General features: G+C 36.0%; 6 protein-coding genes across 29 annotated transcripts; 2 read left to right on the top strand and 4 right to left on the bottom strand.

The window, feature by feature from the left end:
- The first annotated feature begins 27,211 nt into the window (after window positions 1–27,211).
- Window positions 27,212–32,013, top strand: LOC112273244 (myb family transcription factor EFM). 2 transcript variants are annotated; one of them, XM_024501740.3, is made up of 8 exons: window positions 27,212–27,952; window positions 28,596–28,867; window positions 29,405–29,700; window positions 29,979–30,361; window positions 30,534–30,598; window positions 30,726–30,802; window positions 30,911–31,174; window positions 31,471–32,013. In XM_024501740.3, exons 2-8 carry the CDS (start codon window positions 28,654–28,656, stop codon window positions 31,717–31,719), a joined length of 1,548 nt encoding a protein of 515 aa, XP_024357508.1. In that variant the 5' UTR covers window positions 27,212–27,952; window positions 28,596–28,653; the 3' UTR covers window positions 31,720–32,013. The 2 variants fall into 2 exon arrangements, with proteins under 2 accessions (XP_024357508.1, XP_024357510.1); XM_024501742.3 differs by having other exon boundaries at window positions 27,217–27,952; window positions 29,982–30,361.
- A 525-nt stretch (window positions 32,014–32,538) lies between these two features.
- Window positions 32,539–35,314, bottom strand: LOC112273196 (uncharacterized). 10 transcript variants are annotated; one of them, XM_073529488.2, is made up of 3 exons: window positions 34,638–35,314; window positions 33,228–33,685; window positions 32,539–33,066 (listed from the first exon to the last, which is right to left on the bottom strand). In XM_073529488.2, the coding sequence occupies exons 2-3, from the start codon at window positions 33,462–33,464 to the stop codon at window positions 32,713–32,715; spliced, it is 591 nt and encodes a 196-aa protein (XP_073385589.1). In that variant the 5' UTR covers window positions 33,465–33,685; window positions 34,638–35,314; the 3' UTR covers window positions 32,539–32,712. The 10 variants fall into 10 exon arrangements, with proteins under 10 accessions (XP_073385589.1, XP_090101370.1, XP_090101372.1 ...); XM_090245244.1 differs by having other exon boundaries at window positions 34,610–34,807; XM_090245246.1 differs by having other exon boundaries at window positions 33,364–33,685; window positions 34,638–34,777.
- Window positions 35,315–35,468: 154 nt separating this feature from the next.
- On the bottom strand, window positions 35,469–37,800 carry LOC112273246 (phosphatidylcholine:diacylglycerol cholinephosphotransferase 1-like). 3 transcript variants are annotated; one of them, XM_024501748.3, is made up of 4 exons: window positions 37,562–37,800; window positions 36,751–37,237; window positions 36,211–36,348; window positions 35,469–36,027 (listed from the first exon to the last, which is right to left on the bottom strand). In XM_024501748.3, exons 2-4 carry the CDS (start codon window positions 37,210–37,212, stop codon window positions 35,677–35,679), a joined length of 951 nt encoding a protein of 316 aa, XP_024357516.1. In that variant the 5' UTR covers window positions 37,213–37,237; window positions 37,562–37,800; the 3' UTR covers window positions 35,469–35,676. The 3 variants fall into 3 exon arrangements, with proteins under 3 accessions (XP_024357516.1, XP_024357514.1, XP_090101367.1); XM_024501746.3 differs by having other exon boundaries at window positions 37,764–37,800; XM_090245241.1 differs by having other exon boundaries at window positions 36,751–37,145; window positions 37,764–37,800.
- Window positions 37,801–39,396: 1,596 nt separating this feature from the next.
- Window positions 39,397–44,706, bottom strand: LOC112273249 (uncharacterized). Of its 2 annotated transcripts, XM_090245237.1 has the most exons (8): window positions 43,937–44,131; window positions 43,472–43,543; window positions 42,458–42,894; window positions 42,190–42,242; window positions 41,975–42,012; window positions 41,434–41,761; window positions 40,572–41,152; window positions 39,397–40,317 (listed from the first exon to the last, which is right to left on the bottom strand). In XM_090245237.1, exons 1-8 carry the CDS (start codon window positions 43,984–43,986, stop codon window positions 40,161–40,163), a joined length of 1,716 nt encoding a protein of 571 aa, XP_090101363.1. In that variant the 5' UTR covers window positions 43,987–44,131; the 3' UTR covers window positions 39,397–40,160. The 2 variants fall into 2 exon arrangements, with proteins under 2 accessions (XP_090101363.1, XP_024357521.1); XM_024501753.3 differs by lacking the exon at window positions 43,472–43,543 and having other exon boundaries at window positions 43,937–44,706.
- Window positions 44,707–44,758: 52 nt separating this feature from the next.
- On the top strand, window positions 44,759–47,155 carry LOC112273250 (cyclic pyranopterin monophosphate synthase). Of its 8 annotated transcripts, none has more exons than XM_024501755.3 (4): window positions 44,759–44,951; window positions 45,266–45,348; window positions 45,600–45,905; window positions 46,243–47,155. In XM_024501755.3, the coding sequence occupies exons 3-4, from the start codon at window positions 45,645–45,647 to the stop codon at window positions 46,951–46,953; spliced, it is 972 nt and encodes a 323-aa protein (XP_024357523.1). In that variant the 5' UTR covers window positions 44,759–44,951; window positions 45,266–45,348; window positions 45,600–45,644; the 3' UTR covers window positions 46,954–47,155. The 8 variants fall into 8 exon arrangements, with proteins under 8 accessions (XP_024357523.1, XP_024357524.1, XP_073385587.1 ...); XM_024501756.3 differs by having other exon boundaries at window positions 44,792–45,073; window positions 45,266–45,345; XM_073529486.2 differs by having other exon boundaries at window positions 44,871–44,951; window positions 45,266–45,345.
- Window positions 47,156–49,264: 2,109 nt separating this feature from the next.
- On the bottom strand, window positions 49,265–53,969 carry LOC112273414 (uncharacterized). 4 transcript variants are annotated; one of them, XM_024502151.3, is made up of 3 exons: window positions 53,804–53,969; window positions 52,060–52,261; window positions 49,265–51,823 (listed from the first exon to the last, which is right to left on the bottom strand). In XM_024502151.3, exons 2-3 carry the CDS (start codon window positions 52,174–52,176, stop codon window positions 50,033–50,035), a joined length of 1,908 nt encoding a protein of 635 aa, XP_024357919.1. In that variant the 5' UTR covers window positions 52,177–52,261; window positions 53,804–53,969; the 3' UTR covers window positions 49,265–50,032. The 4 variants fall into 4 exon arrangements, with proteins under 4 accessions (XP_024357919.1, XP_024357915.1, XP_024357917.1 ...); XM_024502147.3 differs by having other exon boundaries at window positions 52,000–52,261; window positions 53,804–53,967; XM_024502149.3 differs by lacking the exon at window positions 53,804–53,969 and adding an exon at window positions 52,620–53,794 and having other exon boundaries at window positions 52,000–52,261.
- Window positions 53,970–70,634: the final 16,665 nt, after the last annotated feature.

Genomic DNA, 70,634 nt, shown 5'->3' with positions numbered 1-70,634 from the left:
TTATTTTATAATTTAATTGGATTAAAAATATAAAGTCTAATTGTTAAATTAATGATGATCTTAAAAAGATGGTGGAGTTTCCTATCATAGTGATTTTAATCACTACTTGAAGTTGAAATAAAAAAGAAAAATTTGAAAAGATCACAAATTCAAGGCCAATTTGTAATTAGGTTTTGGATTTGCTTAGAGCTCATGCTTAAGGGAGTTTAAATTGAAGAATGGTGATTATGAAGGCTTTGATGGCAAGAATCCTTGCTGATTTCTAAGTAGGCTAATTAGAATTAGAATTGCAGTTAAAATTTACAACTAAATTAGAAAATTAATTAATTTTTATGATTTATAACTCAGATTTGGGCTTGTGAATAGTTGAACTTGGAGTAAAAATATGTTTTAGAGACATTGGAGGTATTAGTTCTACCAAAAAAGTGTTATTTTTTGAATTCTAGGCATTTCCAGCCTTGAAATCGGATTTAGGTTGAGAGTTATTGAGAACCCTTGATCTTGGTTAGGAATTTTTCGATTTTGACAATGGAGATGTGTCTGACATTTTTGGGCCTCCTTCCACTTGGTTAAGGGGGCTTGGGTGACAAAGCTCCCTTTCTCTCTCTCCATCTTGTAGAGAAGCCATGGCAAAATGTTCCTCCATCTTGTGAATACAAATCTTCTTCTTTAAACTTGTATGGCCTTAGTTTTAGCTCACTCTGTCTATCTCTTTTTATTTTCCATTTATAAAACTTTGTAATCAGATTTTATTCACCCTTAGCTTTGTAACAGCATAAGGCATGCTTGATTTGAAGTTGTGACGAATTTTTGGCGAGTTTTCAAGATGGCGGGGTCTACTCCCTTGGCAGTGTAGGAGCATCGGCTTAAAAAATCTATAACTTGGTGACCTCTCACTCAACTTTGATAAGGATTGTTGAAATAAATGCACTCTAAAGCTTTGTTTACTAAAAAATTTGAATCACTAATTTTTAATCTATATCAAATTTTTAATGAATTTTGAAATGCAAAGGGATTTATTGCCTCGGCAGTGTTGAACAACCAGTTTTGAAATTTTTTTTCTTATTACTTACTTAAATTTTTTTTCTAGGATTTGTTGGAATTTAAACTATACTAAGTGTAGTTCTAGGAAAAATTATACTTGTGAATTTTAAACTATTAACTGATTTTTAGTAAATTTTTAATTAAAAGGGGGTCTGCTGCCTATGCAGCTTAAGTCACCTTGCTTTGAAAACACACATCTCGAATGTCAAACCTGGGATCACTATGAAATTTAGTAGATAGGAGCAACTCTACGTTAACCTCAACCACAAAAAACTTCAAGTACATAGGAGTTATGTGGAATTTTTAGAAAATTTTTGAATGACAAGGGATCTGCTGCCCTCAACTTGACATACTCTAAGTAAATTTTTCTTCCCTAATTACCCTCAAATCACATCCCTTAGTACTTAAATTTGTATATTATCACTCATTCATCTTATTACCATCAATTGATTTTATTCAATAATTTCAAAGGACTTTTATCCCACTTGGAAATTAATCTTAAATTCTTATCTTTCTATCCTTTCTTACCCTTAAGGATAAAATATAAATAAATAAATAAATAAAAATAAATCTGACCTTTTAATTTTTTCCTATTTCTTTTAATCTTAACCTTTTAATTTTAACTTTTAACATTCAATTTTAAACTTTTATTTTTATCCTTCAACTTTTACTTTTGTTACTTTTAAACTTTCACTTAACTTTTAATAATTAATTCTAACTTAAATTTTAATTTATTTTTTTATTTTATTTTATTTATTATATTTTTTTAATTTTCCAACTTTCATGTTTTATCTTAAAAAAAAATCTTAACATCATGTTAGTGCTAAACTTAAATATTTAAGGCTGTTTATTACTGAATTTCTAATTCTAATTGAAGTTTTGTCATAAAAAATTCATTTGTAGATAACTTCCTATGTAGAACTCCAATTTACATGATTAATACTACCTTGAAAAGCCTTAAACTAGGACTCTAGTTTGATATTTATTGTTTTTATTTTATTTTACTCTAATTCATAATTTTTAGAGTTTAAATTTGATAAAATAAGTCTTGGAAGGCACTTAACTTTATGAACAACAAATGTTAAAAATTAAATCATAAAAAAGTATAACTAACAAATTGTGTTGTTGGATTATTCTTGATTATTACTTCATTTTGGTTTTCCTATCTTATACATGATTTATATCTCCATATTAATTAGTATTGGGCTCTAATTTAAGTTATGATATAATTAAATCAAATTTAAGTGAGGGAAGAAAAATCCACTCATAGCATCATCATCCCACTTGATATCAGTTGCAAGTTGTCAAAAATGTGAAGCATACAATGTTACTGATCTATTATTTTGTCACAAAATATGGATCTTGTTAGTTGTTATACAAATTGCATCATGTTTTCCATACATGGATTGAAACTCTGCCAAAAAAGCCTCTAGATTATCCAACATTGGATCTCGCCGTTCAAGAAAAGATGAAAATCATGATAATGCTGAACCTGAAAGAAGCATACCAATGAATCTAACTTGCGATCCTAGAGTTGAACAACTTTGGGATTGAAGTTCAATCACAAGTTATACTTGATTGATAAATCTTCTAAACTTTGATTTGGTGCCATCAAACTTCTTGAGTATGGCAATTCTTGGTTCTATAACACTGGAAAGATGCTCCACCATAAGAGAAGAGACATGATTTGGTGCAAATATTGAAGCAGTTCCAATCATTTCTATACCTTCACTTCCTACCAATCTTATTGCTCCTTGTTGTGGTAAATTGAGTTGATGTATCACAAGCATTAACTCCCTCAATTATTCTTACATTTGTGCCATTGCAATCTTCATTTCAGTAAGTTCTCCTATTATAATACTTAAAAAAGAGAAGATGTCTAATATTGCTCAAGAAAAATAGAAGAGAGGACTCGAAAATAAAAAAAATACTAAAAACAATATCAATATAGAAGAGGGTAATCCGTAACTTCTAATACACTTATGTCTTATCAAGAGAGAGGAGTAATCCACTCTTGATGAAGATTAGACAAAGCTTTGATATTGTAAGTGCACTCTTGTCAATCTGTCAAGGACAAGAACTTGATAAAAATAAATAAACAAGTGAGACTTTTCTCAAAGAGAGATGACAAAATAGAAATAACTAAATATGTATATTAAGAAAGAAATTGGAATGGCAATTGCTAAAAGACAAGAAAACTAGAAATCCTTGAAATTAGATTAGAAGCAAGAAAGGAGTTGATCAGAGTGAAGAAAGCTTCATTCTTGCCTCTATATATACTATTTACCTAGGAGCTATGTGTCGACATTCTATAGGACCTCCAAAAGCGTGTTGACTTTGTATAGTATGTATCTTAACTTGCAAGGCAAGTTTTCTATATAGGCTCCATATAGTTAGCTTGTTCCACAAGCTACCAACATGTGTAGTACATGGTTAACTTGTTGATCAAGTTTCTAACCTATCAATCAAGTATAAATATATGTAAAGTCAAAGCAGTGTCTATGAAGCTTCTAGGAAGCTTTTGCAAAAAGATATTATGAAATTAATCTACTTTTACATACTTCTACCTATTTATATCACCTAGATAATAGTTATAGTAAATATATGTCTATGACACTTTTTAGCAATTAGACATTTTTAATAGAATAAAACTTTGGAGCTAATAATCCAAAGATTTTAGGTGGCTTCAAATATAAAAGACAATTAAAGATTTAATACAATCATGTGATATTTGTTCAAGATCCAAAACTCCTTGTCATCAATCTTATGGACTTCTTTGGCCTTTACCTATTCTAAAAAAATTATGGCATTTGTTTCTATGGATTTTATTATAAATCTTTTAGTCTCAAGTCCGCATTATTCTATATTTTTAGTACTAGATCATTTTATCAAGATGGCATAATTTGTATTATATAAAAAATTTATCACATGTAAAAAAATGGCTAAAATTTTTCTTAACTACATCTATTGCTATTATAGATTGCCTCAAGATATTATATTAGATAGGGTGACTCAATTTATATCAAGATTTTAGAGAACTTTTTTCTATATTTTAAAGGTAGATAAAAAGCTTTCTTCAATTTTTCATCTTGGAACTAATAAGCAAATGAAATAAGTGAATGAAGTTTATGAGCAATACATGAAGTATACCATTAATCATTATTTCGATGATTGGGCAACTCTTTAACCATTGGCAGAGTTTGTGTACAATAATTTGGTACATTCTTCCATTCAACAAATACCTTTTTTTGCCAACAATGGTAAACCAAGACTAGACTAACTCCAAAATTGAAGATCCTTTCAATCCAAAATAGCATAAGGTCTTTTTATAAAAAAAGATAAAATAGATTAGAATAAAATTGAACAAAACTAAATAAAATAAGACATAAAAGAAAAAATTGAGCAAATAGGAATAGAACAGAACAGAACTAATTAAAAAGATGCAAAACCAAATTTTATCAAAAAAAAGGATCCGAAGCTATACTTAACTAGATGCTCCAAAAAGCCTTGGCCAATCCTATTTATACCTTGTCTTACTACCCTAGAATTTCTAAAATATTCATAGGTGATAGATCCCACTTAAATAATTACCTTAAATTTCTTTTCTACAAGGTTCTATGGTGGACTCTATCTAAGCAACTATCCTAAGCTTTCTTCTAGAAGATTCTATGGTGGACCATACCTAAATAACCACCTTAAATCTTTTTTAGAATGTTCTATGATAGATCTTATATTCTTCATTAATTCAACTTCAATTCTACAATCTTCTATGGTTCTAATTATGCATATAATTATCTTATCTATATTCAATTATAATTAATTCTCCTCCACTAATGTAGAACGTCCTTATTTCGCTCCTGATAGTATCTCCAAATTGTTTCTTTGTAATGGGTGAAGTTTTGTGAAGGCTCCTATATTGCATTGTGAATGATATAAACTTTCTAAAGAATTTTTTATTAAAATTGTCGATGTCCACTGCTACGAAAAAAGTAACAATGCTTCAAAATGATATCTATTTCATATTCTTGTTGGTTATCAACTATAACTAGTCGTAGTAGTGTTTGATGTCTATCTGAAAAGTGCTTTGGCTTGGTATGAAATTCCTTCAATTCCAAAACGTAGAAGACTAGATAGATCTAAATATGTATTGGAAGCTCGAGGCCATGTTGTATTATGTGTTGTCTTGCTTGGGAATGCACCAAGCACCTAGCTGTGGAAGGCGATGTTGTGTTTCACAAACATCAAAGAAACCTTAATAGGTTCCATTTATATGAGAAAAATAGTATCCAAATTTCAATTCAAAATTCCTAAAATATATTCTTTTTAGTACTTCAATCACATATAAACCTCAATTACCTTGTAACTTTCATATTGAAGTAATTTAGATTTTTTTTTGTAAGCCCCAACCTTAATCAAGGAGCTTTGATAAGTTGTAACTTCTAATTTAACTGTCGATTTGATGTAAAATTTTGCATACAATTATCAATATAAGTTTTCTATATTCTTAAGAATTTTTAGTCCAATCCAACTTATAGATTGTGAGAAAATCTCAAAAAACCGCACTAATATTACTCTACTACCAACTTGAAAGATAAAGCAAAAGTTCTAGCAGTGATTTCTCCTTCTCCAACTATTAATTTCAATTCAAAATTAGTATACAGCTTGATCTTTAAGTCCTTTAATACCATGTCAAATTTTACCTTGATCCAACAAGTAGATCTCATGATATCATAAAAATCCTATGTAATTCCAAACTGCCAACTTCCAATATGTTCTTGTACCAAACCCAGATATCTTCTAAATGCACCATTGGATTACTAAAAAATTTTATATACACTTAGAACATCCAATTATCCAAGTATTTTCAAAATTTGAACTATAGATAGGACACCAATTTTATGAACTAGCCGAGAGTATTAGACCTAATTTCATTGCATAAATCCCAAATTGCCAATACAAATCTTGACTTCCAACAATAGTTGCTAACTCTCTCTAAATCCTACCAAAACCAATCTTATGTCTTCAAAACAAGCTCTAATCTAATTCTCAAACTCTTATCTTTGAACTTTGAATGCTTCCCTATTTTGCTCTAGGTGGTTGTTTAAGTAGTAAGAGATCTGATTTTGACCCTATTTTACAAACGGTCCACCTTTGAGTATCAATCTAATCTATCCTAAGGATTATTTAGCCCAACCGTATTCTTAACTTAATTTTAGTATCAACTATACTAATTATTTACCTCTTCTAACCTGATTTTATTAATTTATGGTCTTTCTAAGGTAGTTAAAGAGTCTCTACAGCTACAAGATAAAATTACTAATTAACCTTCAACCTACTAACTATTAAGATAATAATCTAAGAAGCTTTTATAAAAGCTATTTTTAAATACCTTGAATTATTATTAAACCAAGATAATTAGATATTAATTAGAAATTTAATTTTGATTATAGTTTTACTATATAGTCATATTATATCATAATAGCGGTATACAACATCAGATATCTTTACAGAAATACAGAAAGGTCCAAGATATCAAAGTGCTAGTTTATGGATTTGGATTGATGTAGCAAATTGGAAGTTGGCATTCAAGAGTAATACTTGATCACCTTTTTGGAAGATCTTACATTGCCAATGATTATCCACATATTGCTTTTGTCAATTCTGTGGAATAAGGAGGTAGTGCCATGCCTCTTATAAAGCCGTTGTAAGCCGTTGTAAGCCATTGTATAAATTCTTGTATTGTTGAGTTATTGGTATCAATAGGACAATAGAGAATTACTAGCATAATTGAATACTGACTCATATTAATGAAAAATGGTAAATGATTGACACTTGCTTGAATACTATTATTATAAGCAAATTCCAAGGATGTGAAATATTCATCCCAATTATTATGATGAATTGCCACAAATATCCATAGCATATCCTTTATGGTCCGATTTGTACACTTATTTTATATACTTGTCCAAAGAGTCTAAAAACAATCTATTCATATAAAGTATAAAAGAGACTAGAGTATTAGTGAGGCCAAAGGATAAAACCAGCCATTCAAAATGGCCATAATATGTATGAAATACCATCTTTTTTACATCCTTTCTCGTAAAAGGTGTTTGCTAATATTCACTTTAAAGATTTAATTTACTAAAGATGGTCACATCTTAAAGTTGGTCAAGAAGATCATCTAAGCGTGGAAGTGAATATGTATTTTTAATAGTTAACTTATTGAAACTTTGATAGTCAATGCAAAGACAAATTCTACCATCTTTTTTAGGTGCAAAGAATACAATTGCTTCTCATAGTGATGTGCTTTTTGGAATGAGGCTTTTCTCTAAGAGTCCATTCAATTTCTCTCGCAGCTCTTCAAGTTCTTTTGATACTAAGAGATAATTTAGTTGACTTGTTAATTTGGCTCCAGATAATAGTTCTATTTTAATCATGGCACTTCAATCAGGAGATACACCACTAAGTAGATCGATTGAAAAGACATCTTGATATTCTCATGTAAGTTGCTCCACCCATTATATTCCTTCAATTGTCTTTCCAACTACTGACGTAAGATTTGGAACTACCATGTATACTAGTTACTCATGCTGTAGTTGCTTCTTTATAAAGGTCATCTCTACAAGTAAGTCTTTGATTGTAGATTAGCTTTCTTCTTCACTTAATAAGGAGGTGCAAAGTGTCACCTTACATCTTCCATCTTTAAAAGAGATTCTTCTTGCTATCTAATCAATTTGCTTAATTTTCATCTCCAACCATACCATACTAAGGATAACATCATACCTTAGCTTTGTAACCTCAAATCTCTCTCTTAAGACGTAGGTGTCTCTCAATCTTAAGGTTTCTTCTTCACATATCTCACTAAATATGTTTTCTCAATCATCTACAATGTATATACTTCTTCCTTTGATTTTGTTGGTTTTAATTCCAAGCTAATTGGTAATTTTAGTTGAGATGTAATTTTCTATAGAATCTAGAAGCACTCAATATGGTTGTCTTCTTAGTAGTCCTATTAGAAGCACCTATTGACTCTTTTTATAGTTTTTTGAGACTATGCCATTTGTCTCTAAGAGACAATAGATACTTCTACTACTGGCCTATAGTATCTTTACTAGAGAGCCTTCTATTCTCCTCTGACTCATTATCAATTTGATGAATTTTGAGACTGCAAACTTGTCTTGTCTTATTGGTACTTGCACTTTGACATTTTAGACAACCTCCAATCTAATGGCGTGGCTCTTGACAATAGAAATATAATATTTTTTGTACTCGTATTTATTATCTTTGTAGTGTCGATGATCCTTGTAAGGCATCAATTTCCATTGGTGTTGGTTATTGTGTCATAATATTAGATAGCGACATAGGATTTTGTGCTATAAGTCGTGTTCTATAATTTTTGAAATCTATAGCATTGACTATCTCTGCAATCCAAATCACCTCTTTAAATATTTGTGGATCCCTTTTTTCTACCTCTCATTAGACTCTAAGTTTGAAACCTTATAGGAATCGATCCATCATCTCCGCCTCCAAAATATTACGAATTTGGAAACATAGGAACTTGAATTGAAAGATATAATCTTATACCAACCTAGCTTGTATAAGGTTTGCTAAGTGATTGCATACTATCTTCTCCACATTAATGGACCAAAATTGATTCCTAAATTCAATCTCAAACTCTTTCCAGTTACAAAAACTACCTTAAGCTCTATAACTTTGAACTTGATTTTGCCAACAAATGGTTTTTGCATCTCTCAAATAATTGGCTGCATATATTATCCCTTCAATGGTATTTGTCCTAAATAGTTGGAAATATTGTCGCATATTGAAGAAACATTAACATACATCTTCTTGTCTTGAAATTCTAGAGTATGTACTTCACTTACTCAATTTCAACGTAGTAGATGTCGACTCTCTTATCCTTGAGGCTTCTATTTGCCCTTATAAAGTAGCTATCTGACTTAAGAGATGTTATATTTGAGCCTCCATTTAAGATTGCTCTACCATATCTTCTATACTATAATTTCTCCACTGTCATGATATAGTACAATCAATAGGTGAAAGAGTGTGGAAATTATTATAATGTAGGAGATCTTAGTTCAAAATATTAGAACAAATTATCTTAATAATATAATTAATAGTCAAAAGGGTAATAAAACTAAAAAGTACCAATACTATCTTTTTAAAAAGGTGACTTCTACTTACTTTCTAGGACCATAAATAAGATAAAAAAAAATAGATTAGAAAAATAAATGATACATGCATCTTTAAAAAGAAGTTAAGAATAAATTCTAGCAAAATTTACCTAAAAAAACTAGATATTGATACTCAGAGAGGGCCAGTTATGAATTAGTATCAAAATCAGATACTAAGGCACAAAACTGAGTCTCGATAATGACTTCATGGTTCTTTTGTAAATTGAAGAATAAGATTTGATAGAAAACTAAATAAGGTTTCTATGAGCATTAGATTTGAGCAATTTAGAGTTATTATGACTTTACAAGAGCTTTATAAAGTCAAGATTATTATTTGATGACTTGGGTTTTGTGAAATAAAATAGGGTTGATGTTTTTAGTGATTTCAAGAGTTTTGTAATAGATCTATAAATGAAATTTTATAAGTTAATGGTTATAGTTGTGCTTAATATATATTATGAATCTTAGCTCAATCTAATAGTTGAATTGAGGGTTATTGAGGTTTAAATAGATCAAGGTTTCAAAAAGTAGAATTTTAGATCCTACGAGGGTTTTTTAGATTTCTTGCAATCTATTAGTTGGATTGGATGAAATTTATGTCAGAGAATATTAGACTTGTTTTTCTATGTGTATGAGAATTTTGAGATCAATTAAATTGTGAAAGAAAGAGATATTAGCTCTGGGAGATTGGCATTAAGGTTGGAGAAAGAGGTCGGCCAATATCCAAGCACATTTTTGAGATTATCGTCTATTTGGTAATTTCGATCCTTTTCAAATTTTTTGTACTTGTTTTCAACTTAATTCTTAAGAAGTGTGCAAAATTTTAGTTAAGATCAACAGTTCATTCATTAGTTTTTATAGTTTGAATCTATTGTAGAAATTACTAGGATTTCGTTAAGATTTGGTTTAGGATTTAAGGTTTGGTTAGGATTTGGTTAGGATTTGATTTAGGGTTGGAGTTTGGTTAGGATTTGATTTAGAATTAGGATTTGGTTAAGATTTTATTTAAGGTTAGGGTTTGATTATAGTTTGATTTAGGATTTAGGGTTTGATTAGGATTTGGTTAGGATTTCATTTATGATTTAAGATTTGGTTAGGATTATATTTAGGATTTAAGGTTTCGTTGGGATTTGATTTAGGATTAAGATTTGGTTGGGGTTTAATTTAGGATTAGGGTTTGGTTAGAATTTTGTTTAGTATTTAGGATTTGGTTTAGAGTTTGGTTAAGATTTGATTTAGGATTAGGATTTGATTAGGATTTGATTTAGGGTTAGGATTTGGTTAGGATTTGATTTAGGATTACTGTTTGGTTTAGGATTTAGGATTTGGTTAAGATTTAGTTAGGATTTGGTTTAGGATTTAGGATTTGATTTAGGGTTCAAGGTTTAGTTAGATTTTGATTTAGGATTTAGAATTTAATTAGGATTTAATTTAGGATTTGATTAGGATTTGATTTAGGATTTAGGATTTGATTAGGATTTGATTTAGAATTTGATTTGGATTTGGTTTTGGATTTAGGATTTTATTAGGGTTTGTTTAGGATTTAAGATTTAGTTAGTTTTTGGCCCAAAGTTTGAATGAAGTCCAATAGGATTTTAACTAGGATTAAATTAAGATTGAATTGAGATGTATTTGAGATATATTTGTAATCAGTCTAATATTTCTTTAAGATTTCTTATTATTTCTTTGTAATTCTTTTGAGATTTCTTTGAGATTGATTAAAGCTTGCTTAGCATTCTTATAGTCTAATTAGAGTTTAGTTAGTATTCTATTAGAGTTAAGATTTTATTGTTGCAATTTCTATTCTACCTTCTATAGCTAGGTATCCAGAGCATTCTCAAGCAAGACTTCATGTATTACGACACCACTAGACTCTACTATTGTAATATCTTTTCACCTTTCAATTGACTTTTTAAGAGTAGCTCATAGTAGCTTCAATACAATACTCAGTAGGACCACAACAATTCACCTAGGACCATATGATGACTATTGACATCTACCAAAAATAAATAGTCTAATATTCACTCTGATATCAATGAAACAAGACTAAACCATCTCAAAAATCCAAGATCCTTCTATTCTATAGCAACATAAATCCTTATCACAAAATAAGACAAAACAAATCAAAAAAAAATTGAATGAAATCACACAAAATAGGACATGAAAGACAAATTGAAAAGATAGAAATAAAATAGAATAGAATTGAATAAAAGGATGCAAAACCAAACTTTACTAAGAGAAAGGGTCTAAAACCATACCTAACCAGATGCCTCAGAAGGCATTGGTTAGTCTTATATATACTTTGTTCTACTATGTTGGACTTTCTAAAATATTCGTAAGTAGTGGATTCTACCTAAATAACCATCTTAAATTATTTTTTTAGAAGGTTCTATGGTAGGCTCCATCTAAATAATTGTCCTAAATCCTTTTTAGAATGTTCTATGATAGATCTTATTTGATTTATTAACCTAACTCAAATTCTAGAAAATTTTATGGTTTTAATTATTTATATAATTACCTTATCTATACCATGTTACATATGGTTATCATCCACAACTTAATAATTTTGACATTTCAAAAGTTCATAATCTTGTGATGGAAGATTTGGCAAATTTTTTGTTAGAGCTGTATACAATAATTAAGGTGCAATTAAAAGGAGCTCAAGAACGATAATAGATTAATGCTAATGCCTATTACAAAAAGCAACCATAATTTAATATATGTGATAAGGTATGGTTACTTTGTCATAATATCACAACTATTTGTCTTTGTGACAAATCAAACTATTGTAGACATAGACTTATTTTTTATTAGCAAACAAGTCAATCTTCTTGCTTATCGATTATATCTATTAGAATCTATGAAGATCTACCTTGTATTTTAGGTGTCTTTTATTGAGCCGTATAAGATAATGCATATCTTGAAAAGAAGACAAATGCCACCTCTTCCTATAGAAATAGATAATAATTAAGAGTTCAAGGTAGAAGAAATCAAAGCGATGCCAAAATATGTTGGAACATCATGTTTATTGGCGTAGATATGATATTAGTAAATATACATAGAAGCCAATAAAGAAACTTATAAATACAATAAAGAAAGTTAAAGTTATTCATCAACAACATCCATCAAAACTAAGATAAAAAATTACAAATCTTTGCAATAAAAGAAAGAAGAACAAAAGAAGATAATACTCTATCTTTTGTTTGTTTTTGTAGATTTTGTGTATTTGTAATGATAAGAAGATAGAGAACCAACAACTAGCAAATTCAACTCAATAACCATAGCTTTCATTTGCAGACTTACTAAAGGAGATATTGCGATTGTCACAATCTTCAAGATGACAAAATCAAGATAAAAATCATCATAAATAACATATCCTCCCTTGAATAGATTGTATGATACAATGTGTTTAGTATCACGACCTTTGAAGAGACTTCTGATGTTTGGTGATTATAATAGAAGTAAAAACAATTCTTGACGGTGTTCTAAATGTTTTATTTGAATGAAGTTACAAAGGCCTCAACAACAACTAAATGGCAAGGTGATCTTCTTGCTCTAGTATGAGACACTATCAATGGCTGAAAGGACCTATTAACCATCTTTGAAAAGAATAAAGATCAAAGTATGTGGCAAATACAATTGATCACATTTTAGATTTCTTTAAAATATGAAGACTACTCCTAATAGAACTTGTCCCCAAAAGTAAGAATAATGTCACAAATATACATAGGTACTCTAGTAAATACCTATATGATTATGTAGACAAAGATAAAAATAGATAAAAGTAGGTTAATTTTATAATACCTTTCAGACAAGCTTCTTAGAAGCTTTACAGACGTTGTTTTGACTTTACATGTGTTTATTGTTGATTGAAAGGTTAAAAACTTAGTTAATAAGTTAAATATATATTGATATCTTTTAGAACAAGCTCAATATGTAGCGCACATATAGACAACTTACCTCGTAAGTTAAAATGTGAATCTTACAAAGTCAACACATTTTGGAGGTTCTATAGGACATTGCCATGTAGCTCTTAGTTAAAAGTATATATGGAGGAAAAAGTGAAGCCTTCTTCATTCTAATTAATTTCTTCCTAGTCTTTAGTCTTATTTCAAGACTTTCTACTCCTCTTATTTTTATTGAAGAAATAGAACTTTGAAGTCACAACACATAGCATCAGCAAGGTTGTACACAAAGAGAGTATGGAGTAAGATGTCTCTCACTTCCAACATCCAATATATAAAGGTTGTGGTTGCTGCCCTACAAAACAACTTTCATTCATTGACTTTTAAACATATGATCCTTAGTCCTAGAATCCTTTGGTATCTAATGTATCTTAAGGATATTCTATGGTCTTTGGATCCTTTGGCATCTTACTAACTACAAAGGTCTCCTATGCCAAACACTAATTACTCTTACATTATTTATGGATATTCTCTAGTTCATACTTTGTTCCCTTGACTTTGACTCTTGATCCTTGACCTCATCCTATATCCATAGGATACTCTTTCTATACACTAAGAGTCAATCCTTTGACCATTAATAACTTCTTTTAGGAAATATCTTCCATAAGATAATTTATTCTACTTTCATTTTTACTTCAACACTCCCACTTTGCTATTAGTCAAAAGACTTTTAATCCTAATGCCTTTGTCAACATGTGATATCAACAAATCTACAAGCATATCTTCCGTTGTACAATACTTCATATCAATCACTCCCATTTCAATCCTTTCTCTTATGAAGTGATATTGAATGTCAATGTGCTTAGTCCTTAAATGATTCTTTAGATTCTTTATAAATACAAGATATCGTTATCACACTTCATTGGAGTTACTTCCATTTGTACATATCTAATGTCTTCTAAAAGTTAACTTAGCCATATTGCTTATATTGCACCATGGCTTACTACCATGTACTCCGCTTCCATTATTGACCTTGCAATTGTTGATCGTCCTTTGAAATTCCATGAAATTGCTCCTACTCCAACAAAAATACATATCTCGTTGTTGACCTTCTATCATTTGCATCTCCAATCCAATTTGCATCACAATAACCATGCATAGTAATGTTATCACTTCTAAGATATAATTTGAAGTTCAAAGTATCTTTTGAATACTTCATGATCCTTTTGATGGTTGTCCAATGGATTGGTCCAGTCTTTGACATGTGTTGACTCACAACACTCATCGCATATGCAAGATCCACCCTTATACCAACCATTACATACATTAGTAAATCCACTGCTACTTTGTATAAAATACCTTACATTTGTCCATCAACTTCAGCAAACTCTTCTTCTATGAGCTTCATCAACTTCAAATTGGCCTCCAAAGGTGTTCCAATAGGCTTACACTCCTCCATGTTGAATCGTTTCAACACCTCTTCAATGTACTTACTTTGACTCATTGTAATGGTCTTCTTAGCATGATCTTTGACAAACTCTACTGAAAAATAATAGTGAAGCTCTCTCAAATCACTCATCTCATATTCTTTTTTTAACTTTACCTTCAATCAATCCATCTTCATAGCATTGGTTGAAAAGATCAAATCATCAACATGGAGGATGACAATCAATATGAATTCATTTGATTGCATCACATACAATGAATGATCAGCTTCACTCCTTATAAATCCTTCATTCACAAAGAATATATCAATATGTTGGTACCATGCCCTTCAAGATTACTTTAGCCCATACAAGGATTTCTTCAACTTACAAACAAGGTCTTCTTTGCCATCTTGAATAAATCCTTGAGATTGATCCATATAGATGTCTTCTTCTAACTTTCTATTAAAAAAAGCCATCTTTACATCCATTTGATGCATTTCCAAGTCCATTGCTGCCCCAATTGCCACAATAGTTCTAATGGTGGTGAATTTGGCCACAGGAGCAAATGTCTCATTGAAATCAACTCCAGCAACTTTTGAATATCTTTTGGCAATCAATCTAGCCTTATATCTCATAATATTATCCATTTCATTCCTTTTGATTCTAAATACCTACTTACAACCAATTAAAGATTGATTTGGTGGAAGTTGAATCAATTCCCATGTTTCATTGTCCATGAGTGATTTATACTCTTCTTCCATGGCATTCTCCAACTTCATAGAATTCGTGGACTTCTTGTATTACACAAACTCAATGGATCAATAAAGAGTGCAACATTGGCATGTTCTTCACTTACTTGAGGAAAGATATGGTTCTTCAACCATGCATCAAGTTATTTTCGATCTTTTAAAGAATATCTCCTTTCACTTGATGAAGATTCACCTTCATGCATTCCAATAGCTCTTGCAATCTTCTTTTCTCTTAAAACTTGTCTCTTCACACTTAAAGATTGGTACTGCTCATCACCATCATCATCTTCAACATCTTGATTATCTTCATTGCTGGTTATAGCAATTGTAGCCACTTCATGATCCACCTTCATTGATTCTTTATCTTGATTTGAAATTCCACCATCTTCAGTATCATCATCATCATCATCTTCTTCTCTCATTGCTAGATTTAAAGATGTGTCCACAAACACACCATTATTCCTACTTGGACACATCTCCAAGTACTCACAAGCACTCTTGCGCTCCAAAAACTCTACATCAAGACTTTTAATGATTTTCTTGGTTTCTAAACAAATGAGCCTATATGCTTTGGTACCTTCATAATATCCAACAAATACATATTTTTTACTCTTTGCATCAAGTTTAGACCTCATGCAATCTGATACTTTTGCATAAGCAATGCATCCAAAGATCCTCATGTATGAAATACAAGGTTTCTTGCCACTCCAAGCTTCTTGGGGAGTCATTGATGTGAGTGTACTTATTGGACATCTATTCCTTGTATATACTGCATTGACCACAATTTTTGTCCAATATTCATGTTCAAGATTTTGTACAAGAAGCATATTCTTTATCATCTCTATAATGATACGATTTGCTCTTTCAGCAACCCCATTTTATTGTGGAGTATAAAGAATAGATGTTTATCTTGCAATACATTGATTTTTCAAAAATTCATCAAAATACTTTGACATGCACTCACCTCCATTGTCAGTGTGTAATACTTTTATCTTGTACTCACATTGCTTCTCCACAAGTGCCTTGAATTCTTTAAACCTTGAGAAACACTCACTCTTGATTCTAATAATGTATATCCACACCTTTCTTGAGAAATCATCAATAAATGTCACAAAATACCTTGCTCCTCCAATTGATGGTGTCTTCATTGGTCCACAAATATCAGAATGAACCATCTCTAATAATTTGCTTGCATGTGTTGCAATTCCACTCGAAAATGAAGCCTTTTGTTGTTTGCCTTGGATACAACCTTCATAAGCAAGTGTCATAGCATTGTGGCTGAATTGACCAAGGTCCAAGCCACTTACCATAGATTGGAGCTCTTTCATGCTTTTGACATTCAAATGACTAAGTCGTTGATGCCAAATACCAAACTTCTTCTCTTGAATTTGTGGAAAATCAGCATATGCTGCCACTTCAATTCCATTCACCTTCTTAAAATTGATGAAGTAGAGGTTGTCATCTCTAAGGCCTTTGGTAACATGTTGTCCACTCAATGTCTTCACAAAACATCTATCCATATCAAATTAAACTTTACAACCATGTAATACAAGTTTGCTCACCGAAAGAAGGTTCTTCTTCATCTTTGGCACATGTAAGACTTCCTTCAATTTGATCATCTTGATTGAGTCCTTCACCACAATCTCCACCACAATGGAGCCAATTCCAATGGCTTGCACCATATCATTATCTCCCAACCATACTTTTGTTGCTGGAATTGCTTCATAAGTGTCAAATGAACACTTGTATGGTGTTATGTGCTTAGTGGCACCCGAATCTATAATCTACTTTGAAATAGCAGCCATGGAGGCTCCTTCCTTTGCCATGAAAGCATAATCATCTCCACCAAAACTATCACTAGCATTAATTGTATTTTTCTTAACTCCTCTCTTGGCCTTGTAGCAATTTTTAGCAAAATGACTTAATTTTCCACAAATATAGTAATTTCTTATGTTGCTTTTTGAATTATCACATTGGTGTGGAAAGCTACCTTTGTTTTATCTTGAGAATAGAACCAAATCATCACTTTGAAGCTCCTTATCTTTTCTCTTGGTTACTTCATGTGTAAGTCTTGATATGACATAATTTATGGTAAGCTCCTTCATGTTGATAGACTCCAATGCCACAATGAAGTAGTTGTAGGACTTGGGAAGGCTCATGAGCAATATCAACATAATTTCTCTATCATCGACTAGCGTGTCAACAATTGCTAGTTGGTTTGCAAGTGCTTTTACCTTGTTGATATGAGCCATGATGTCATCTTCTTCTTCCATCTTTACTGTTAAGAACTTCCTTCTTGTCTATAGAACATTAGCAAGGTTTCTACTTTCGTAGATGTTGCAAAGAGTCTTCTATGCTTCCGCTAGTCTATTACAAGCAATTACATGTGAAAAGTTGGCATTATCAAGATTTATTGCAATCATGCCAAAAGCCTTCCTTTCACGTTGTCGTGTTGTGGTTCGGCTACTATATGAAAATAATGTAATTATGTACTTAATATATAATTTATTAAGTAACATGGTAAGAGCCATGTTAGTAGATTTTAGTTGGTTGTAGAATATAATTTGATTATTACTTTGAGAAGAGGGTGTTTAAAAAGATTACTATAGAATTTGTATAACTTTAATTTCTTTTTGATAGTGGCTTTTAAGATTGGTTTTGGTTGATAGTAACTTCTAAATATTTAGAGTCACCTTTGTTAGACATTGGTGACATTTAAAAACTTATTTTGGTTCTTTTATTTGGTGTTTAGAGCATACATTATGTAAATCTTATAAGAAAAAGGATTGAAGAAGGATTTTGGTAGCAAAGGGAGGAATTAGGGCACCAATATAGATGAATGGAGATGAAAAATAAAAATCTCCATTCCTATTGGTCAAAAATCATGACCAATGGGCTTTGAGGAGGCTGCCCGAGGCAATATTAGGGATTAGGGTTAGTTTCTCGAGGCAGTTCGAGTTTTTGAGGCTAGGGTCAGAAGGTTTAGGTTTTTGGATATGGTTTTGGTGCAAAACTTGTGTCATTTGGGGTTTATATGAAGAAGTTATAGGCGCTCAAAGTTAAGGTGTAAGTTTTCGACGTACTGTCACTCTTTTGAGCATACCGCACGCATACGGACGGCAAACGAGGATCGGAGACCGGATTTGAAGAGAACACTTTTTCGGCTACAGTTTGTGTATACTGTTTATCGAATTCCAAGCTTTTATGAAGGAGATATTGGCAGTTGAAGTCAGCGCTTGATATCTAAGGGTAGTAAGTAGCCCGAATTACTTGTGCTTGTGATTTGAGCTATATTTTAGACAATTTGATGAAGTTTTAGCTCAAAATTTCTAAGATTGTGTGTAACCTTGTTATAAAACTTTCTTTATAAGTTTTGTGTGATTTGGAGCTTGGGTTTAAGAGATATAAGGAAAATAGTTTTCGGGTGCATGTAAGTTAGGGTTTTGTGCACCTGCTAGGGTTTCTAAGATGCCGAACGATCGGTGATAGATGTACGGTTAAATTTTTTTGTGGTAAAAGTTAAGTATAGCATCTAGCTTATGAAGAAATTTGAAACAAAGTGAACGGTTAGATTAGCTTTTATGAATTTTCAAAGTCTGATGTAAAAAGGTCCTTGGCGGGAAGAAATATATTTTGAAGAATTTTAAGATATTTTGAATTTTTATACAAAGCAAGGAGTTTGTTTTTGGGAGCTAAGGCATTATATAAAAAAGAAATCTAAACTCTCTACAACTAGATACCCGGTGTATTCCCAGATAGAAAATCACGCCATACGACAACGTTGTTTGTACTCCTTCTTCACCTTGACATCATCATCATCACTAAGAGGCTCTTCACTTTCATCAATAATGTTCCAAAGATCCAATGAAGCCAGCAAAAGCTCCATTTTCTTCTTCCACTAGTAAAAGTTGTCACCTCTAAACTTCTCAATCACTTTCAAACCCTCACCCTCACTTGAAGCCATGTCTAAAGAAGGGGTTTATCAAAAAAAATTAAGAAAAGAGAAGGTAGAACTCTCAAAATCAACAAGAAGGTGTTGCTGCCTTAGAATCCTAGAATGCTCTCTTTATGAGTAAACTACTGATTTTATTCTTTGATCACTTTCAACTTCACTTATAAGACTTCTCACAAGTCTTACACACTATCAAAAACTCTCATACAAGCTTTTTCACTCTTTTATCACCTCTAATATCTCATAACACCTCTTATAACTATAAGAAGGTCTATTAAGAACTTAAGCACATGAAAATTCAATGTTAGTGTATCAATGAGGTAGGACAGCAAAGAAACATATGACTATTATTCTAAAATAACATTTTGAAGTGTATAACAATTTCCAAGACCATGAATGTACTTAACAATAAGTAAGTGCATAACTACATTAAGAACTAGATGGAAAAAGAGATTTAGAAGATACCAAACTCTAACATCAGCAATAACCATAAGATCTACTCCTTATAACAACAAAACAACTTCAAAGCACTTCAAAACTCACAACTAAAGGTGAGTGGGTCCATAACCTATTGAAGAAATATAACTTTGAAGTCACAACATATAGCATCAGTTAGGTTGTACACAAATAGAGTATGGAGTAAGATGTCTCTCACTTCCAACACCCAATACTTATAGAATGTGGTTGGTGCCCCACTGTGAGCCCAAAAGTTGGTTCACATTATTGGTTAAACTAAAAAAATCTAAAAAAAATGAAGATTTTGATTATGTTTTGTTATAATAAGTTAGTTATAGACATTAATGTTAGTGGCTTATTGATGATTAGTAGTGGAAAGAAAAATCAAGGGAGAAGGAAGTGGTGGGAAAGATAAGAAAAAGAGCCAAAAGAAAAAAAAAACAAAAACAAAAAGGCCAAGAAGAAAGAAGGAAGAAGATGAAGAGGGACAAGGAGAAGAAGAAGAAAAAGGAGAAGAAAATAATTAGAAGTAAATTTATTGTGATGGGTTTGTCAAATTGTTGGTTCTTAATGATCTAGAACTTAGATTTGGGTGTATGAATAGTCAAACTTGATGTTTAAATATGTTTTAAACACATTGGTGGAGTTAGTTTTGTCAAAAAACGCTTCGAATTGGAGATTTTGGGCATGTCCAGCACTAAAATCGGGTTTAGGACTTAGGGTTAATGTGGGCCTTTGATCTTGATTAGAGTTGGTGGATTCGGATGGTGGAGATGTGGCCGCCACCCTTTGGTCTCTTCTTACTTGGATAAGAGGGTGGGGGTGGCCACACTCGCTCTCTCTCTCTCTTTTTTTTTTTTTGGGGCGAAGCCGTGCCAAATTGCATCCCCACGTACCCTTGTTTCTATAGAGCTGCAATTGCACAGCTGTAGTGTATTAGTTATCTGGAAATAGAACGTCAAATCTTACCAATACTTAGATCTTGTCGTTAGCTTCCTCGGGACAGTAGGCACGCTTTGTTTGGAGAGAAAACAAGAAAGTTGTGGTGGTTTTAGTGACAAGGAGGTCAGCTGCCGGCCAGATCTGGAGGTCCGACTTTGGAAGGCGAGTGTTGGCGGACAGTATTGAATTTGGAGCTGAAACTTTTGTGGGGGATGGTTCTTGTTGTCAGCTTTGCAAGGACTATTTGCACGCTTAGATTGAGTAAAGGCCAAGGAAGTTATGGTGGTTGGAGTGAAGAGGAGTCGGCCGTGGTGAAGATGTAGCACTCTGCCAACTCAAGCTACTTTGGAAGGTCATATCTTGGAATTCACTCAAGATTTTCAAGAAAAAATTGTTGGAGGTGATGCGGCTTTAATTCTAGTTTCTGGAATGCTAAAGCATATGCATTGCACAACTGGAATGGAGAAAGGGCAAGGGTTTTTGTGGCCAGGGGTGCTCTGACTAGGCCGAGAAAGTCAGGCAACTTTGAGGCAAGATTTCTCTTAGCTTAATTGTTGTTTTGCATTGAATTTTGTTGGAGGACAAGCGCTTGTAAGTCTACTTTCTAAAATAGCAAAGCTTGTTGTAAACAAGTTAGTGATGCAACCATTGTAGTGGAATTCGTGCAAGGGGGTTGCTACCATGACTTGAAAGGTGGCGACTTCTAATTTTCTTTAATTTTTAGGATGAATCTTGGATGAATTAGGTCAATTGCACGAATTGTCAGTTGGATGATAAGTTGACTTATGGTTGGATGAATGAATCTTTAGATGAAAATTAGATGAACAAACTTTGAATGAATGAATGTTATAGGATGAATGAGATTTAAGGGATGGATGATTGATGAAGGGAAATTTAGGATGAATGAACTTAGGGTTTCTGGATGAACTTAGGGTTTTTGGATGAACTTAGGATTTTTGGATGAACTTAGGGTTTATGAATGAACTTAGGGTTTATAAAAATTGCGTGTGAGTGAAGTTAATCCACTTGACTACTAAACGCAATTAAGGGTGGAGGAATTTAGCTCACACCTACAAAATAACTTCCTTTCATTGATTTTTACACACATGATCCTTGGTCCTAAGATCCTTTGGTATCTAACGTACCTCAAGGGTATCCTATGGTCCTTGGATCCTTTGGCATCTTACTAACCACAAAGGTCTCCTATGCCAAACACTAATTACTCTTACATTGTTTATGGATATTCCCTAGTTCTTACTTTGTCCTCTTGACTTAGACTCTTGATCCTTGACCTCATCCTATATCCATAGGATGTTCTTTCTATACACCAAGAGTCAACTCTTTGATCATTAGCAACTTTCCTTAGGTAATATCCTCCACAAGGTAATTTATTCTACTTTCACTTTTACTTCAATAATTTTTGGCAATAGTCATTCTAGTTCAATATCATCTTTGAGTGACTTTTCATTTTTTTTTAGTGATACGAGAGTATATTGAAGATTTTCTTTCTTTGAGATTCATGTCTTTAACACATATAAAATCTAATTGCATATATATATATATATATATATATATGTATATAATCAAATATTTCAACCAAATTTTATAAAAATCAATAAAAGAGTATATTTCAAAAAACTACTATTCTATAATATTTTTATATTGATAAAAATATAAATAGGATAAAATTTAGATATTATACATGGCTGATAACTAAGCTAAAATAAAAATGATATTAGTAAAGATAAACGATCCAATTTTTTTTTTAATTTAAACAATAAATTTTAAAAGTTAATCAAAAAAATATTTCTTTTCTTTAGACTTGTCAAAATTGTAGCAAAACTCGATAATGATTTATGATTTATAGTAATTGTAGTAAATATTTTTAAATAAAATTAAAATTTATTTATGTTAGTTTCATAAAAATATATTAACATAGTTATTAAAAATTTAGATAAATGTAAGAAAATTTGATATTATTCTAATATCTATTTCATTTATATCAAAAAATATAGTTTTTAATAATTTATTATAAGAATTATATTATTTAAGTAAATGAATTAAATACATAACACTTATAATTTTTTATATTAAGTAATTATAAAAGATTATATTTGAATAAAAATAATTTTTTTTGATTAGATTTTTTAAATCATAAACTTAATATATCAAAGCTTAATCATTTAAAAGAATTAAAGAAATATTACATAAAAATAGACTTATACCTTAACTTTAAATTTATATAAATTATAAAAATTAAACTATATAAACTAAAATATATATAAAAAATAAAATATTTAATTATATTTAATTAAATTATATAAATTCAGTATGTAAAATTAAATATGTACAATTAATTTATATACAGTATATACTAAAAATTGGATTATATAAATTAATTATAGTTTATTATGTGAAACTATATAAATTAATTATGATATTAAAACTATTCAATAATTGAATTATTATATGCAAAAGAGATTTTTTTCTATATATATATGTATATGTTGTTTTCAGCATTAAAGGCTCATCAAATATCTAATTGAAATTAGTCTTTGTTTATCTCAAGTTTTTATTCTTAAGAAAGATACATTTATTAATATTAAAAATGCATGACTTTTATTTTTAGTTTTAAAAATATTTTATTTAATTTATAAATCTACTTTTTTTTATTAACAACTTTAGATTTTCTAAATTATGCATCAATATTTAATTGTGTGTTTTATTATTTAAATTAAATATATCAGTAAACTTTAATCTTATTTTGTATTATTTAATTCCTTTTTGTTAATTTCAATTTTTATAAATTAAAAACTATAAAAATGTTATTGTTAAATCCAAGGATCAACCAGATTTGTAATTAATTTTTTTCAATATATTATAGCAGTAACAATGGAAGTTCTAATACAACAAGATGTCAATTACAGGTAGTTTTGGGTAATATCTGTTTTGCATTATAATTAATATAAACATAAAAAATAATTAAAAATATATGATTTCATTTTTATTTATAAAAAAATAAGATTTTTGATTAATTTATGATTTTATCACAATTTTTTTGATATATTAATTATCTTTTAAAAATATAGAAAATTAGGAATACAAAAAATGTGATTGATTAGACACAAGCAATTGTTAGGTATGGGCAAAAGCTTTTGCAATTAAATACAAGTTTTTAAATTTAAAGATTTTCCTATTCTTTAACATTTCCAATTAGGCTGCAACTATAATTAGGCACAAAAGAGCATCACTTGCATTTAATTATAATTTAAAATAATAGACAATTAAATGAATTACAATAAACTAAAAACAATTAGGAGATGGATTGTTCAAACTACAATAGAATAAAAAAAGAATTGTACGCTGAAAAAAAGAAGAAGAAGAAAGATAATTGTTTGGTAATACATTCTTTTTGTAATGCTTTGAATGAAAAACTATTATTGTAATAATAGATACAAGAAATAAAAAATTGAATCAACTAATTAATATAATATTATATTAATGTTGATTTATAATTGCTATATATCAGTTATCATTGATATTTTTATCAAATGGATGCATCTAGTACAATAGATTTATATTTTGATTAGATTTTTGAGTTATGAAATAAATATAAAGATAAGTTATGTTAAAGTATTATTTCTTGCCTAAGTTGAATTAAGTTGCTTCTTGGACAAAATATTTATATATTATAAATTGCATAAAAAAGTTATTTTTATTTTATTTTATTTTAGTTTATTTAATTTGTACTTAATTGTTTTTTGAGGTATGTATTGAAACCAATTAAGGAATCGCAAAGTGGTGTTTAAATAGTTTGATTGATCAATGTAATCTAATTGTTCTATCATTTAGGTTTTGTAACATTACATTATTTTTTTTTGAGGCTTTTAGGAAGAATTTTGTCTATACAAAATATATTGATGTATGGTTAAAAAATAAAATAAAACGTATATTCTAATATTGTTTTGCATTAATGAGTATACAGTGCAAAATATATTACCTAAAATAGAAACCATATACAGATTTTGTTACTAAATTCTTCTTTTGGAGGTTTATGTGATATGTATATATATATATATATATATATTGATTTTTTTAATTGATACATAAATGTGTCTACTAGAATTTAATAATATGATTTTATACTAACTTTTTTATAGATAAATTATAACTTATATGACATAATTAGTAAATGTACCATATTAGAATTACAATCATTAAAATCAATTATTCTTCTCAAATTTTAAGAAATATTTTTAGCTTATTTATATAAATATGTTAACAAATTCGAAATAGGTAAAAATAATGTAATGATATGAATTTAATACTTTATTTATAGATGTAATCATATTTTTGATATTAAATATGGTCTTTACTTTTGTTATTTGTTTGGAGATATGAAAGTACGAGTCAGATAAAAATTAATAAAATATTAATTACAATAAAAATCTCTGAAAGCATGTGTAATTATGAAAAATGGAGTTTATGAACCTAAACAATATTTTTTCTTTTCTTTTTTTCTTTTTCACAAGTAATGTTTTAAAAACCTTTGCATAAAATATTCATAGTTTGAAAATTAATGACAAGTGAGGGATTGACTGGAGACTGCTCTAGGGTAGTGTACCTTATTTTAAGGCGACATGTTTTAAGATTGTTTTTTTTTTTTGTTTTGTGTTTTGTGTTTATTTTATTTTATTTTATTTTATGTTATTTTTTGTATAAGAGTTGGGAAGTGAGTGAAAGGGTTTGGAGGTCAAGTCTTCGACGTATGGAATAATGCAGTAGATGGACAGTATGTACCATAGTATTAAAGTCATCCATGGATGGGGTAGGAGAGGCTGGGAATGAGTGGGGGGCATAAGTACTACAGCCGCAGTCTCACCCTCTTTCTTCTTCCTCTACAGTCCCCCCTAAGTTGAAATAATGTGCCATAGTTGAATCCAGCCAGAATCCACACTCTTTTGTACATGTCTTAGGGAATTTGCAGATTGTTTGTCCTTCCTTGTGTTGTTGAATTTCAACTCCAATATGGTTTACAAATTGTGAAACAAGGATTAAAATAATGATTTCTATCAATCAATTGATGTTAAATTCCATCCCATCAAACACATACAGAAGATAAAGGTGAAACATTGTTGTGGTATTAGTGATAAAAGTATTCCATCCACAAGAAGAAGCCCAAGATTTGAATTTCGACTGTGATCAACTGTCTGGGTGCTTGGTCCTATGGAGGTTAAAGGAATTAGGGCATCTCCACAATAGGTAGACGAGGCAACAAAGGGGGTTGTGTAGGGTTAAGGTGAACTGGGTCACCACCATGGGCAGTAAATACACCTTACCTAGGATGGTGAATAGAGAAGGTAGGAGGTACATCTGCTAAGCAATTGGAGAATATTCCAGTGTGGAGAAGAGAATATGACTAGCACTAAGTCTCCAAATGTGTGGATATTAGGTATTGTCGGTTTGGATATGTAATTTTGGTTGCCAAATGGTTAATACTTGACCCCTAGTCCAGTGTGTACCTAATATAGTAATTCTTTAGTAATTCATAGCTGAGATCTAGAGTGAATGAGTGCAGTTGTTTAGTAGGTGAGGGAGCTGGAGTGATGGAAAAGAATCTTGGTTGCTGTCACATCACACCATCTCTCAACTGCTAATCCAAGTTACCCACCCTTATTTGTTTTTACTAACTTGCCCAATTCTTAAGTTAGGAATGGCTGTGGGTCTCCATCTGGTTAGTCATGAATCTTCTGCCACAGTATTAAAATTGCTGCTTCATTAGCCACCCTTAGTGACATCACATAGTTCCAATGACAAAGTGTGCCTTTGCAAGAGACTGCCAAGGCACAGTTGCAGCAGTCATGTGGAGATTGAGGAATGAATTGCTGCTGCTGCTGGGGGAGATGATTTTTGAAATCCAAAAGAGACCATGAAGAGAGGGCTGATACAGTATCCAGAATATTGCAAAGGAAGATGACAACATAATGAGAGAGAGAGGCTGGTAAGTTGACAAGGAGAGTAAAAGAGAGAGAGGATGGGGGAGAGTGGGGGGGGGGGGGAGTCACGCAGAAGGCGTTCACGAGGGAAGGGAGGGAGGGAGGGGGGTACTTGGCTTAATGATGGAAGCACCACGGAGATGGCTCTTAGATAATCCCACCAAACATTAAATCGGAAGGAAGGAAGGGGAGTAAGGAACAAGGGCAGGGACGGAGGGAGTCAGTCAGAGATCGAAGACGCGTGCCTCCCTCCGGGAATATGCACAGAACGAATCCCAAGGATCCGATCAACTGCAGCTCAGCTGCCTTAGAAGAAGGAAAAGAAAAGATAGAGAGAAGGAGAGAGAAGAAAGAGAGACATAGGGAAGGAAGGAAGGAAGGAAGCGGGGGAAAGAAGGAAAGGGAAGGGGAGAGACGGGGGGGGGGAGGATCTGAGGAGTGGGGGATCAAGAATCTTCCCCCAGGATCATGCTTCCCTTGCCGGCTGCCTGCCTGACTGCCTGCCTGCACTTCACTAGCACTCTCACTCACTCTCTCACTCTCTTACTCACTCTCCCACGACACCATCCCCCCTCCCCCTCTCTCTCTCTCTCGCACTTCCCTCCCTCCCCGTTCTTCTGTGGCCTTCTCTCTCTTCTCTCGAGCCTCCCGGATCTTCATCATCGGACAATTTCGTTCGGTGTATCTCTCCACCTCGTTTCTCTGCCCTTTCTTGGCTAAGCTCCGATCTTCCTCCTGCTTCTCATCATCGTTGCTCATACGGTCTCCTCCCTCACTTGCACTCGTCGTCTTCCATTCCCATTGTGAAGTCTCTACCTTTTCTCGCTTCTTCTCGCATTCCCATCCTTGGGTCCTGCGCTGAGTCTGCGTCCCTGCACCAGGACAGCCCACCTCTGCTTGGGCCCTGTACCCACTCCCTCCCGCCCATTTTCTTTTCCCATTCGTCATTTGCGTCCTCATCACTCAATGCCCGTCGTCTCGTTTCTGTCCCCGCTACTTCATGTTGCTTCATTTTGTCGCGTATCGGTGTATTGAGAATGAATATTCGCTGTTCCACCATTCCGCTGGCTTAGGGGAGACTATGGTTTAGTCCAGTTTACCACAAGTGCAGCAGTTTTCTGATGATGGTCCAGACGTGAGGTATCCGAAGTTGATGACGCTTGTTTATTCAAATTGAAGACTGACCGAAAAGATCAAATCATGACCTCGTGTTGCTGTAGTTTCGAAATGGTGGCTGTAAAGACTTATTACTTGCAGGAGACGTCACCTTCCGCTGCATTTATCTTCAGGTGCAACTCGCTTCTATACTTGCATGTTCACCGGCACGAAGTATATTTGCAGACTCTTTTAATTATTTTAGTTGATTGTAGGTACGAAGTACAATACCATTTCAAACATAAGATGAGCTGCAAAATATTTCATCGAAGCTGATATGAGATTTTGCTATGACTGGGTGAATTGAATTTTGATCCTTAAAGAGCATGACAGGGTTATGAGCATTTTGAAGTAGGTTTCAGTTATCTCCTCGTATATCGAAATTGTGTATTTCATACACAGGAACGTTTTCAATTCAATAATTAAATTTGGGTGCGAGTATGAATTACGGATAGTAGCGAATGAGTTCATGCTGAAGAAGGAAACAGGATTATTCACAATCGCTTCGTGTTTCCGAATAAGTTCACTGTCCTTTTTATATGGTTGGGACTCTTCGTGTGGCTTTGAGGAAGTCTTCGTCTTGCCATGGCCACTTAAAGCTTGAGCAAGAACTTCGCGCCTATAGCATGGTAGAAGTCAGTATTTGTTTCGTGTAATGCGCCCTCGGCAAGTTTTCAAGCTAAACCCTCGCTATTTCTTAGTAAAGTAGTTTTCAGATTATTTCGATGATGAAATAGTTCCACATTGAGTCGCTAAGGGGTTTTCGTCTGCAAACAGAGATTGAGAGTTTCGAAGTGCCAGGTGCGGAAAAGAGGATCCGGATATTCTTGCAGGCATGGGTTCACCAGCAAATCTCGCCTTAGGGCCCCAGGTGTCAACAATCACTTCGACCATTGAGACTGCGTTGAACTGTACCGTTTCTGCTGATGGGCTCGAGGCGGATGAAATACAAAAAATTGCTGCGCATTTGCGTGCCCTCCAAGAGGAGAGGGGCAAAATCGAAGCGTTCAAGAGAGAGTTGCCACTTTGCATGCAGCTCCTTGACGAAGGTTGGTCATGATCTGTGAACCTTTTTCACTCTCAGTTTAGAACAAGTTGAATGGAACCCAACATATGATTTCACATTCAAGAATGTAAGCTTGTTTTGGTAGGCCAGGCGCTGTTATAGAAACTTAAAGTACGACTTCAGTTTTTTTTTTTTTTTTTTTTTTTTTTTTTTTTTTTTTTGGATATATTTTGCAAAAATGTATTCAATATTCGGAACCAAACTTCTGCTCGGGATGCCGCATATTCCTGGGGATGAATAATTATTTTGGAACATTGTTTCATATTTGGATTTTTCATAGTTGCAAAGCAGATTGGTGCCATTGATGCGGGGTAGTGTCTTCTGTATAATAAGGTGGATCTTGGAAACTGAGTCATTGACGCCAATGCTAGATTGACGACTAGGGTACTTTGTCATAAAGATTTTACTGTCTTTCCGTCTTTTAGTTGTGCAAAATTTGAACTGCAGTTTTGTGCATGTGGATGTGTGATTGCTTAGTGTATTACGCTCATAATCAACGTGAGTGGCCTCTCTTTTGCAGCCATTGAGACCGCAATAAACAAAGTGATGGTCGATCAGTGCTCACCCACAGCCAGCCTCCAGACCAGCGTGCTGGATGCACAAGATTCTGATTACGAGAGGCCGAAAAGAACGTTGGTCCTGGAGAATTTCATGCCATTGAAGCGACGGTGGGAAAAACAGTTAAAGGAAAAGATCTTTCAAAATGACGCAGGTAATAATTCCCAACAACACGAAGACAAGGTTGTCATTGGGAGGCCAGCATGGATGAAAGAAACTCAGCTATGGACTAAACAATCAGAAAGCATTGATTACGAGGTATTCTTTTTTCTTTCTCAGACCTGTTTTTTGGTGTTCGGCATTGCAAGTTTTTCTACTTGTGCCATGAAGGCGTGGAGTGGGTTGAAAACGTGTGCGGTTACTAGGAGTATTGTAAATTTTTTTTGTCTTTATGTGAGTTGAAGTCAACATCTACACCTATTCCGTATTGTTGCTCCTGACTGCGGTTGTGATAGGCATCCTTTCAGAGAAGATATTTTTGTCATCATGTGTGGAGCGGAATGAGGAACTGAATGTTTGTCTGTTTGCTGATTCAGAAGGCGTCACCTTCAAGAGGCTCCAGACGACAGGTGGAATTCAAATGTAGTGAACAAGACAGACCTCTGACAAGCTCTCGACTTCTTTTGAATTCAAAGGATCGGCAAGGAGGGGCTTTTGTTCCTTTCAATCGAGAGAAACAGTTACCCAGCCCCCCCTTTTCATCGCAGTCTACAGGACCTGCATCAGATGCAGCTGGCTTCAGTACCTCATCAGCAGTTCGTACTCCAAGTCGAATGGGCCACACAATTGAGAGTTTTGACATCGGAAGGGTGAATGGAAATGTTCATGTTCGAGATCATAGCTCAGATGCCCGAAATTCAATTGACCACTCCGTACAAACTAGAACTGGAGCTAACCAGCCACAGCGAAAGGCTCGAAGGTGATATTCTTTCCTCGTCGGATATCTCTTTCAAACGACGAAACGAGGATGGTTACTGGATTTTTAAGTGTTAGATGAAGCTGAAGTCTACAGCATGTTTTCTCTATCATATTTTGGCAATGGTGTGTCTAAGTTCTCTGTCAGCTGACTAAATGTGGTTATTGTGATATAGATGTTGGTCACCTGAGCTGCACCGTCGCTTTGTTAGTGCTCTACAGCAGCTTGGAGGTTCACAAGGTTTCTACATACTTTTGTTGGACAAAAATCACTGTACAAGTTGATAGGAATTTGACATATCTGTTTTCAGTACTGAAGTTGTAAGTTGAAGAACAATGGATCCTGACGCATTTTCGTGTTGTAACAGTTGCAACACCCAAACAGATCCGCGAGTTGATGAAAGTGGATGGCCTCACGAACGACGAAGTGAAGAGTCATCTGCAGGTGCTGATATTGATTTGACAGTCTAGTATTCTTGCTCTAACTGGCTTAGTGTTTCTTCCCTGTCTGCGTTGCAGTCCCAACTAACTCCCAAGTGATCTCTGGATTTAGAAATATCGTTTACACACAAGAAGACCAAGTCCATCGCCACCTAGTCCTTCACACGCGCCCCAGCTCGTAGTAGTCGGCTGGGTACGGCCGGAATTCACAGCAGTTGAGGGAGCAGCCTCACAAGCATCAACAGGAGACAATCCTCTGCCTGGTATTTCAAACGAATGCGTGCCGTCACAATCCACAGGACAGCCCCAGAAGCAGTCTCCTCCAAATTTTCAGAAACATTTGCCAGCAGTTTCTACCTCTCAGACCTCCTTGCGGGTAATACTTCTAATTCTCACCGTTTAAGATCTACTCTTGAATACCCTCAAAGACATGTGAGGAGAGCTAAGTTGAAATTAAAGTTTTGAATACATTGGGGGAATGTGGGTCGATTCATTATGCTAGCGAAAAATGGCTTCAGCCAAAGCATGTCTTAAGTCATAAATGTTAATGAGCGAATGACTCTCATGCAAACGTCTCTGGAATTTTATCATCTGGAAAAGTTTTTTTCTCATGGAAAGACTCTTGGCAGTGACATTTTTAAACAAGATAATCAAATATGTGACTTTCTGCAGGGACCCTCTCCTGTCGGAGTCGATTCCCCGCACTCCAGCAGTGATTCATACATCGACGAGTCTGATGACGAACAGGATGGAAATTGTACTAGTTCTGGTGAAAATGGAAGGCAGTACGAATGTAATGAAAAACCTTTGCAATCTGCTAGGGAGTCCAAGGGTAGCACAACATGTCTCGCTGATATTGACGCCACAATAAACCCCCAGATGAAGCTGCGTATCTTGAGGAAAACCAAAGCTGCAGCCTGATTATGTAATAACATTTGATCCAGCCATGTACAGCTTAAATTTTTCGTCGAAAGATTCTGTTGAAGAGAGGATTCTGTGCAGTTTCAGGCTGCCGCTGCCTTAATAACTGTAAATTTGAGTCGTGTAGCTCTGGTAATCAGACTACGTTTCAGTTTAATTTGAGAATATGCGATGCGCTGAGTGGTAGATAGCCTTGGAAAGTACTAGACTGTCTGATAAATACTTTGACTGCTTGTGTACTGCAAACTGTATCAAGACGAATATTTATTTAAAACTAACTCTGTTTACTCGAAATGGAACATCTGTACCAAAAGCAATGATACGCTACGATATGTTTTGTGAAGTTGACGATGAGATAGCGGCCAGGGTGCACAGGCGCACGATACGTGCTAAACGGAATGTGATAAGGATTGTGTTGAAGAGTGGTTTTAATGTAAATTTTATGCGGATAATTATGCATGATTTTGCATGGGATTATCGCAGGGCAAGGTTGGAAGATATCTTTGGTCAATTTAAGAAAGTTAGCTAAGATCAATTTGAGATTAAAACAATTTTAAGAGTGCAATTATTAACAGGAAAGTTTTCCCAGCACTCTTCCATTCATATTCGTAGTGAGTTAGCCATTAAGCAAGGTTTGCAAAGGCGCTTATAGAACTTGTCCTGCATCATGTTGACCTATGTTGGTGGGAATGTGACACACACAGCCTAAACTCTGCAGCCCATTCTGACACTAGAGGATTCAACCGGCACCGAATATGCCTGAACCATCAGTAAGAGGTGTGATTTGGCGGGATCTTTGACTACAGTGACAAAGTCAGGTTTGAAAATACACGTCAAGGTGAAAGAACATTTAATCTCTGATGCAATAAATTAAACACGCTTTGTCCGCGGTACGACTTGGTCTAACATTAATGAAGTGGTCCCTACGTAGTGGTTATGTAAAGTAGTACATAGAGTCGGCAAGCATCGCAGTTTGAGATGCGGTATTCCTTATTAGCAGCTCTCCACCTCAGGATTGACAGAAGAGAAATTGGTGGAGTTATAGTTGGTAAAGAATTTATACTGATACACCAAATGTGGAACTGAAGGCTGAAATGTCTGAGGCTCCACATTCAGCATCTGCTTCAAAATCTGCGCATTCTCTGGGATCGTGCTCAGAATGATCTTTCCTCCGTCTTTGAGCAACAGAAGGGTTGCCTCAGCATACTTCGCCCACACCTCCGATGTGACGAAGGGGGGATCAATCACCACACAGTCGAACTCGTGGTGCATTTTAACCTCTATCTGCGTGGGCTGATTGTAGTTCCAGTTCACAAAGTTGGAGTGTTTCTCCCATTGTATATCCACCTGCTTATCACATATGATTCGCCCCGTTAAATGCTGTAAACTAGTTACGCAGTCCAAATTAGCCAATCTATGAAACAAAGAAACACTGATGCATCCTTTATTTATTCTATTCCAAAATGACCTATTCTAATTGCACACAAAGTGGTAGGAAACATATTTACATCGAAAAAGAAGCTGCGTTGTTTTATTTCTTGGTTGTCGAGGGAGAACCACACGCTAGGGGTTGATAAGAAAGCAACTTTGGTGGCATGTTCCTCGATTTCCTTGGTTAGCATGGCTATGGTACTGGGAGCATACCAGTACTGATTGAGCTCCCATTTCTCCCGTGTTCTGGCCAAGAATCTGTTCTTGCGAGGAATATCCATCACTGAGGCTACTGGTTCATTCGGAGAATCCATCAAGATCTGACGCTACCGAAAAGGTAGCAACGCCGTTGTCGATGAATGTTCTCGAATTTAAGTTCCCTATGTTATTGAGAAGAGCTCAGCAATTTGGCGATAGCCGATGCATCCACAGTAATTCTTCCTGCACCATCAGCATGCTTCTTAGCAATCAGGATTGTCGCGCTGCCAACATCCATGACTTGAAGAGGTAAAAGCAGGTGATCACATCCACCCCCCTGCAACCAGGAAGATAAGAATTTGCTTCAGTCCTTTTCACAAATGGAGTTACGCTCTCACGAAGTTGATCACTATGTCGCTTGCCACAAATAACTTAATAATGGGACTCTGTTGTAGCTACTGCCCACAACGGAAGCTGCTACTAAGATTCACCGCACCTGTGGATGCGAGATAGAACAAGACCAGTTGCACGTGAGTAATCTGTTTATATCGTTTCTGCTATATATCTCTACAGTACAATACCTAAAGAACTCAACCTCAACACCGCTAAGCAGCCAGTCGAGGCACTCGATGTGTGTCTCTCTCACTCGAAGGACCACAAACTCCCATTTCTCCATACACAGAGAATTCCAGAGCCGCAAGTTCTAAGACATTTAGCAGCGGCGGAATACACTAAGCGGCAGATTTTGAAACAGCAGCAGATGGTCCGTAATGATCTCAGGCATTGACAGAGAAATCACTACGAAATTTGACAAATCTTGCTTAAAGCTTACGCGCCTCTTCAACGCACAAGAAAATGCCAATAGAAGAGCACATACCTACCATGCACCTCCAGATCACATTTTTGCTACCCCTTGTAACGCTCAGATATCCTTAGGCTAGCAAATCAGAAGCTATAGAAAAGAATCCCACCCCATCAACAATACCCACACCACAAAAAAAAATGCCTAGAGCAACACCTCCGTACAAGAGTCGTCCAAAACATCCACACACAGCAAGAAGTGGCTTCTGGAGACGATCTTAGCCGTAGCCCACCAAACGGCGAAATATGGAAGGTGCAACACAAAAGGAGTATCAAAGATTGAAGTTCTACATTAAGACGTTCTGACTCCTGGGAAGTCGGCCATTTAACTGTGGGCAGTGGCGCTAGCCTCTGCCGTTTCTGATGCCAGCGAAAGAGAGGGAAGAGAAATTACACGAACCATTAAATAAGCAAAGCGAAGAAGCTACCTTCCATTGCGTGGCTTCGACCTACTTCATCTGCCGTTGGTGCTAGGTCACCAAGTCGGGAACTCATCGATCGCTAATACGCATCTCCTTTCTGTGACCTGACCTGCACAACTGTTCCAACTGATGGACGTGTGACACAGTTATCTGACGGAGTGAGCATATCTTCCACGGTGTAGGGTCCATCAATCAAACAACATAAGTTCTTAACCTACATCTCCTCAGTGATCAAAAATATTCTGGCGCAGTTGGCAGCATGTTCGCCCAGCATTAGCTCCAGAGGTTATTGACTCGTTCCTCGTTGGATGGCACTCCAACGGGAAGGTTCTATCGCGAAGTAATCAGCGTCATTAACACTGTAAACACCGCATGAATTGCTGTCACTGATGCCCGACAGGTATTGTCCGTCTTTAGACACAGTTCCAGGATTTCTAAGGCACTGCATTGGTTTAAAATACGACAATGTTTCCGGATCTGAGCAGTTGTGATGGCCACCTCTTTTTGTCCAAAATTCATGCGAACAATGCTCACTCAAGGGACTCGAATACCAACCCAGAGGACACTGCACTCAAAGAATGTCGACAAAACATACTACCAGTGATTTGTCATTGTAGAACAGACACTTTTTGACTGGACACAGCCTCGTTCTCGTGTCAGTTTGCTTTGTCACAGTTGCAGCAGTACTGGGCCAACTTGTACAAAGACAGGACCATGAACCATTAAGAGGATAAGACAGTCTGATGTGATCCGATTCATGAAGAGCATGGTAAATAAAGAGGTCGTGGGCAGGTGTTAGTCTTTAGAAGATTGGCTTCAACAGACTTAATCGATGTATGGCGCATGAAAAAAGGTCTTCATACTTAATCATAAAAGAGCGTATGTTTACACAAATATCAGGCCCGCACAATTGGAAAAAAAGAGAACGAGGTGGGGCAAAACGCGAAGGAACACGCTCTGCTGTGTTGACAGAGAGCAAACCCCATTGCAAGGTTTTCTGCTTTGATGTGTTGTCGATGGGGTTCGCGTAAGCTATCACGTACAATCATTTGTCAGATTTGGGATGGTCGGAATCACTGTGGTCAGCATCCGGGACTACGGCATTGGAAGACATCAAAATGACGCTTTTCATCCTTTCCTCGTACAAGCCAGCCACATAGTAACACGCCCAGCCTGCAAAAGCCCCAATCACAAGGTCTATAGTGTAATGACCCCGAGAGGCAAGGAGTCGCACCATTTGAAGCACATTCAGTGTGTCCATCAACAGAGCACCTCGCATCCGGTTCACATCCCGCAAGTCCAAGGAGCAAATAACGGAGGCTCCAACGTGCCCCGAAAAGAAGAGGAAAAACGAATAGTCACCAACTGGAAAGTCGACCGCAGAGTCGAGAAAGTCCTACCACAAAATACGTCGTCAAAACATGTAAACAAGAGTTTAGGAAATCGACTGAAACATTACGAGAAAAAGTTGCATAATATGCAAGCGAAGATACACAACTACGACAAAACGTAATTTATTTTAAATTAGATTGTAACGACTTGAAAATTTGAAGCGTAAGACTGCGGTTTGGAGGCATACCTTGGGAAGGGGAAGTTGAGTGGAGTAGCCGAGAAAGCCGCGGCTGCTGTACATGAATGCCGACGCAAGAGTGGGGCGAAATCGGCCCTCCACTGCCCACACCCACGCAATATATAAAATCTGGAACACCACCAGAACCTGCAGGTTTTTTGACCGTCAAATTAACTGGCCATGATCGCTCGAGCTTTAGAATCTATATATTTCAACAGCACATGATACTGCTACACAATGCAATGCAGTTGACTGTAACCCAGACTTAGTATTCAAACGTGCAAACTGATCACCAAATAGCAGCGAAATCGTTGTAGTTCCAAACCCTGCTACGTAATGGCTTAAAAAAACAAACCGCATAGTCCCTCTTCAAAGTCGTCCAGTGCAAGAGATAATATCCACTCATGCAGGCAATTCCGGAGTTTACGTGCAATGAAGAAGACCAATAATTCATCCCAATCAAAAAAATTATCACAGAAACTCGTTTTTATTCTGACCCATTGTGCAGTATACTGGTCGAATGGAATGATTAGAGCGGCATGAACTCACCGTATTAGCCGCAGCAAGCAAGTGATGCCAACTAGTGTTCTCCTTCAAAAACTTGTGCAAGCGATCAGTAACTACGAAACCAGCGTCGTAAGCCTCGCCCCCAGGCGCCACCATAGTCAGGTTGTACTCCAACGGTACCATCAGTGGCCACAGGATTGATAACAAGATGAGCAATGGATGCGCCTGGACAATACGGCAGAGCTTGGCTGGTCTCCAGCTTAGGAATGCTGGCGAAAATCTGTGCTTGGATGTGAATCGTTTTCCGACTGCATCCATTGGTCGCTTAGGTTGAGGCCTGGAGTTCAGCGACATAGATTTGGAAACTCTTTTCACTGCTCCCTCGCACATGCTGCGCGATCCCGGCGCAATCCCCTGGATCGAAACAAAACTATCTCCTGCACGTTCTTCAGTGTGATTTGAATTTAAGAATACGGAGCCACTGTTTTCCGCTAATACGCGCATAGCGCTTACATTGATTCTGCAATTTCTGAACGCAGAGAGGAACAACGGAGCACACATAAATACAGGACTAAATCAGATGAATCTATCATTCGGTCATACATGATTAAGATGAGTGTCTCTCAAAAATGAGAACTAAAACGACGAGAAGACATTTAATGCAGGGCACACACTAAAACTTGAATACGTTCACTTAGAGAATAAAGTACTAATTCTTAGAGTAGAAAACCAAGTGAGAAAGAAGAAAAAACTAGACATGAGGACCCATCCACGTGTGACAGAAACCGAACTGACGCCGCACACACTCCCCTCCCCTGGAAACGGACAGCAATCAATGACTTGGTCTGCACACCTCGCAAGGACGTTACTCTGTATATTCAGGACCAATAAATCGACGAAGCGAAAGTAAAACTGCTTGACAAATCGTGACCTTGACAGGCGGACACCAAGAACAAGCCAGGGCTACCAGAGCATGCCCCATGCAAAATCCCAGAATGCGATCTGAGGTCATCCAAGCAAGCCAAGCCCAACACGAGAATCGACAGGATACTCACATTGATTATTCCGCGAAAAATGAAGACGAGAATCAGGAGGAGAAAAGGGGAGAGAGGGAGAGGGAAAAGAATGAGTTATGCAGGCTCATGTGATGTATCGACGGAGCGGAGTAGCAGTAGCACATCAGTGGATGCGACAGCAAGGGGGGGAAGAGGGTTGGGGTGGGGGCGGGGGCAGGGGCAGGGGAGGAGGGGCACAGGAATCATGTGACCCAAAGGGGGGATGTGGGAGTGGGAGTGGGAGAGGCAGAGTGAATGGAAAGCGAGGGTGATGGAGTCCAATGAACTTTCTGTCCTCCTGCACACTCCCCCCAAATCCCGCTGCCCGGCCATCGTCGTCTGGACTAGTTTCAGTCCGAGACGGGACGAGACCAGACTAGACGAGGCGAGCCCCGCATGCCACCCACCACCCGAGGGCCATTTCAAGCTTGTGTCTAGTCCAACTGGGGTGGCGTTGCTGTCGGATCTTTGCAGCCACACCCGACCCCGTCTGTCTGTTAGCCCCGATTTTCTGCCTTGGCCTCTCCGCCCGCTCCTGCCCCATCGCCATCATGCTTGCTGACATCACGAGATTCAGCCCTTGACGGCTAGATATGCGCAGCTTTACTTATTCCTTATTGAATCCTCATTTAGAAATTGCAGTCCCTTTCGAATCATAAGATTCTCATGCGTTTTCTTTTTCTTCGCGTGAATTATTTCTGTATGCCAATCGATACTTTTTTACGACAGTTGCCTGTGGTTGTGCACAACGCCAAGTACACGTGAAAGAAAACCCCTTTTGCATCTGTAAGCTCGAACCGTTCTTTGCTTGTTTTCATCAGTCAAATTTTGCGCTCCAAGAGCTGATGTGTACGTGGCATTTGCAACGAAGCATTATTTAATTCAGTAAGGAAGTTTCACGCCGCCTCAGTTCTAAAAGAGTAAAATCATCAAAAATAATAGCATCTAGAACTCACGATGTATATCTAACACCATCACCAATTGCACCATGGTTAGATTCCAAACTAGGATGGAATATTTCTTCCCACATTGCATCAAGTTGGGCGTTTTGTTACTTTTGGGTGTTTCTGGTATTCTGCCCCGCACTAGAAGCTTCAACAGTAGTTCATGACGAGCTTGCAGGGAGTCACATTGTAGAAAATGAGTAGCAACTGTGGAATTTAAAGGGAATCACAACTAGTGCCTAGCTCGGCCGGGCAGTTGAAGTGGTTTGCGTCATTTCTGTTGCTTATTTATTCTGGAGTACGTGAATGCAAGAGATTTATTACAGTAAAAGGTAAAAAGTTATTCATCGAATGCCATGGGTGTTAGTTTGCTACAAGTAAGAAATTACAACGATAACACGGCATGTTAATGTGTATACACGCAACTTTGGCGAGTTTGGATCAGAGCAGTTGACCAAGTTGAACGCTTTCCTAGAAGAGAGTTATAACGACCTATTTTCGTCATACCGTCTTTAATGCAAGGCTGAGTGTGAATCAACGTGTTTTTTGTGTAGCAAGTTACGTTTACAAGTTCTATTGACCAATCACCCTCGTGTGAAATGTGCTGGGCATTCTTGCCAGTGAAGGAAGAGAAGTTCCACCAAATTCAATGGAAGCAAATTGCTCATTTTCACAACGTAGCTTGCAGATTATGTAATAAGATTTAACTTATGTAATCTGCGTTTGGAAATATAATGTATGATCCCCACTAATCTCCTTGCATGTTTGTTTGATCCACAAATGCACATTTGTCATAACATCCAATCTGCTCCGTGATGGCCTTGGATAGTGCTGACCTTGAACTACAAGCGTTCTACCTATCAAGCCATCTGTAGATTTCATTCAATGCGACTTCGTGAGCTCACCTTGCCGGCTACAGCTCCACAGTAAGGAATGTCCACTAACTTAGAAGTCCTAAAATATTTTCCGAGCGTTAGAGAAAGACGCTGGGTCCGTTTCAAACAGAAGGGGTTGGGCTTGGCACTGTGCCGTCCTCAAGGGCACTAGTTGTTCTTCCAATTGAAAGGTGGTTACACAAAGAAGAGTGATAACCATCGCCTGCTGTCATCTTCAGACATTACAACTACACGCTTGCGTTGCAAGCTTTCCTTGATCCCATCAATTATAATCTCGGCAACTGTAGACCATTCTGCCGCAGGGTCATGGAGTTTATCACTATTCACAGTTTCTTCTTTCCGATCTTCAAGACCACTCGCCAGGCCCACTGTGTTCTCTACTACTTCTTCCTTACAGTCAAATGAACTCAAATTGCCATCAAATCTGCCAAGGATAGGAACAGGGCGAGGACAATTCTCTACACTGTCTTCCTAAGTCCACAACCGACTGGGAACATGAACAAACATGGGCTTCTTGTTTTCATTCGGCTTTGGGTTTCTCGGCGGTGCCAGTTTGTCTAAAACACTCCCTGGCTTAATTCGGCAGCTTGGACAGACCTAGTTGCTTCTGCGAGGAGACGTCGGGTTTCTCTCAAAGTAGCCAAAGTAGCAGGGTCAGCATTCCCCACTTTTTCCAAAGCAATTGCTGCTTTCTCAGCGTTTGCAATTAGCATGCTGAAAACCATATCCCAACAGTACAAATAATTAGAGCTATTGTACTACATGGAGGTGCTAAAATGAAAGTACAAATAAAACTGCCGAATCTCCAGTAACTTAAGATAAAACCCGGCTTTCAAACTTGTTCATGGCATCGCAGCAAAAATATTCAATAATAGATGTATCCTCCAATAAAAACCAATTGTTGCAAATTTGATGATAACAAGGTTGTGCATTAGAAAATAACACATATACAGTGACAGAAGTCTCACCGTGCTCGATCTGCAGCTTCCTTCCGCTTCAGTTCAACCTCAAGCCGACCCTCACGCAGCTGTTGGATTCTCTGTACTTTCTCCAGCACAAGAGGGTCTTTGTACGATTGTGCAGATATTCGGCTAGAAAGCAAGGCATTTCCTGGTCCCGTGGTTGAAGTTCTAACATCAGATTCTGGAACAGCTCTCTTCACTGGCAAGGCCACTTCTGGCCTTCTTTTATCTGTCATAATACCTGTCATTCTATCAACATTTGATAGCATACTATGATCTCTCCTATTAACTAGAGTAACTTTTGTTGGCCCCTTCTTTCTAGCAGCAGTGGATCGCTCACTTTTTGATTGTAGTGTAACTTCTTCAGCTAGGACTTGAGCGATAAAAGCTTCATCGTCTGTAGGCTGAGGCGATCTTTTCTTCTCTACTAAAATTTCGTCGGGGGAAGCGTCTGTATTTACCATCTTGGTGGAAGTTACTTCAATATTTGGAGTATTCGAAATAAATTTACTTGATGGAGGTGGACGCTGTCGCCCTTTCATGCCAACTTTTTTAGCCATGCCAGCAAACACCCTTGCTTGATATTCCTGCAGAAATTGAACCAACATGTAATGTCAAGCATGACCAGAGTCACCTCTCGGAACATATTAATGACAAACTTGGAAACTATATATCACAACTAAGCCAAGACATGTTCGGCAGTAAATCAACTTAAGTCATGAACCACACTCAAATAAATGGACAGAAGTGATGACATAATTGATTGCTGACTTTGTCATCTAAGTTTTACCTGTACTCAATAGACGAAGGGAACACATGATAAAATAAAGTAATACTGAAAGAACTGCGTCAGGTATACTGTCCATACCGGGTCATTCCACTTGGCTCTAATGGCATCGGAAATGGCCTTTCGATGGGCATCAGAGACAGGCAATTTTTTTCGTTCCAGCTTCTTACGCGCTCTTTGAGCCTCTCTAGCTTGTCTAACTGCTCGAAGTTCTTCCAGCCTATACTGTTCTTTAACTTTCGAGTAAGAATCCCACTCGTACTCTTCCTCTCCAGGGGCTCCAACTCTTGCAGCATTAGCTGTCACTTCTTTCCATTCTAGAAGACACAGAGCTTGCGCTTCTTTGATGACCCTCTTTTTATCCCAGTAGTCGATCAAGCTTTCGCGAATTTTTGCCTTCGTTTTAGTGCTGAAGACATCACGCGGGAGGTCAGGTGTTCATACGACCAAGCTTATTGAATTAAGAATCAAGCGCTGTTCCATGCATGTGAATATTTCTCGTGACACATTGATAAAGCGCTATGATTATCATCAGGATCTTAAGTACCAAATCGGTGTACAAAGACCTCTTTTAAAATAACACAAGATTGAGAAAAAAACGTTCTTAGAAGAAAGCAGTTACCTCTGATTCTTTCCGCAATGGCGAAGCTTGTCCCGTACCTGAATCAAACAGAAACATGGGTACAAGTGATTCACAGAAAGAAACAAACAGAGTGTTGTTCACAACGGCATTCTGATGTACTAATATATCGGTGGAGCTTTTCTAAATATTACGAAGAACGTGCTGCCTACACAGTCGTGAAAAGATACTGATCACATATTATGTACAATGCTCACTTCTGGATTGAGCATAGCCACTTTGGTCCGTTCTTTTATTTTCTTGATCGTTTCTGCGCAGCATACAAACGACAAAAAATCAAACGCAGGCTCTAGCACAATAAAACCACAGAGCATCAGGCAAGCTTTCATCACCAACCTAGACGATCCTTGTCTGAGAAAAAATACTCATGTTCATGTCATACTCTATCCAACAAAACTACCTGATAAACCCCAAACCTCAAAACAATACATTCTACAAACAAGGCCAGTAAACCATAATGCATACCCGGTGAGTGACGTCTTCCCTTATTCCAGGGCACTCTTCCTTTGTTGGCGCTTGCTATTCTCTCTCGACGCAATTGTTCACGAGAATCGACGGTACTGTTAGTATTGTATAATCCTCCACCATCAGCCTCCTGATCCTCGCTGCTCAATGCTGGTGGTTCATAGCTAAAAGTGAGCAGTGGCTCTGAGTCCCTATCCTCTGATGTAACTATAGGTCGCCTACCTTGTGCAACACTTGCTGTTGGTACGAATATCCATGGGTTTCGGAAAGTCCTAGTTGCATGGTTGAAATGTAGTAGGAAAGGAAATGAAAAAATTCGACGATGCCATCGAGAATGATGTCGTTTGAGATCGATTGACCACAAAGAGGTGGTATGAAAGGAAACAGCTGAACACTTGTCAGTATGTCCACTGAACGAAGAAATATTAGCAGCATGCCTGCAGTTCAATTCACATGGATGTCAGTAGGAGAGGTTTAGCTTGGTTCATGCTATCGTACAAATAAAACAGATAATAAATATATAAATGAATAAATCATCTCAATAGCACGTCAAAGAGACCGGAAAATATGGGAGGAATCGTTGAGACACGATCCAGCAGCAATTGACCACAGCAAGATCCCTCGGACTAAGGTGTCACTAAGATCCCTCTAACTCCTGCACTGCCCAAGTTTCTGAGGAGACATCTGGTTGCCATGTTTATGACTAATTCATTTCTAGGCTTACCAGCAAGCCACACGTATCCCAAAGCAAACATGAATCGCTATAATCCCCTGATAATAGACATCAAACTTCGTGTTTCACTGATAAAGGAATCAGGGTTCGGAATCACAGAGAATCATCAAAGAACTTGAATATCAACCGTTATAGCCACCATTGTCGAATTTTGGGATTTAACAGAAGGTCACTACATCAGGCCCATGGTAGAAACTCCTTTCAATGGCCAGGCTTATCTCTAAGAAACTTTCTGACTAACCAAACCCGTAAGTATGGCTATTTTTATCATTCCTCAGTACCTCTTGGTCATAAGAATTAAGTGTTCTTGCAAACACATAAACCCTAACAAAGCCCTACAGCGTTCCATGTTCCTGCAAATTTTCCCCCCTCCCAGCCAGCTGAAACCAAGTTACATTTTCTCCTCAGACTGCTATTACCTATAGTTGAGAGGAAATAAAAGCTGTCCAGCTGAATATCATTACCGTGGTTTCTCATCAATCTCAGTTCGACTTACAAATCACCTTGTATCTATCAATTTGAATCCGCTGAGAACTACAAGTGCGGAACGAACAGGAAGAAATCGAGCAAAATCATCACTTTAAAATCACCCCCTGAAGCACTTCAAGACTTGTATCTTTCCTCCGAACCCCCACTTACTTCTCTAACTTGAATACAGTACTCAATCTATTGGGTATTGAAGACGAGCAAACATCTAGCAAAAGCAACGAAATGCAGACGTCTGAAATTCTTGAAGAAGAGCTTACATTAGCAAAATGTGCGCCTCGCGAACGCGTGGCGTGTGACAGAGGGCCATAATGACAACGGTCTAGCACCAAGGTTTCCAACTCATCCGCAGTTGTTCCGTAATCCCGCTAATATCATAGAGCCCTAAGATCTCTCCTGCTACCAGCTCGAAAGAAACGAGAGGCAAAAAGTACGCAGCTCAGCATTATCCGAAATAATTCATTGATGCAGGACAGCTTTTCTCTGTTTGATTGGCCAAAAAATGTTCCAATTCTACTACAAGATTGTACTCCGAAGCGCGAGTCTCTCCTGAAACAGTCCTGTATTAGAGGAAACAAAAAATACTCCACAGATACTAAAAGAAAAGCAGCACTCAGCGGACAGAGAGTCACGCAATTGAGCTACTCTCGCAGCCGACTACAGAAAATTCAGCCCACGCTTTACCACCAAGGGCGAATTGGAAGAAGGTGGAGATGCAGGCAGAGGGGATCCAACTACGAACCCCCTGGGTCCCAAGAAAGGTTGGCGTTGAGAAGGGAGAAGAGTAGAGAAGGAAGTATACGCAAGACTCAGAAGGTAGGTGAAAAAGAGATGGTGATGGAAATTGAATGGCAGTGAAAGGAAAAGAGTGAGAGCAGCCGCCGAGAAAATAACAGATCTCACAAAATCACCACCGAATGCATGGCGGATCCCAAGTTTGTATGCTAGAGAAGAGGAGCATGATAGTGCGCAAGAGAAACGAGCATCGCGGGGGGTGGCGAGCCAGAGGATGGAATGGACGGACGATTGAGTGGCAGGATAAGGTCCCACGCTCCCCACCTCGACACCCTTTTCTCTCCGTCCGCGTCTGAGAATCTCACCCTTTCCATCCATCCTGGATGAGGAGGTTCCCTCTTCTGCACCGAGGAACCTCCTCATCCCTACACCGTTCCCATTTGGGTGCACCAACACCTCGCACTCCCAGATTCAACGACTTGGGTTTCTTTTTACATCTACCATGACCGTCACCATTGCTGCTATAACTCCTTCTCTAAAGTATATTCCGTCAACTTCACATTGATTAACTTTTACGCTGGTATCCTTTGAGTGGCCTAGGTTTCTGGTTTAGTCTCAGTCTGACAGTTCTGTTTTAGATGCGGCTTTCGGGTATGTGTGAGGTATGCTCTTCTGCTTCAAATCCATACTCGGATTTTCAGAGTTCTATATTCATAATTTCCTGGTGTGTAGTGTGGAAAAAGTTTTGTCTGGACAATCTTATAGCAGAATTGTCAACAATTCTGCTACGAGAGTGTGCAGATACCAACCCAATCTCGTGAAATTTTACGTGGGTGTGTGTTCACATACTGCAGGCTTTGACCACGTGCTTGGGTGGGTATTTTAGGGGTGTATCCTTCAGACTGAGGCCGTACATGCAGCAATTTCAGGAGAGGTTGTAAGTGCCTACAATGTAGCTGTCGTAAGAGTTTCATTTTAGACTTTGGGAATTCTAAGGACCTTTTCAACTGATGCGGATCAGCGTCCGTGCATATTTTGTTTCTTTTTTAGTCATACCTTCTTTGCAAGCTCTAATCGCCAATACTTGAAGACGTCAGTGCAAGCGTTGGAATCTAGGGTTACAAGCAATGATTAATGTGTGCGAAGTTTACTTACATTTGGTCGTACGATTTCCCATTGTCTATGCAGGGCAAGAGGTAGGGATGTTGTGAGAGTAGAATTCGTTCGCAGAAAATGTTTCTACGGGGAGCACATGGAGGGGCTCGAAAGATACTTCGAGATGAGTTGTATTCTTCTCTGCCAAGAGACGCACTAGCAAGGCTCTTGAGGCTGAAATGGACATCTTCGCTGGGGTCAGGATTCGATGGCAGCAGTTTTAGTGATGAGGAAGACAATTCTTATCACGAGTTAAGGAACATGCGCTTCGGGTATGGGGAGCCTGGGAGTGTTACTTATAAAGGAAACGAGGATTCTATGGTCGACGAGTTTAACAGGGTCTGCTTCTCTCTCCTTGATCGTTCTGTACCTTTCTGGTGTCTTTCTGATTCTTCTTCCCGCAAAAGGATTGATTAGTTCTAAAAATGGCTGAAGGTTTCATGATTTGAGTAGCTGATAATTCATTTAAGAGTAATTGCAAAACGCTGACTTGTAACCATCAGTCGAACTTAAGCGTGCAGTAGTTTTGTATGCATCTGTTCAGACCCGCTTTGCAAGGAATGGTGTTTTTTTTGTAGAAATCCTGACCTAAGATGTCTAAGCCTCAGTAAGTCGGTATTATAAATGTCGGATTTAGGGTTCTGGACTGGTTGGTATCAACTGTGCTGTCTGGCAGGAGCTTGAATCTATATTTGGCGCTGCAGCTCCTGACCAGCTTGGAACCAGCCCTGGACCCAAGAGTGAAGTCTTTCCTGGGGGGCAATCAATACATCGAGTAACAACGAGTTTTGATGGTCATGGTGGCATGAAAATCGGAACACACAACGGGCCTCGAGCATTACAGAAAGACTTAAGTACCACAGGGGACAAGGATGGCGATCACCACTCAAATGCTGCGGCTTTGTCCCACGTGGATTCTGCAGGAAAGGCAGCAATGGTGAATGTTTCCACAAAAACTAACACGTCAAGAGTGGCAGTTGCAAGTGGCCGCGTTCTTCTTGGTTTTGATGCATTTTCTCTTGTGGCAGCTAACAACATTGCCAAAGGTGATGTGCTCACTGTGGCAAAGATCGCAGGAATTATGGGTGCAAAACAGACAGCGACTCTTATCCCTCTGTGTCACCCTTTAAACTTGAGCGGGGTTGATGTAAGCTTGTCCTTAAACAAAGAATTACACGCAGTGGACATAGAAGCAAAAGTAACAACTGTAGGCCTCACTGGCGTGGAGATGGAGGCACTCACTGCGGTGAGCGTTGCTAGCCTTACAGTCTACGACATGTGTAAGGCAGTGTCCAAGGACATTCGAATATCTGATGTGCGTCTTGAATCCAAGACAGGAGGCAAGAGTGGTGAATGGCATCGGCTGCGTAATCGATCCTCTAGGTGATAATTTCTGATAAAGATGCCCATGAATGGAGCATCATGCTGCTCTCTGGTAGCTGTGTAGCTGTTCTCAAGCTCAAATTTTTCCGTTGTCCCGAGAAGCATTTAACTTAAATTCACTAAGTGGGCCATTTTTCGGGATCCTTATTCTCCAGGACTGTTATACTTAACAAAGACGAGAATATATCTAAAAGTGATTTTTCTGATCTGAAATGTCTAAAATGATTTCGTATGTCAACACATGAAGTTGCTTGTGACAGGTATGACGTGCTTCTATATTTCTCGTGCAGGTGTACATGGGTAGGAAAGTTAAATAGCGCTTTGCCAAATGCTCTGAATGAACCATGTCCTCACTTGTCAAAACCCTAAAACCATAGAATATATGTTAAAAGTAAAACAACTTCGTCATTTCACGACACGAACCTGCTACTCTAATATATTCAATTCTGTATACTTTTACATGAATGTGACCGAACACTATGTGGTTCATTGAATACTGCACTTCTACATCTAGTTTAAATTTATTATTCATGCATTGTCTGGACGAAAATTACATGTTGAACTTCAAATTTTATTCCACACAACCCAAATGTTTTCAATATTCATTTATAATATGGTTAAATGATAAATACATAACTAAAAATTCAGGGTAGCAAAAAAAAACCTTTTAACAATTGACTTTATAATTCATATCATACACATAGTCATAACCTTTCCTAAGCTTTCATTATTGGGCCAAAAAAATAGGATAAATTTATTCTACTATCTAATAACTACCCAAGTGAATCAAAATAAAAAGAACTTTTATCCATCTAATACACTATTAATGGATATTCATGGTACTTATAAAACAAATATATACTTACTAATAACTTTGTACCTTAACATGGATATTTGTATTAACTACTTTTTACATTTCTTTATTAATCCCTCAATCAACCAATAAATCATTTATTATGTCATTCCTACATATCTTGGATATTTTTAACTTCATCAAAATTAAATTCTAAAAGATTTGGCTGGAACCTAAGATATTGGAATTACTTTGGTCTTACTTTTGTACATTTCTAAATCCTGGCAACTAATATTGCATTCTTTCCAAATAACAACCCAACTCTCAATCTAATCTTCTTGATTTGTATATATAATGTAACATCATTTACAAGATCATAGAATACACCAACAATCAAAAGAATAGAGATTTTCTTTTTCTTTTTCTTGGCTCTTATTATCTTTAAATGAATGTCACTCATTCATGTAATAAAAATATGAGATTTCAAGTATTTATCATTTGAAAATAGTTTGATTTTGTGCATAAGACATGATGACATTTGGTTTGTCAATTGCATTACAATACACAAAGTTCTTCAACTGTGCACTATGCATGAGGTAAGTACATGAAGACATGCAGTTTCAAGCCCATGCAAGTCCCATGTCCTGTAGAAACTTGTTCATGGTCCAAATTGAGACATTTTGTTTAGGGCAATGATGATCAGTAAAGAATGGTGTAGATATAATGTAGCATTATACACCTGGATGAAAGGGACACCTAAGCAGCACATGCATGAGGGTTGTAGTGGGCCATGGGCACATGCACAGCCCACCTGCAGGAGTGTAGCTGATTTCATCAGAGAGCAGTGTAGTGACTACTCATCAGTGAGTGGAAGACTGGCTCAAATTTCATCACAACCCTCCTTGAATGCAACATCACATGGGATCCACCCAGCCCGGTTCATATCCCTAGGGTCCTGCCCTCTTACAAGACTTGCAGACTATTTCAATGCTAGGCCCTACTCTTTTCGTGGACATCAGTGCCATCAAGACGCAGCCCAACTAGCCACCCACAACCACAGGGGACCCAACCGACCTCTAGGGAGAATCGATGCAGAGAGAAACAATTCACACCAGAACGGCACATCGGACCGTTGGCTCCTAGTCACGGTTTGTCCTGCTTTCATCTCAAATCAGACGCTGTCACTGAAGTGTAACACTCGAACAATTGAACACTAAACAGTCTACTACAAGCCAACAAGTGCCGGTGGAAATCGAACATGATCCATCCCAGTTGTCCCCGCCCGCGAGGACGCGTTTCCGCACTAATTCTTCTTCGAGGAATCACGCTTCCTGTCAGAAAACTACTAACAGATTGTGTCATAAAGCCTGTATGTGGCCAGCCCAGTTCCCTAGTGTGTCTAGACGATGAGCCAAAACCGACACCCTGCCACAGAAGAACGCCTCATACATCACCCACAAGATCGGGCGTAGAAGCCAAAGCCACATTGCAAACAAGCCCCAAGGCATACACTGCGCAAACATTAGTACTAAACTTTATAATATTTTCATTTATGCGATGATAATTTTCAGATGCGGAGCTCCGCCACAAACAGATCATATCAGTGGCCACACACTCGTATGTGCCACATGAACCACGCTGGGCTGCGGTGTCTACGAAAACACCCTGTTGAGCAAAATTCTTTTTAAAAAGAAAGCGAACTATCACTTCCATCTGCCAGGGTATGAGATAAAATACAAGTTCCTTACTGAGAGACTAACAGGGGCACTAACAGAACTGACCATGTAACGCTTGGAAGGATGATTTCTAAACCTGCAGCAAATCATGATGATATCCGCAATCTGGTCAACACAACACTCCAAGACGAAGTGCTTTCCAGCGAACCACTGGGCTTGGAAGACCTGTCTGGGGTTGATAATACAAACTAGCCGAGCTACCAAAAGATGAGGCAACTACCAGTGTCTTTCGAAAAAGAAGCACAACGCACCAGGTGCAATGAATCATCCCGTCCAGGGAAAACTTGACCGGGGTTGGCTGATGAGAAAACTAGGACGCATATCATCAAAAAATACGCACTCAAAATTTGGTGCCCGAAAAAGAACGAACAACACACCAAGTACAAGTTCCAGAAACTTGACCGGGGTCGACGGCAATCCAACACGCCAAGCGCAGGTCCCGAGCCGAGAACTTGACTGGGGTCGAATAGGATCCAACACGCCAAGTGCAAGTCCAACTCGAAATATAGAACTGAACTGGGGTCGACTGATCGTGAGTAGTATACAGACTACGCTCAATGAATTTTGGCATACTTCAAGGGTTGGCTCAGCATTCTCATGTCCGGACCTAAGTGGCCAATGCTGCCCATACTGTTCACCCGAACCATTCCCTGCGAGGAGCGGCCAGAGGAAACGCCAGTAGACATTGTTGTACGGGGCAATGAGAGGTGGTGAGCCAAATGCCGCTCCTGAGAGGGAATCGATGCTGGGAGATACATGCCCATGTTTTGATCCATACCAGTCCCGGCCATCAAACCCGTGTTCATGTTCCGTGACATATCGCAGGAAGGTGAAGAGGACATCGACACACGCGGGATGTCGAGTGTATCTAATGCCGGTGGAGGATGTCTCCACTGGGGAAGTGGTCCAGCTACGAGGAGTGTCTGCAGCAGTGGGCCCGCCTGCATTACTGCTTGCAGAAGCTTTCCTTTCTCAGGTAGTGAATTCAGCATCACTTGCAAATCCGATTCGGGTGGCTCCGGAAGGTGAACTGGTCGTGATGACAGGTGCATGGGACTCGAGACGCCAAGGCTCTGAAACCGATCAAGGGGGCTCAGCAGTGACGCCACCGCTGACCCGCTGTGAAGGTTGACAGACGGTAACCCAAGCCCATTCGACAAAGGTGGTGAGCACAACCCTGGAGACGAGTACGGTGAATTCTCCCCAGGCACTGCTTGCCATGCTGGGTGCTGCATTGTCATTGATATGCAAGGTGACTCTCTGCGCTGCATAAAGGTCCTCGCTGAAGGTGAGTCTCGATGTTGCATGGTGGACATTGCTGTCGGGGAGTCTCGATAATGCTGCATAACGGACATTGCTGTTGGAGAATCACGGTGGTTCAACCCGGACATGGCCAATGGAGTATCCCGATGACGACGCACTGATAAGCCAGATGGAGATTCTTGATGCTGAAGGGCAGTAGACCTACTCGGAGAATCACAATGACGTTTGACGGAAATCGGTGGTAAAGATTTCTGAACAACTTGCTGATGAAGAGATGATTTCCGCTCAACTTGGAGTTGTTGCTGATGTTCAGCTTGCTGCTGCACGTGCGACAGGATACGCTCGGATTCTTGCTCCAACTGTCCATCTGTGCTCTGCCGAATGAGACCGATGTTGTAGTGGTTGTGATGTTGATGGTGGACGTTCTGTTCCATTTGTGGTTGTTGCTGTTGATGTGCAAGCTCCATCTGCCGCAAATCCGATGACGAAGAAACCTGGTGGAGCTCCTGCAGTGTGTTCATAGAACAGTGATTCTCCGGAGAATGCATCCGCGACAGTGGATGCAAGCTTGAATGCGAATCCGGAGATGGGACATTCATTTGCTTCATGCCTTGAACTGAGTCTTCCAGCTGCTCCATGTGATCTTCAGGTCGGATGACTTGCGAATGCGGAGGAGAAATTTGATGCACATGAGAACCATCCTCCATGTGCTGGTCTTGATGCACCATCTGAGTTTGGGGAGAAGTCATAGAATGTTCCTGAAGCTCCAAATGTTTCTGGAGTTCTTCAAGGATTTGAAATTGCTGCTTTTGGTGTAGATCCGCCTCTACTGCTGCATTCGCTGCGTTCTGTACGTTGTCGACGAGGCCCGAACCATTCCTGCTTGGAGACAGAGACAGCCGCCCTTGAAGTTGGATGAACTGCTCCCGTGCTTCATCTCGTTCACGCGTGGTTTTTCGCAGAAGCTCCTCCAGATGCCGAACTCGCGCTTCATGCAGTTTCCCTTGGGCGCTTGCTGCGTCTCGAGCAGATTCTAGCTCAATTGTTGCACACATCAACAAGTGCCTCAACTCCTCTGCAGTCTGTCAATAGAAAAAAACCTATCACAGTCAATAACATATGTGAACTCGCTCCAAATATTAGAGGAGAAGCAAAACAACAAAAAACTTGTTCCCACAGTAAAACGCCAAGATCAAACGATGTACAAACTAAGAGGACTACAGCGACTTAAGGTTTTGTCGAATGCCGGCAACGTCACCTCCATTGAGGTAGCGCAAAGCTCAGGGCTCAACATCGAACTCGAGTTGCTCATGCCCACCTCGCCATGATGAAATAAGGAGCCAGGTTCTTCCATGCCCCTGCTTAATGCTGACAGCGAGCTGTCCATGTACGGATCGGACTCGTGCAGTCTCTTTCGAGATCTGAAATCACACATTTTCTGGGAGCTTCACAATTCAGACGTAACTGAACAAAGCAATGTACGGGACGTTATGCTTTTATGTACTCTGTACTGGAGTCACCTGCACATTTCCCCACAATCCGAGATGAGCATCATGTAAACCCAGAAAAACGAAAGCCCAATACCGCCCAACGATATTTTAAACTACAGTCCTCCCATTCGCATGCGCAAACATGATACAACATGCCTCCTGACAACATTGCGCGCACCCATTGTCATCCACACACCGTGCTAACAAATGCAATGTGGGCAGCCGAGATGTGCAGCGTATGTTTTTCAAGGCAGTTAAGACAAAACATTCCGCGTGATATTCAAGAGTATCATGAGTAGCCGGAACCAACCATTCCAGCGAGGCAAATAGAATCAACATGTAGAACAGACGTCGAGAGCAAATCAGAGAAGGAAATGAAAAACCATACATAGTCCAGTCGAGGCAGGGTAACGTAGCGCATGGGCAAGCCAGGCCACGAAACTTATGGTTGTAGCAAATGCGCCGTCAGTCCCGATCGACAGAAACTACGTCCGCTGTAAACTAAAATGATCTGATGAACCACGCATACAAGCCACATATGTTCGACATACGCCAGAGAATGCATGTCAAACTGTGGAGAGGTATGCGTCGGATCCTGTGCTCATGCGCGTGAAAACGACCTGTTGCTGACCTGAGGTAGACGCTGAAGCGAAAATAGCGCACTAAGCATGTGGTCATAACGCACACCCTATTCCGTGCGCGACAAGAAAGCCGAAAACTTTCAATGGTGCACGATATACAGAACACAACCACATCCCAACCTCCCTGCAGAGGAAGTATTTCCAAACATGTTGACGGTTAGGGAGAGAAGGAAGAAATGGCCTTCCTCCCTTTCGCCGCATCCGCTCTCCCCGAAAGAGAGCGGAACAGTAGATATAAATGTACGATGCGACTCCAGCCACTTAGACCGAGTGTTGACAGAAATTAGTCGTAGCTGCTCCTCAGCAGCTACGACTCAAGCGCACTGAGGTATATGGCCGGAAAATGTGTCAATGATGCACCCCTTGAGAAGCGGATCTCGACGTGTGCACGCACGCACAAGACAGTGTTCGTAGTTTCAAGCGCCAAACGATGGATCTGGAAGAGCATCAAAGACACTGACAACACGAAAACCTTCAATCTAGGTCACATCCTGCAATGAGGACGAGGCACAAACATACAGACAAAGACACCCGAAGTGGGTGAACCAACACCGTGCAGTGGTCGGGTCTACAGTACCAGCAACTGTAGGGCCATTCACGAAGGCAACGTCCGCTGACGCTCACTGGTATCACAGAGAAATCCAGAGGCGCCGTCCGAAGCATCGGTAGCGTTCCAGATGCAGGCGATGTCTGGCACTGTGCACAAGTGCTGGTAGACGATACCGACAGAGGACAGTATGGCTCGTGAAAAAAAGAGGGAGGGCGCGTAGAAGCAAAACCATACTCGGCGTGACAGGGAAGCAACGAAACAAACAAATAGAGGCGACACAGACGCACTGCAGAGCAAAGGGTGAGAGGCAAAAGAGTGCACTGCGGCCACGGAAAGACGGGCCGAGAGAACAGCAGGAGCAAGGGTGGGGAGAAAACTTACATGGCAAGGTTGGGCGGAGGAGGGAGGGCAGCAGGAGGGGGAGCACGGAAGCAGCGGCAAGTTGCGGAGGGAGGCAGGGAGGGAGGGAGAGAGAGAGGGAGGGAGGGAGAGAGAGAGGGAGGGAGAGAGCCGCAGCGCAGCGCAGCAGATGGGGGAGGAGTGGGAGACGTGGGATGTAGGAGCCTGGGGCGAGGCGCAGGGTAGGTGCAGAGAACCTCCTCTTGGGTAGGGGGGCCTTCCTCTCATGCTAGGGACCCCGCTCCCTAAAAGAGACCACTTCGCCGCAGCAATCGCCTTGCAGCAATAATAATCCCAATAATACCAATAGTTTTTAATATTAATGCGAATATGATAACTGCCAGCGCGGGTATGTCGCGCATTGAATGGGCGACTGGAGAGAAGGCTGAGTAGGCGGAGGGGCCACGGCCTCCCCTCCTGATTCAGATGCCTCATCGCACGGGTCCCCTGCATATATTTCCGCCTCGCACCCTTTTGGGCCTGGGTAACGTGGAGCCCCCTCATTTCCTTATACCGTTCAATTTTAGTTGAGGTTCCTTCGTCGCGCCGTTTCGGTAAATCTCACATTCAAAACTCGGCTTTGCATTTAAACCTGGAAGTCCAGTCATTTGCGTGTAGGCTCTTTGATTCCAGCACAGCTTTCCTTCCAAATCAAGAGTGACTGGAGCTCAAGACCTCACACACCACCTCTTGTGTATTGGAGACAGAACACAAGCAATTTTTGTTGTTTTACTTTGTTTTCTTTTGATGAACGAAAAGACCAGAGACAATTAAGAAAGAAGCATGGGCACATGTGTGCTTCTTTTTCCTTTTTGTTAGTCTTGTAAGCATTTTAAAGAAAGCAAGCAAAACCTTCTCTGACTTTAGAAGAGCAATTTACAACCAAGTGTGAGGGTAGTGCCCCTACGACATGCCTAGTTTCAATTACTAGTTTGGACTAGGTGGAAGGTCTTCTTAAGAGATTAAGAGATTGGAGTGTTGGAAAAAAATACATGTTGTGTCTTTTAACTTGAAGAAATATTTGGATAATTATTTAGTTGTTTGTTTAAACAGTGTTTGGATATGTTAAAAGAAAAATGAAGACTAAAAGCAATTTATCAATTGGTTTTGAAATAGTGATGAAAAAGAAGGTTTTATGCCAAATTAGAGAAGTGCCTCATCCATATGCTGTTAGTAGAATTTTTGAACTACATTGTCTTTGATAATAGAATTTCTTTAAATGTAAAGAATATATAATTTGTATTAGAGTAAATGACACCAATATCAATACTTGATGTGTAATGTTTCTTTGGTTTTGTAAACTTTTATCAAATATTTATTAAAAATTAACCCAAGATAGGTGCACTATTAAAACAACTTAATAGAAAAGAAAAACTTACATATGTTGAGAAGACCAAGTAAATTTTTAAGTATTAAAATATTTTTTATATTAGCTCCAATTTTCGTCTATAAACATTTATTTAGATCATTTTTTTAGAAGCAAATGTATCATGGTTTTTACTAGGTCTAAAGTTTCTTAAAAAGATAAAATGTATATAACTTCATTCAATTTTTTTATCGTTTATTTTTTTTGTAACAACAATAAAATTTAAAATCTATAATAAATATAAATATAAAATATATATATATATATATATATATTTCAAATATTTGATTAGAAATATTAATAATTTCTTTAATTATATAAATATAATATGATAAAAAAATATAAGTAGCTATTAGAAAATCCTTTTTACATAAATTTAAAAGAAATTATAAGTAATAATGAAGATTTATTTAAATTTTTTAAAGAATTAAAATATAAAAAGATATACTTTATTATATAAGACTATAGTATATATCTTTAGGATCTATACACTTAAAAATCTTACATTTATAACATGATTTTTTAAGTATTAGTTATTTTAATACTAACTAAAATTTAGAGTTTATATCTAAAAAATATTAGTGGTTTTAATATTTAGGTTTATACAAGATTCTATAAAATCATGTGATATATGAATAATATAAAATTCTTCACCAACTTCATGTACTTCAAGGCCTTGGATTATCTATATCTTTGGATTTTATTATGGATCTTTTGAAAATTAAATTTAAAAGACTTTATTCTTATGGTGGTCAATTATCTTACTAAGATGTCATATTTCCTTCTATGCAACTATACAATGACAAGATAAGAGATTGCAAAACTCTTGAATAATTATATGTATTAAATCCATAGACTTCTCAACAATATTATATCCAATCAAAGAACATGATTGTTTTTTTAGACTTTTGCAAGACTTTATTTTAAATCTTAAAATTCAAGATTTGTTTTTAACACATCATCTAAAACATAACAATTAAGCTAAGAGATTATACTAAATTTTAGAATAATATTTTAAATTTAGTATAAATTATAAAAAAGATAATTATAAATAATCTATATATATATATATATATATATATATATGTCTTATTTGTTACTAATTTAATTTATAATGATGCTTTACATTTATCAATAAAAGAAATTTTATACTTTGCAAAGTATATAAGACATCTTTTAGTATATCCATTTCAAGTTAAGATAATGGAAAATCCTACAATTAAAAAACTAACTATTCATCTTCTTAAATATTATAAAGAATTTCTTTTTAAACTAAAATAAAATAAAAAAAAAAAACTCAAGATCAATATAAAGACTATATCAATTGTTTTTGAAGATTTTAACTAGATTTTCAAATTGGAGATTAAATAAAGTTTTGAAAAAAAGTATTCAAACTAAAAAATCATCTAATAATATGAACTATTTAAGATTGTAACTAACAATTGAAATCTTACTACAAATTATTCGAATTAATTATTATATTAAACTTTTTATAATTGTAAGAATTTATCTAAACTTTCATATTTCTTTTATGAAAACTTATAATCAATCACATGTTATAAATAAATATATTTTACATCTATTTCTAGTTATAAACAATACCAAATTTAAATATAAAGTTAAAAAAATTCTTGATTTATGTATAATAAATGGCCAATTTGAATGATTTATACATATAAAAGTTTATAATATTAAAAAAATATCATAAAATATTTTATGAAATATTACTAATGTATTAAAAAATATATTAAATTTTTATTGATTTTATACTAAATATCCAAAATATGTCATCAAAAAAATTATATTATAGATATGAAATCAATATTGATAATTTTTTTAAAAAATAAATTTATTTTTAAGTTTGATATAAAAAGGAGATGGTCTATCTTTAAAATTTATTTATATATAATAGTCAATCTTTAAATCACTTTATTTTAAGTTATATTTTTTTACTTTCTCTCCAACCTCCTATCTTATACTAATCATTGTTATCTTCTTTTAATAAAAAAAAGTTGGTATCTATCTTCTTTTTAGTATATCTATTGTATTATATGAATAAAAGAAAATTATATAGAACTCAAGATGGATTTTCATAGACTCCAATTGATCTAATAAATATGGAATTGAATTGATCCATTAATAATGAAGAAATGGTCTAAGTCTATATAATCTAACATGCCACAAGGACTAATTGTCTTGATATTATAATATAACAATAAGATCTTATTGAAAATATAGACTTGAGGTTGTTTTTTTGCAATAGACATATGCATTGATTTCTTCTTAACTTAAGCTTTATTTAATTTTTTCTTCATTATTGGATGTGGTTTTGATAAATAATTTTAAAAATATTTTGCGATAAGATTATGAACTTTTGAAAAGTTTAAAATTTGAAGTTATGAATGATAAATTAAATAAAAGATGCTAAAGTCACTTATGAGCTTACAAGCATAATTTAACTACTTGATTGTAGCAATAAAATTTATCTTTATGAAGAACTTTATAATAAACAATATAATAAGAAGATTAAGAAATTTAATAAAGAAGCAAAAAGGAAAAAAAGTCTTTAAATGATTATTCAACAATTTTCACATTAATAAAAAAGAAGAATAGATTAACAAATGATATAATGTGAGATTTTTTTTTTTTTTTTTTTTGAGATTGAGATACTTTGCTTGAAATTTCCAAAAAAATAATAATATGTAAAATAAATATAAATATTTGAGATAAATATAAAAATAAGGATTATACATTCATGGCTAAAGAAAAAACTTTGATGACTATTATATTTAAGTTGATTTTTTTTATTTGTGATATCTCAAAATATTGATAAGGATTTAATATTTCTTAAACACTTATGATGCTATCAAACATCAAATTTGTTAATGATAAATAGTAATACTTATAAAAATATTGAAATATGCTCTACAATAGTTGAAGCAATTGAAAATAGACACAAGTAATATGATAAAATTTTAAAACATCTTTATTATACTTATAATGAAAAAAAAATCTTTTTGATAAGTAAACTTATAATAAGAAGCTTGATAGTTATTTTAATATAGATAAATGTTTTGTAAAAATATTAAGTACAAAAATGGTTCTAAGATATTAAAAAGGAGAATTTATACATCATAAATTGTAAGAAAATTAATGAGATAGAAGTATTTATATTTACTCATTTTACATTAGAATAAAAAAAGTTTGATATATGAAAATGTTGTCCTAGCCATTTAAATATGAAGAGTATGAAGAATCTCTAATATATGATAATTCTTTGGTTTTTTTTAAATAATTCTTTTATCTTCTTGACATTGTTTTTTTGTCCTTCTTTTTATATCTTATCTATGAGATGGCCTTTCTACATCCCAAAAGCCAATGCTTCAACCTCTTAGAACTTATCAATGATAATGTTTTCTAAATGATAATATACCTTTTTATCATTTTATTATTATTTACTTTAATACTTCAATTTTTTTACTTATTAAAGTCCTTCAAATTTAATGGCTTTATCAATATGTAATGAAAATACTTCACTAATGCTTATCTAAGTAAATCAATATACATGTCTTTTGTTGCTCAATACCTTTGATATCAATCACTTATATATTGATCTTCTTTTTTATAATGATATTGAATATCAATGTATTTGATTTTTAAATTATGCTTTTATATCCCTGCAAAAACAAAGCTCCTTTGATTGTTAATTTTAATTGAAATTTCTTCCAATTGTACAAGCTTAATATCTCTTTAAACTTTACTTAATCAAATTGTTTCCATTATACCATGATTTCTTTTAAGATATTTTGCTTATATTTTCAACCTTTTTATTATTAATTATTTTTTGTAATTCTATGAAATTATTTCTATTCTAAAAATAATAACATATTATATTGTTAACTTATTTATAAAAAAATTAGAAGTTTCAACACTTAGCATCAACAATGTTGAATACAAAGAGAGATATAGGAGAATAAGACAATTTGTAATACTAACATGCTTAACTTATAAGAGTTGGTAGGAGGCCTAATAGGAAACTTCCATCTTTAAACTTTTACTTTCATTAAAGAATATATCTAATATATCTTTTAGAATTTTATTTACCATAATGATATATTTTAGTATATATTTTATAGTCTTATCTATCTTTTGATATTTCTTAATAGATTCTTAATCATATTAATTACTATTTTTTGATCAATTCTAATTTAAATAAGATACTATCTTTTAAATTATAATTAATTAAATCTTAATTTTTACTTATATATAATAAAACTTCTACTTTGCTATTAATTAAAATATTTCAATTCAAATGCATTTGTAATCAAATCAATAAGCATGTCTTCTATTTCAAAATATTTCAAATTAATTACTTTCTTTTCAATCTTTTTTCTTACAAAATGATGTTGAATGCCAATATCTTTGTTTCTTGACTAATGTTTTGAATTTTTTGTAAAAAAAAGACATCCTTAATTATCATACTTCATGAGATTTGCTTCAAATTGTATAAGTCCAATGTCTTTCAAAACTTATCTAAGCCAAATCGCATCTATTGCATTATAATTTTTTGCCATAGACTTTACATCTTTTATGGACCTTGTAATTCTATGATATTTGTCTTATTCTAATAGAAAAATTATTATTATTATTGATATTTTTTTAATTATAACTTTAAACCATTTTTTGTCATAATAACCATTTAAAACAATATTATAATATCTAAAATATAATTTTATGTGTGCGGTGCCTTTTATATGCATCTTGAATCTTTTGATAGTTGCCCTATAAATTGATGTAGTCTTTGATATGTATTAACTCACAACACTTACCACATATAAGGATTCATCGTTGTACCAACTATTGTATATAAGTAAGCCAACTCTTGTCTTGTAAAAAATACTTTAACATTTAATCTTCAACTTTAACAAACTTTTCATTTTCGAGCTTCATTAACTTCCAATTTGATCATTAAATTATAAAAATAGAAGATAATTATCAACAAGAATTCATTAGATTTCATACAAATATGAAAGGATCAATTTCAATTCTTACAAATTTTTTATTTACAAAAAATGTGTCAATACATTGGTACTATGCCCATAGTGAATACTTGCACTAATGTAAAAAATTCTTCAATTTATAAATAAAATATTGATTATATTTATTAATAAATAATTGAGATTAGTATATATATATATATATATATATATATATATTTGTCTTATTTATTTTGAAAAAATATATGTAAAAAGTATCAATACATAGCATCAATAAGGTTGTATATAAAAACAAACGTGGAATAAGGTGACTCTCACTTCCAACATCTACTACTTAAAGATGATAGTTGCTGCCCATGCTATCAATTTCTATCTTATAACTTTTGTATTTATTAAAAGATATATTAGATGTGTATGTTGGCATCTTATTTTCTACTAAGATTTATTATAGTATATAATTTATACTCCTTTGACCTTATAGCATCTCTCCTATGACAATGATATATTATGGCATATATTTTATATTCTTATCTTATCTTTAAATATTGCCTATTAGATCCTTTATACACTTGATTTATTTTTTAATTCTTATCTTTTTACTTTATTTATAGACAAACCTTTTTACATACATAAAAACAATCTTTTAACAATTAACAACTTACTTAAAATAATATCTCATTAATTTTGATTGATTTTAGTTTTTTCATGTTTTTTTATATCTTTTATATTTTCAACTTTCCATTTAAGAAAGCCATTGTGATATCTATTAGATTTATCATCAAGTTCATAGCTGCTATAATTGCTTTAGAAAAGAATACAACTTTAAACTCTTAAATAGCATAGCATCAACAGGGTTATATACAAGAAGAGTATGGAATTAATTGGCTTTCACTTCCAACATCTATTACTTACAAGTGGTAATTACTACTATATTAGTTACTATTTTTTGATAAATTTAATCATAATTAAGATAATATTAAATAAAATAAAAATAAAATAAAAATAAATTATCTTATAAAAGATATTAGTTTAAGTAAGTTACTATTAATCAAAGGATTGATTCTTAATATATCAAAAGGGTATCCTATGGATATATGACTAGATCAAAGGTAACAATTAAATTTAGGAGGATAAAGTTTTAACTTAAGAATATACAAAAACTAAGTAAGACTAATTAGTGTTTAGTATAAGATACTTCCTTATTTACTTATATACCAAAGGATCTTTGGACCATAGAATATTCTTAAAGTAAGTTAGATACCAAAGCATCTTAAGATGATGTTTATAATATTAAAGTAAATAAATAAAAATAAAAGTAAAATAAATTATCTTACAAAGAATGTTATCTTAAGTAAGTTATTAATGTTTAAAGAAATGACTTTATTAAAATATGTAAATAAATATGAAAAAAGAATAAATTAACTTGTAAAAGATATTATCTTGAATAAGTTGTTAATGGTTAAAGGGATGACTTTTGGTATATTAAAAGGGCATTTTATAGATATAAGATGATTTTAAGAGTCAAAAGTCAAAATCAAAAGAATAAAATATCAACTAAAAAATATTCAAAGAATAGATAATATTGAAGAAATACTATAAGCATAACACAAGTAAGTAGAAATCAGCAAGGTTGCACATAAGAGAAGTGTGGAATGAGATGACTCTTACTTCCAACACCCGTTACTTATAATCAGAGTTCACATCTAATATGTATAGACTTCATCCACATTCATCTATAACTAGCCGCCACTTGAGACCCTAAACTTAACAGCCTCTCGAGACTCTAAACCTAGCCGTCTGTCAAGACATTAAACCTAGCCGGGTGTTGAGACCCTAACCGCCACTTAGTTCTTAGTTGCCTTTGACCATTAGCAACTTACCTAAGAGAATATTCTCTACAAGATAACTTATTCTACTTTTATTATTACCTATTTATCTCAACATCTTTATCTTTTACATCAACACTCCTACTTTGCTAATTGTCAAAGCCCTTCAAACCTAATGCCTTTCTCAACATATGATGTCTATCTTTTATCAATGCCTTTGTTAACAAATCAACAAGCATATCTTCTGTTGCACAATACTTCAAGTCAATCACTCCCATTTCAATCTTCTCTCTTATAAAGTGATGTTGAATGTCAATGTGCTTGGTTCTTGAATGATGATTTGGATTCTTTGTAAAAGCAAGGCATCCTTGATTGTCACAATTCAATAGAGTTGCTTCCAATTGCACAAGTCCAATGTCCTCCAAAACTTGCCTTAACCATGTTGCTTCCATTGCACCATGGCTTGCTGCCATGTACTCCGCCTCCATTGTGGACCTTGCAATTGCGGGTTTCCTCTTGCAATTCCATGAAATTGCTCCCACTCTAACAAAGAATAATAAGCCCGTTGTTGACCGCATATCATTTGCATCTCCTGCACAATCCGCATCACAACAACCATGCAAAGCAATACTTTCACCTCCAAGGCACAATTTGAAGTCCAAAGTGCCTTTCAAGTACCTCATGATCCTCTTGATGGTTGCCCAATGAATTGGTCCTGCTTTTGATATGTGTTGACTTACGACAGTCATCGAATAAGCAAGATCCTCCCTTGTGCCAACCATTGCATACATGAGTGACCCAACTGCTGTCTTGTATGGAACACCTTGCATTTGGCCTTCAACTCGTGCAAACTCTTCATCCGTGAGCTTCATCAACTTAAAATTGGACTCCAAAGATGTTCCAATAGGCTTGCAATCCTCCATGTTGAATCGTTTCATCACTCCTTCAATGTACTTCTTTTGGCTCATTGTGATGGTCTTGTTAGCACGATTTCTTACAAATTCCACTCCTAAGCAATAGTGAAGATCTCTCAAATCACTCATCTCATATTCCTTTTCTAACTTTGTCTTCAATCAATCCATCATCTTTAGAGTATTGGTTAAGATGATTAAATCATCTACATAAAGAATAACAATCATCAAGAATTCTTTTGATTGTATCACATACATAGACTGGTCAGCCTCACTTCTTTGGAATCCCTCATTAACAAAGAATGTGTCAATTCTTTGATACCATACCCTTGAAGATTGCTTGAGTCCATACAAGGATTTCTTCAACTTACAAACAAGATGTTGCTTGCCTTCTTCTACAAATCCTTGAGGTTGATCCATGTAGATGTCTTCTTCCAACTCTCCATTCAAGAAAGCCGTCTTCACATCCATTTGATGCCTCTCCAAGTCCATTGCTGCCCCAATTGCCACAATAGTTCTAATGGTGGTGAACTTAGCCACGGGAGCAAATGTCTCATTGAAATCAATATCAGCAACTTGTGAGTATCCTTTGGCAACTAGCCTTGCCTTATATCTTATAATATCACCCATTGCATCCCTCTTGGTTGTAAACACCCACTTACAACCAATTGAAGATCGATTTGGTGGAAGTTGAGTCAATCCCATGTTCCATTGCTCATGAGAGATTTGTACTCTTCTTCCATAGCCTCCTCCCACTTCAATGCATCCGTGGACTTCATAGCATCACATATATTCAATGGATCAGCAAGGAGTGCAACATTTGCATGTTCTTCACTTACTTGAGGAAAGATGTGGTCCTTCCACCATTCACCACGTTGTTTTCTTTCTCTTGTAGGATATCTTCAATCATTTGAAGAAGATTCACCTAGACGCTCTCCAACCTTCTTTTCTTTTGAACCTTGTCTCTTCTCATCCAAAGGTTGGTATTCCTCATCATCATCATCATCTTCAACTTCTTCATTGTTTGTCATCCCAATTGTATACACTTTCTTCTTCTTCTTCTTCTTCTTCTTCTTCTTCTTCTTCTTCTTCTTTATCTTCTTTGGTTCTTCATATTGATTCAAATCTCCACTATCTTCATTGTCTTCATCTTCTTCTTCTTCTTTCATTGCTGAAATTGAAGATGTGTCCACAAACACACCATTACTCCCACTTGGACACATCTCCAAGTGCTCACAAGCACTTTTATGCTCCATAAAATCAACATCACGACTCTTTATGATCTTCTTGGTATCCAAACACATTAGCCTATATGCCTTGGTACCTTCACGATATCCAAAAAACACACATTTTGTACCTTTTGCATCAAATTTGGACCGCATACAATCTGGTACCTTTGCATAAGCAATGCATCTAAAAGTCTTCATGTGTGAAACACAAGGTTTCCTCCCACTCCAAGCTTCTTGTGGAGTCATTGATGTAAGTGCATTTATAGGACACCTATTCCTTGTATACACTGCATTCACCACAGCTTCCGCCCAAAATTCATGTCCAAGGTTTTGAGCATGAATCATACTCTTTGCCATCTCCACAATAGTTCGATTTGCTCTTTCAGCAACTCCATTTTGTTTTGGAGTATAAGGAGTGGAAGTTTGTCTTGCAATACCATGAATCTTCAAATATTCATCAAAGTACTTTGACAAATACTCACCTCCATTGTCTGTACGCATCACCTTGATCTTGCACTCACATTGCTTCTCCACAAGTGCCTTAAATTCCTTAAACTTTGAAAAGCATTCACTCTTGGATTTAAGGATGAAAATCCACACCTTTCCTGAAAATTCATCAATAAATGTAATAAAGTATCTTGATCCTGCCATTGATGGTGTCTTCATAGGTCCACAAACATCAGAATGCACAATCTCCAACAATTTGGTTGCACGTGTTGCAACTCCACTTGGAAATGAAGCTCTTTGTTGTTTGCCTTGAATACAACCTTCACAAGTAAGATTTGTGCATGAATGACCAAGATCTAAGCCACTAACCATGGATTGGAGCTCCTTCATACTTTTGGCGTTCAAATGACCAAGGCGTCGATGCCAAATGCCAAACTTGTCTTGATCTTGTGGAAATTCAGCAAATGCCGCCACTTCAACTCCATTCACCTTCTTACAATTGATGAAGTAAAGATTGCCATCTCTAAAGCCTTTCAAAAGATTATCTCCATTCATTGTCTTCACACAGCATCCATTCATATCAAACTGCACCTTACAACCATGAGAAACAAGTTTACTCACCGAAAGAAGGTTTTTCTTCATCTTTGGCACATGTAACACTTCCTTCAATCTGATCTTCTTCATTTGATTCTTCACAACAATCTCCACCACAATGGAGCCAATTCTAATGGCTTGCACCATGCCATTATCTCCTAACCATACTTTTGTTGTTGGAATAGTCTCATAAGTGTCAAATGAACACTTGTATGGAGTCATGTGCTTGGTAGCACCCGAATCAATGATCCATTTGGACATGGCAGTCGTAGACGTGCCTTCATTTGCCATGAATGCATAATCATCTCCACCAACTTCATCACATGCTTTGTTAGCATTTTCTCTATCTCCTTTCTTGGCCTTGTAGCAATTTCATGCAAAATGACCCGTTTTTCCATAAATGAAGCAAGTTCTTGCATTGCTTCTCACATTTTCACCTTGGTTGGAATAGGAACCTTTGCCTTGTCTTGAGAAGAGAGCTGAATCTTTACTTTGATGCTCCTTTTCTTTCCTTTTAGTTACTTCATGTGCAAGTCTTGATGTCACATAGTCCATTGTAAGCTCTTTCAACCTCAAAGACTCCAATGCCACAATGAGGTAGTTGTAGGACTCGGAAAGACTCATGAGGAGAGTCATGAAAATATCACCATCCTCTAAAGGCTTGTCAACAATTGCGAGTTGATTTGCAAGAGCCTTTACCTTATTAACATGTGCCATGAGGTCTTCACCTTCTTCCATCTTATAAGTGAAGAATTTCCTTCTTGTGAAGAGGATGTTAGACAAGTTCTTGCTCTCATATATGATGCAAAGTGTCTTCCATGCTTTCACTGGTCCTTTGCAATGGATAATGTGAGAAAAGTTGGCTTCATCCAAATTGGTTGCAATCATGCCAAAAGCTTTCTTTTCACGTCTTTTGAAGTCCTTGTGGTCCTTAGGGCTTGCATCTATGCTTGGAGGGTCTTCATTCTCATCTATAATGTCCCAGAGGTCCAAAGACGCCAACAAAAGCTCCATTTTGACCTTCCAATGGTAGAAATTGTTGCCTCTAAACTTCTCAATCACTCTCAAACCTTCACCCTTACTAGAAGCCATGTCTAAGGAGGAGTGTATCAAAAAATATTGAGAGAAGGAGTTTCTAAAAGCTTAAAGTCACCAAACAAAGTTTGCACTAGCAGAATCTCAGAATGCCCTGTTATGAACAAAAGAGTGGTATCTCACTGAAAACACTTTCAACTCAACTTGTGAAGCTTTCTACAAGTAATTGCACCCTCATGGAACTCACAATCACTCGTCTTAATCACTTTCTCATCAAAATACTCAAAGATAATGAAAAAACTTCACCAACTCAAAAGACACTATCAAGGTCTTTCTACAAAGTCCTAACCTCACAAAGCAAGGAGATAAGAACCCACAAAGCAATGTTAGAGATGTACAAGCTTAATACCAATAGCCTCCTCATACCAACAAACCTAACATCAACAAATACCATAAGATCTAATCCACACAAAAGCAACAAAGAGAAAATGACTTCAACTTACTTGAATAGCACAACAGAGAGTGAGTGGGCCCATAACCTATTGAAGAAATACTATAAGCATAACACAAGTAAGTAGAAATCAGTAAGGTTGCACATAAGAGAAGTGTGGAATGAGATGACTCTTACTTCCAACACCCGTTACATATAATCAGAGTATATATCCAATATGTATAGACTTCATCCACATTCATCTATAACTAGCCGCCACTCGAGACCCTAAACTTAACCACCTCTCGAGACTCTAAACCTAGCCGTCTGTCGAGACATTAAACCTAGCCGCGTGTTGAGACCCTAACAGCCACTTAGTTCTTAGTTGCCTTTGACCATTAGCAACTTACCTAAGAGAATATTTTCTACAAGATAATTTATTCTACTTTTATTATTATCTATTTATCTCAACATCTTTATCTTTTACCTCAACAGATAAGGATAATTAGTATTTGACATAAGATACCTTCTTGGTTAGTGAGTTGACAAAGGATCTAAGGACTATAAGATATCTTTCTGGTAAGTTAGATGACAAAAGATCTTAGCATCATGTGAGTAAAAATCAAAGAGTAGAAGTTGTCTTCTATAGCAGCAACCACCATATATAAGTAATAGATTTTACAAGTTAGAAATATTTTATTATATACTTTCTTTATGTATAATCTTACTAATGCATTATATTATGACTTTGAAATTCTTGTTTTTTGATTGGTTATAGATCCACTTATTTTTATTTATAAATTTTGAAGTTCTTTGAAGTTATTTTTGTTGAAAGTAGTAGATCTTATGATTGTTATTAGTATTAGAGTTTGATATCATCTAACCTTATTTTTATATTTATTTATTGTTGTAATTATTTATTTATTTATTTTAATTACATGCTGTCATGGACATATGCATGTAAGCCAATAATTACATGTATAAATAGGTAGAAATAAGTAAAAATAAATAAAAGTAAGTTAATTCTATAGTATTTGGTATAGAAGCTTCATAGACGCTGCTTTGGTTTTATAGGTGTCTTTAATTGACTTTTTGGGATTAGAAACGTGGTCAACAAGTTGGCCATGTACCATGCATGTTGTTAGTTTGAAGATTAAGCTAACTATGTGGTCCACACGTAGAAAAACTTGCCTTGTAAGTCAAGGCATGTGTCCTACAAAGTCAACATATATTGGAGGTCCTATAGAACGTTGCCACATAGCCTCTAGTTAGATAGTATATATAGAGACAAGAATGAAGCCTTCTTCACTCTTCTCAATTCTTTTTTTTGCTTCTAGTCTAGTTTCAAGGATATCTAATTTTCTTGACTTTTGACAATAGCCATTTCAGTTTCTTTCTCAATATATATATATATATATCAAGTTATTTCTATTTTTTCATCTTTTTATGAGAGAAGTCTCACTTCTTTATTTGTCTTTATCATATTCTTATCCTTAACAGATTGACAAGAGTACACCTATAATATCAGAGCTTTATCTAATCTTGATTAAGAGTGGATTACCCCTTTTTCTTGATAAGACAAAAGCATATTAGAATTTGCGGATTACCCTCTTCTAATGTGATATTGTTCTTAATATTTTCTTTGTTCTCAAGTCCTCTCTTCTATTTGTCTTGAGCGATATTAGACATCTTTTCTTTTCTAAGTGTTATGATGATACAACTTGCTGAAATAAAGAAAGCAATGGCACAAATGCAAGAGCAATTAAAAGAGTAAATACTTGTGATGCATTAACTCAATTTACAACGACAAGGAGCAACAAGATTGGCAAGAAATGAAGATATAGAAATGATTGGAGCTGCTTCAATATCTGTACCAAATCATGTTCCTTCTCTTATGGTAGAACGCCCTTTCAATGTTAGAGAACCAAGAATTGCCTTACCCGAGAAGTTTGATGGCACCAGATTCAAGTTTCGAGGATTTATCAATCAAGTGCAACTTGTGATTGAACTTCAACTCCAAAGTTATTCAACTCTAGGATCACAAGTTAGATTCATTGATATGCTTCTTTCAAGTTTAGCATTATCATGGTTTTCATCTTTTCTTGAACGATGAGATCCAATATTGGATAATCTAGAGGCTTTTTTGGTAGAGTTTCGATCCATGTATGGAAAACATGATGCAATTCGTGTTGCAACCAATAAGATCCATATTTTATGATAAGACAATCGATCAATAATATTGTATGCTTCACAATTTTGACAACTTACAACTGATATTAAGTGGGATGATGTTGCACTTACTAGCCAATTTTTCTATAGATTATAATATGAGGTAAAAAAATTAATGCTCAACTTACCTGATCCTCAAACATTGAGTCAAGCAATTGACTTTGCTGTGAAGTGTGACAATCGCCTTTTTAAATTCCGATCAGAGAACAATACAAGTGGACCTCAACGTTACTATAATTCAATAGCAACACCTCTTCAAGACATATATTTGGAAGTAGAGGACATGCAAATTGATGCAGTACGTTTCAAACGTCTTATTGAACAAGAAAAGATTTGTCGTCGTTAAGAAGGATTGTGCTTATATTGTGGAGAACCTAAGCACACTGCTCAACATTGTCTAAAGAAGGGACGCAACCATAAAATGAGGAGTATGATGATCAAAGAAGATAGCATGTTGGAAAACGAATTTGTCCAGCTATAATAGGGACCGTGCGGCTAGAACCTTATACAATACTTAGTGAAGGTCTTATACTCTCCTCAGAACCCTCTCCATGTTTTACGATAAATGTTATTCTAGGACCTTAACATCTCAAAGCCTCTGCCTTGTTAGATTCAGGAACCTCAGCATATTTTTTAGATTAAAAATTTGCTAAAAGATATAGTATATTTTTAGTAAAGAAAACTAAACCTGTTCATGTAGAAGTCATAGATGGTCGTCCATTATCTTAAGGAGATGTTATTCATGAAATCCTTCATAAAGAAATAACAACTAATGGTCATAGTAGCTTTATAATATTTAATATCATTAGATCTCTTTCTAATCCAATCATTTTAGATTTATCATGAGTAAAAAAATATAATCCTAAAATAGATTGAACTTCTCGTAGTCTTGACTTTTCTGAAAGTATAACTAAAAGTGTAGTTAATCAAGTAGAAAGTCATAAGTCTATTATAATTAAACCTATATTTATAGGTGCAAGTGCTTTCTTGCATGGTGCAAAAGAAGGATCAGCTTGTGTCATTTATGCCACACCTGTTTCTATTGGTGAAAAAACTTCAAGTGGCATTTCAAGCCAATCTCAAGATTTTCAAGATGTATTTGAGAAAAAAAATGCGGATATTCTTCTAAAATATTGTTCCTATGACTGCTCAATTGACCTTCAAGAAGGAATAAAACCCCCATTTGGACCAATCTATAATTTATCTCAAAATGAATTGGTTGAATCTAAGGAGTATATTAAAGAGAATTTGGTCAAGTATTTCATACGCCATTCCAAAACTCTACCAAGAGCTCCAATTTTATTTGTGAAGAAAAAAGATGGATCATTGCGGATGTGTATTGATTATTGACGACTCAACAAAATCACTATAAAAAAAAGGTACCCACTACCTTTGATAATTTGAATTCTTGATCAATTGAATCAAGCTAAGATCTATACAAAAATAAATCTATGGGGAACATACAATTTGGTACGCATCAAAGAAGGAGATGAATGGAAGACTGCATTTTGAACAAGGTATGGACATTTTGAATACAATGTCATGCCTTTTGGACTTATAAATAACTAGTTGTATTCCAACATCTAATGAATGATGTCTTTCGGGAGTTTTTATATGATTTTGTTGTCTGTTACTTAGACAACATCTTAATCTATTCTAAGAACTCACAAGAATATGAACTTTATGTTCACCAAGTATTACAAAAATTAAGAGATGCGAGACTCTATGCCAAGATAGAAAAGTATATAT

The sequence above is a fragment of the Physcomitrium patens genome, chromosome 20, assembly GCF_059467195.1.
Source record: "Physcomitrium patens ecotype Gransden chromosome 20, ASM5946719v1, whole genome shotgun sequence".
Taxonomy (NCBI): Eukaryota; Viridiplantae; Streptophyta; class Bryopsida; order Funariales; family Funariaceae; genus Physcomitrium; species Physcomitrium patens.
Note: the sequence above shows the minus strand (reverse complement) of the source record. Positions and strands in the feature narration are given on the sequence as shown.

Bases quoted from the DNA above. Each gene is read 5' to 3' on its own strand.
- LOC112273244 (XM_024501740.3), top strand. From the start codon at position 28,654: ATGGGTTCACCAGCAAATCTCGCCTTAGGGCCCCAGGTGTCAACAATC. The intron at 30,599-30,725 runs GTTTCTACATAC...GTGTTGTAACAG, and splicing joins GCAGCTTGGAGGTTCACAAG to TTGCAACACCCAAACAGATC. The intron at 30,803-30,910 runs GTGCTGATATTG...CTCTGGATTTAG, and splicing joins AAGTGAAGAGTCATCTGCAG to AAATATCGTTTACACACAAG.
- LOC112273196 (XM_073529488.2), bottom strand. From the start codon at position 33,464: ATGGATTCTCCGAATGAACCAGTAGCCTCAGTGATGGATATTCCTCGC. The intron at 33,067-33,227 runs GTAAATATGTTT...TGTGATAAGCAG, and splicing joins AACGCAGCTTCTTTTTCGAT to GTGGATATACAATGGGAGAA.
- LOC112273246 (XM_024501748.3), bottom strand. From the start codon at position 37,212: ATGCGCGTATTAGCGGAAAACAGTGGCTCCGTATTCTTAAATTCAAAT. The intron at 36,349-36,750 runs GTGAGTTCATGC...AAAAACCTGCAG, and splicing joins TGCTTGCTGCGGCTAATACG to GTTCTGGTGGTGTTCCAGAT. The intron at 36,028-36,210 runs GTATGCCTCCAA...ATTTTGTGGTAG, and splicing joins CTCAACTTCCCCTTCCCAAG to GACTTTCTCGACTCTGCGGT.
- LOC112273249 (XM_090245237.1), bottom strand. From the start codon at position 43,986: ATGGCCCTCTGTCACACGCCACGCGTTCGCGAGGCGCACATTTTGCTA. The intron at 42,243-42,457 runs GTATGCATTATG...TATGCTGCGCAG, and splicing joins GGGAAGACGTCACTCACCGG to AAACGATCAAGAAAATAAAA. The intron at 41,153-41,433 runs GTATGGACAGTA...CAATTTCTGCAG, and splicing joins GAGCCAAGTGGAATGACCCG to GAATATCAAGCAAGGGTGTT.
- LOC112273250 (XM_024501755.3), top strand. From the start codon at position 45,645: ATGTTTCTACGGGGAGCACATGGAGGGGCTCGAAAGATACTTCGAGAT. The intron at 45,906-46,242 runs GTCTGCTTCTCT...GCTGTCTGGCAG, and splicing joins TGGTCGACGAGTTTAACAGG to GAGCTTGAATCTATATTTGG.
- LOC112273414 (XM_024502147.3), bottom strand. From the start codon at position 52,176: ATGTGTGATTTCAGATCTCGAAAGAGACTGCACGAGTCCGATCCGTAC. The intron at 51,824-51,999 runs GTGACGTTGCCG...TTCTATTGACAG, and splicing joins TTTGCGCTACCTCAATGGAG to ACTGCAGAGGAGTTGAGGCA.